This window comes from Pseudopipra pipra, chromosome 8 (genome assembly GCF_036250125.1).
Source record: "Pseudopipra pipra isolate bDixPip1 chromosome 8, bDixPip1.hap1, whole genome shotgun sequence".
NCBI classification, from domain to species: Eukaryota; Metazoa; Chordata; class Aves; order Passeriformes; family Pipridae; genus Pseudopipra; species Pseudopipra pipra.
The window spans coordinates 36,886,204-36,958,292 of NC_087556.1; the positions used below are offsets into that span (position 1 = coordinate 36,886,204).

Genomic DNA, 72,089 nt, shown 5'->3' on the forward strand with positions numbered 1-72,089 from the left:
GCCTCCTGCACGTCACCCCAGCCCAGTCCTGCAGCCCTGGGTGCTCTGCTTCCCAGCTTGGGATGGAAGGCATCCAATGCAAAGCTGGAGTGGGAATGATATATGGCTGAATGGTCTTAGACTGACGCTTCCTGGATGCACACTGACAGTAATGGGAAACGTAAGGGCTGTGCAGAGCCAGCTCCCAGCTGAGGCAGGGCTGCAGCCTTGTTTTAGTTCAGCTCCAGTTTACAGTAAAGAAAAGGTATTTTCTGCTCCAATGTGGGGTGTTTTGGTTTTTTTTCTGCATAACAAAATGGTCACTATTATTTTAATAAACAGAACTCAAGAAGAAATAAAATGTTTGCCTTTCTCACAGAAGTGTAACTGTGTATATTTGGTAGAAGTGTATCAATTGCTGCATCTTTTATAGCAGTGATTGTTAAAGAGTATAAACACGGTAAGATTTTTCAGATAAAGTACAGGAAATGTGGCTGGAAAATCAAAACAGATTTTGGGCACCTGAAACAGAATTTGCATGTGTGAGACACTGTCAATGCCCCCCTGCCATTGTAGCCTTTTGAGACAAAATAACCGCATTCAAATTTTATATATTTAAAGAACTCCAATTTGTTTTTTCCATACTAATCCACCTGAAAAATTAAAGCAGTTTTCACTTTTCCTTTCAAGTCCTTCAGATCTGTTTCATTTCATGGTCCTGCTCAGTGGCTGGTTTGAAGCACGAGAGGCAGTTTTCAAACATGTTGGTTAAATGAGCCACTAAATAGCAAACCTGTTCTCTGGGTTTAACAATAACAAAAAGCAGCAGCACCTCTGGAGGAATGGCTCGTTTTGCAGCGTGGGGGGCAGAGAAGGTGGCCAGGAAGGTGCATTGCACACCAAGGGATGGGAGCTGGCAGCAAAAGCGGGTGACCAACAGCCTCAAAGGACTGGTACAAGTGTATTCCAGCTGAAGGGACGTCCCAGTCCGTGCATGAGTCCTCCTATAAAGCCCTGCCCCTCTTTCCCCAGGCAGGAGCACCCTCCAGGCAGCATCAGAAGTGCCCTTGGCAGCTGGGTGACCCTGCTCAGTGAAAAGAGCAGTGCCAGTGCTCTCTATGCTCTCTACCCCTCGCTCCGAGCGACCTGTGGTAGCAGAGCTCTGCTGTTCAACCTGTTCAAACCTATTGAATCAGCTCGACTCGTGCAGTCAGCAATAAAAGCGATATGGGAGTGGCTGAGCCACCACACTGGAAAGGTTGATAACCTCTGGCTGGAGAGTGGTGAGAAACAGGGGGATGTGGCCCGTCCTGCAGCCACAGGAGGCGTGTGCAGGCAGAGGAAAGCTCCACACCTCCCTCTCACACCAGCCCTTGCTTTTGTGTGCACATGCAAGAAGCAGAGCAAAAAGCACCCCACGGAAGTGGTTCAGTCAAAAGTTCGACCTGAAGCTGCTCCAAAATTTTCTGTGAGCGAGGGAGGGACTTGTGGAAGTTTTAGTGGTGCTGTGGCTCCTCCCTGACAGCCCGTTAATTAATCATAAAGGCTCAGCTGGAAATAGTTTCTTTGAAAAAAAATTTGGAGCAACCCAAATTTGTTTTCTATTAGACATGGGACACAGATTTGAATGAAGTCTTTTAAAGGCCAGTATCACAGTTTTTTGGAAATCTGTCTCCCTGGTAAACTGAGAGGTCATTAGGAAATTGTAAACTAATTATTTTTATTGCCCAGGAAAAAAATTTAAAAAAAAAAAACCAGCCCATAAAATATTTAATTAAGGTTGCTGTGTCTCATGGAAGGCAAGACTTCTTGTCTCTGGAATTCTTTACGTGGATACAAACCTGTTGATGAGTAGTTAAGCTAATTCTTATGTGTGCTGGACCCTTAAATTCATAGATTTTAGTATGAACTCAGGAGCAGCCTACGTTATTGGTTAAACTGTTTTCATCTCAAACCCACCCTGAATCCCCAATAAAAATAGTAGGCCAGATGCCCAGACTGCAGCTAGAGACCCTCATTAGGCATCATTTGCATCCTATTAACCACTGAGCTGTGGGTCATTCGCTGCCTGTCAACCATTCAAGTCATTTCTTTTGTGTTAATTAGTAGAGAAATAAGGAGTTAATGAAGATCTTATGATCTGCGATGATTCATCTTTGTTGTTTCAAACGAATCCCTGCTCTCTGAGCACTCCAATGAGCTCCTACACACCAAATAATAGAGAACTAGTCAGAGGGAGCTTACGGCGGCCTTTGGAGTGTTGTTCTCCAGGGACCTTTTGCATGGTGGGCTTTGTTAGCTAAAGATTAGAAGGAGTTAATTGCTTCAAGATTGCTAGCAGATTAGGTTACAGGGTGTGTTGTATCTATGTAAGCATATGTCAGGTCTAGTTAAAAGATAGAAGATGCTTATTTTAATAAAAGTATGAAAGAAAGAATTAATTTGTCATTACAGTGAAAATCTTATTTCTACTCTTAATTTGAGCACTGGCAGATAAATGCAGTGCTGGTTCTGCTTTGCTTTCCCTCTCAAAATGGGAGAGCAGAGCTCTCTGAGGACTGCATGGCTTCCCAGGCTTTCCCTGGACGTGCCAGCCCTGTGTGAGGAGGGAGTGGCAGGGCTGGACTGCTCAGGGTGCTGCTGCTCACATCTCCTAGGGCTCCTCTTCCTCTCTCTCACAGGGGATGAGGGCTCACGAGCTGACTGAGGGGTTTGTTAACCCTGCTCCCTGGAAAACTGCTTTTCCTGGGATGCAGGAAAATCCCATGGCCTGCCCTCCCAAAGCCCCGGGAGCTGAAGGCTCCCATCCCTCCTGCTGGGGTGGAACCATCCCTTCCAGGGGCTCTGATCTGCTCTGGCTCCAGCACAGAGGACAAACTGCCACAGCCTGAGGTGCCTGTGTTTGCTCAGGTTTGCCCTTCCTTTAGTGAGCACTGCTCCCTGTCACTCCAGGGAGCTGCTGCTGCCAGACCTTTCCCAGGCAGATGCTGCTGGTCCTAGAGATGCCTGGAAACTCCTTTTATTCAGACTCAACTTCAAAAATAACAAACCAACAAAATAACCCCCCCACAAGCCCTTGCCCAAAACAATTTCCTCAAGGCTTAAAGAAGAAATTGTTCTACATCCACACCAGCTCTGATACTCAGGAGTAGTTATTTTCTCAATGGGCAAATAAAGTTGACAGTTTTATTTTTTTATCTCATATTTGCTTCCTCTGGAGCAGAAACAATGGCTCAGGAACCAAGCTGGCATGGCTGGAAATGTTAATGCACCTTCTCCCTCCATTGCCTTGCTGCAGGCTGCCACTTCCAACAGCAGGAACATTGGAATATGCACAGACCTTCATAATCTCTGACCTGAATATACACTAAAGTAAACCAAAAATATAATATTCTGGGCTGTAAACCAAAGTAGGTCAATAAAGAACAGCATCTTGTGGAGGACAGCTGCTGCTTCCCTTGCCCTGCTGGCAAGGACTGCTGGAGAGGGGCTGAGGTGCTTCAGGTATTGGCCACCTTGTACAGAGGCTCTGCTGAACTTCCAAGCAACATTCTGAGTTCCCACAATGGGGGTACATGGACCAAGGGCATCAAGAGCTGCTTGAGGACCAGAGATAACTGCTCCTCATCTTCCTTCCTGCTCAGTCTGGGAATGGTACTTCAGCTCTTCTAGGAAACTTCCTTCTATTGAATTAAAAAAAACAAAACCTAACTGAAATTAATTATTTAGGTTTGCCAAATATTTTGAAAAGTTTTTATTTAGACCTTTTTTCCCCCTGTGCGTCTATGAGGTGGAAAATAAAATTAATTATTTGTTCAGTGCTATATTAAAGTGTCTGTGAATGATGAGGTGTGTTTTAGCAATGAACAATGTCCTGAAACAGCCCATGATCTGTCTGAAAAGCACAGCACTCACTCTCCTCTGGTCTGACTGTCATAGTGTTTCAGTCAGAAATGGCCATTCTCTTGTCTGTGAAGAAATGCTCTGCAAATTGCACAGATATATCTGGTGAGCACTTTTTTATGTAGTACTGTGAAAATTGTATATTTTTATATGGTATAATTGTAAAATTACAAATATACAATCGTATATTGTATAATTCATGTCTTCGTGGCTGAAATTAAAAAAATTTTAAAAAAAGGTTAGATATTTGGCTCCTCTTAGTTTTTTTCCTGATTTGACGGGTGAAGGCCTGGGGGGAGGAGGCAGGAGAGCCGCAGGGCTCAGTGCCATCCCCCAGGGCTCGCAGAGTCCCTGGCAGTACCCGGCAGTGGGAGGTGGAGGCAGGAGCAGGCACTGCGGGAACAACCCATGCCAGTCCCGGCACGGGATCCTCTCTGACCCGGGACAAGGAAATGGCCTGGGATGCTTTTCCTGGGCTGGGGCTGGCTCTGCAGCAGTCAGGAGATCACTCCCTGGCGGGTTCATTATGTTCCTCTCCCTCTCAGCTTTAATTGCTCTAAATGACAGAGGTTTCACACCACTCAGCTCACACAGGGGAAAAAATCCTATCTTGCCCCTACACATGAGAGGGGAAAAGGGAGGCCAGTGGGAGTGACAAGGGAAAGGCAGCTGTGGTTCTTGTGTGACTTCAGAGGGCTGGAGAAGGTGGGAATGTACTTGTGGGCAGATCAGGCATTGGAGGAATCAGGGAGGGGATGGGGTGGGATTGGGGATGGAGCTGCCAACACGCAGTCCAGCTCCTCTTCCAAACACCACAGACAGAGCCCAGCAAGTGCAGGCACACTCTGGGAGCATCCCCTGAAGTCTAGCCCGGGTTTCACTGCCTGCAGGGGCACAGTGACAGCAGAGCGATTTTTTTCCTTCTCCTCCGACATCAGTCAGAACGAGACGCCTTTTGTGTGGGGGCAGGAGTGGGGGAAGAGGCAGAGAGAGAGAAGAGGGAAAAAAAAATAAGCAGAAGTAATTTATTCGGGATCTTTGAGAGGATAATAGCCAATTATTTGTTTATAACACTGGTTAAATTTTCATTAGGCAGATTAATGGAATATCATGTACTGTCAACATTGGACTGAGGGGTGGTCTGTAAGAGATAAACGGGCAAACAGTCGATGTGTCTCCCTGAGTAAATTAGTTTTTGCTTTCCTGTTTTTCATATGAAAATGGAAAGGTGGACAAGGTGGTGCATTTTAAAACGGGTCTCAAGATGGGCCAAATCAGTTAAATATGAAAGCAATTCTCGTAATAAATACATTATAATAACTTAGCATCGTGCCTATCATTTTGATTTCATGAAAGTCTGGGATAATGTAGATTTTTAACCTGCTCTCTTAATACACATTTCCTCTTCCTGAACTTCGGCGTTTCTTGCTGTGAGGTGAAAGCATATTACTTTTTTTTGCCTGATTTTTCTGTGTAATCTGTTCAGTATTACAGCTGGTAAGTGCTAGAGGCTCACAGCTCTTTCTTGTGAATTCTGGTATTATCATACTGGATAGCATGAGCAGTCCCCTCTAAGTACTGCATTATCAGCATCAGAACCCCTGAGTGGTTATGGTTGCATATCCTCCTCTTTTGAAGTCAGAATATTTCTTAACACATTAGCCTGGGATTTTCAGACAAGGCACGGAGAGGCAGACACCCGAATTTCTGTGGGAGTCAGGCCCCTGAGTCCACTTAACCTCTTGGAAAATCTCCAGGCATTTCCTAGAAAAGCCTCAGCACCTCAATTTGACTCCAAGCTCTGCTCTGCCTCTCTCCTGTGCGGGCAGCTGGAGAAGAGAGATCTCCTCCAGGGAGCTGTGCAGGACACAGCAGGCTTAAAACAGCCCCAAGACAGTTCAGTCAGACTTGACCACCAATAGTGAGCACAAAAATGGCCTCTTACTATTAGGGATGGCAAAATATTAATTTCTGATGCCGTATTATTATGGCAGTGCCTCATAGGTTTCTGTTTAGAGATGGCACTTGGGGACATTTCTCTTTTAGGTGACAACCTGCCCGATTTTTTGAGGCTGTGTAATGCTTCTAGGAATAATGTTCATTCTTACACTTCTTAGAATTGCAATTTTAATAACCACCTCTAGAAAAATGATCTGATTCTTTGTTTACAAAATCCCCAAGCACTTGCATAACACATTAATAGAAATTCTTAGATGCAGGGAGGCGACAACCTGTACTCCTCACGTGCTGCCCTGCCCTTACCAAAACATCTGTGAAGAAACAGCTGAGATCCTTAGGTTGGATTTTGCTTCTTCTGTATACCCAGATGCCCTGATCCTGCAGGGTTTTCACTTTTAACAGGGACAAAGGTAAAAATCAAGGCATACTTAGGAATTTCATTTTTCTTGTTTGTTTGTTTTTAAACAAGGACGTGACCATTTAAAAACATTACATTTTTGATTATGTCAGAAAGTTACAATAGATGCAGACATATTTTAAAATGTAGACTTAATTTTAAGATTAAATGCTCTGAAGAAATTAAATTGAATCAAAACAAAAGCAGAGTGGCTAATGAAATATTTGCCTTGAACATGAAACTGTTTTTGTCAATATCAAGGCATCTCTGAAAAAAAATCCCAGCATTTCACAAGGAATGTCACTCTGGAAAAAAAAGAATCAGCAAATGTGACAGTGCTGAAAAACATGCATTTCTAAGAAGTGGTTTTTTTCCTGATAAGACTGAACCCACTGTGATAGCCCACTCATTTCTAGTGGTTCTATTTCCCTTTGACCACTTTAAATCTTGCCTACTTCCAGGAAGAAGCCTTTAATTACATCCATGTCTAAGTGGTGTAAATGAGATCAGAACAGATCCCTGACAGCAACGCCCCATGACCTGTGCCAAGTGCTGCCAGGAAGGATTTTCTAGTTTCTGTTGTATTTTTGGCTGAGGGTCGTGGCTGTGCTGCAGGTTGTGATCTCTGCTGGCACCTTTAAGGAGTTAAAATGTTTGCTAGCAAAGTTCTGGATGTCTGTAATGAATGGGATTATCTCTACCACTCATCAGTGCAGAAAGAATAGCACTAATAATGCAAGTAAATTCTCATCTTGCAGATGTTTTTCTGTTTCATCTTGGAAGTGAATCTGTGCACTCATAAATCTTGCTTTGGTTTAAAACCAAAGAAAGAATTAGTATTCTAGCAAGTCCTCTCCACAGAATGACATTCATCATTTTCAATGTAAATGAAATGTTGCAAGAACTGATAGGCTCGGGTTTTCTTGTATGAATTTTAAAGATATGTGAATTTTGGAGGGGAGAAAAAAAAAGAGAATTGGTATGTACTTGTTTTTAAATTCTGTAAAATATGAAGCCCAACCTGCAGACAATTCCCAGGAGTCATGGTGGCAACAAGCAAAGGTGTCACTCCAAAACTGCCAGCAGCAGTTCTGCTACAGTCCCATCAAAGAGAAATACTTGCTAAGAAAGGAATTAATTCTCTCCCTGTATCCAGAGATTCTCCATTGATGTGAATGGAAGGTATGCACATAAGTATATGGAGGTATTTTTTCCCTAACAAATAGTCCATATGATAAGCTCATAAGGGTTTTGTGGAATATTTATCTTTCCCTTGCTTGCTGTGAGCCAGACTTCTCTCACAAGGGATATAATTAGCAAAATCATCAAAGCAGACATATTTTTAGCAAAAATCCCTCATTTCCATGACATTCTTCCAACACCTTCCATTCTGGGGGGGGGGGGGGAAGAAAAACACTTTAAAATCCCACCCATAACGATGAGACTAAATGTGAGATTCAATTTGTGCACACAGATATCTGCCATTTCAGAGGATGGCAGATTTCCACCTCCTTAAATGAACTGGTCTGCTTTCACTGAAGGACTAATGAAGTCTGACCCCCTATTAACTATAAAAGGAGCCTCAGTTTAGTTGGGGTTTTTAATCATGTTAATGCAATTTATCTACTGCATAGGGAGACTAATCTCCACATTTCCATACATTAGTTAAAATGAGGTGGTCTCTATACCATTTTGGGATTAGTAAATGTACTAGAGCCTTCCCTTTTTCCTTGGATGTAATTTTTTCCTTTCAGGCCATCCTCATTAGTGCCCCTTACCTGTAGTGCTGAGAATAACCAGCAACAAACTGTATGGTAGCTGAGGGTTTTCAAGGAGACTAAATCAGTTAGGCTCCCAAATCCCATCAAAGGACAGTTGTGCTTGGTCCCTTCCAAATCCCTCTGGAAATTCCAACATTAATGTGTTCAAAAGGATCAAATATGTCCTGTAAAACAAGAGCCTCAGTGGCTGCTCTGGTGGCAGAACAGAAAGAATAAAGTTACTCTCCAGCGAGTCCCAGAACACCTTCCTTTGGAAGAGGCCTCCTGAGATCTCCTGGGGTGCTATCATACATTAGTTGCACATAAAACCACTGATAATATCCTGAGACTCACAGATATGATCTCTCCTTCCAGTTCTATTCAAGCCTCTGGAGGCAAAATTTGGCCAACTCAGTTTTAAATACAACACCTAGAATGTTAACAAAATATGTTTCACGAGGCTGGTAAAGTGGCTGCTTTTTATTTCAAAGCTGTTGACTTCAAAGGCTGCTTGGATTGTGTGTGTGTGTGTTTTCTTTTAAAAATCTTCATACTGTTTCTGTCTTTTTTTCTCACTATCAAATAGATCATTACATTTTCAACACTTAAGGACAAAAATTCTTTTCTCAGATCTGCGTGGCAGATCTTGACAGTAATATTCAGCTCTTCCCCACATGCAGGGAACTCCTGTTGACATCAAGGAGAGGAAAGGAGACATGTGCAGGTAGGTCTGAAGGGAATGCCAGCACTGAGAGCCCCTGGCCAAGGTCTGCTGGGGAATCTGACCCCCATTTCCCAAACACCCCCCAGCCTTGGCATCTTAGCACCCGGGTTCCCTCACATTTCCAGCAGCTGATCTCGAGGAGCCCCTGAACACCTGCTGATGCCATCTGCCCCCAGAATGGCAGTGTTGGGGCCGTGCTGACACTCCCTCACATTCAGCTGCACGTTCTTCCCCTGTTGCCAGGGTTATTTCTGAGGAACAGCAGACTCGATTCCCCCCATCACCCAGGCAGTTGGCTGTGCGTTTAGGAACAACCTCCTGGTTTTGCTGGCCTCTCTGAGCACTGAGCACTGTGCTGTGTGCTTGCCATGAACCTCAGCACCGGGCAGATCATGTCTGGGGCTGTGTAACTTCCCATCCCACAGCTCATGGATAACACAAACTCCATAGCAAGTGTCAGTGGATGGCCAAGGAATGGAATGTTTGCTTGTTGATTGGTTGTATTTGGACTTCTGGGGGGGGGGGGAGGGGGGTCACTTCATCTTTATTATTACTATTTATTATTACTAACAAAGTATTTGTGAAACAGAAGAGACTCGTACAGACAGCTGCTTGTTACAGTTCAAAGTGCCAGGAGGCTCATGCTGCTCTCCACTGACATGTAAGGCTTTGTTTCAATTCTCTTTCAAATTTTACACCATGAATGTATTTCCAGAACTTTTCTTAGCATCTTTTTTTTCCCTGTATCTTCAGACAATGAAAACAAACATAAAGCCAAAAAAGGTCAAGTATGAAAAGGAATAGTTCAGTCATGTTAAAATGTCTTCCCCCCAAACCCCAGCTACCATGGAGAAGGATTAGCCATTTAAATGGGAAGATTTAAAAAAAAAAAAAAAAAAAAAAAAGCTGTTAGGATAGGTTTGTTCCTTCACTTCTCATTTCAATCTTCCATTGTGTATGTTTAATGAATAGCACAAGGAGGGTGAATAAGTTAAATAAGGCAAATAAGGCCGTGGTTAACCTAACTAGTTATATGATTAATTCTTTGCTCTATCTGTTTTACTCACATGGGAGTGTTTGTGTGCATGTTATGAAACATATATCCAAAATTGGTGGTTCGGCTATTTAAAGTTGTAAGGTTTTTATATATATAAATGTACATCTGTTTTCAAACAGAGCAGCTCAAAGGGAATCTTGCTGAGAACAAAATTCAGACCAAGATCCAGGGTGATGGAGAATCAGTCCTTAAAAAAACAGAGGTTTTTATAATGCTGGTACAAACATTTCTCAGACAGACCCTAAGTGACCTCTGTGTGTGACTTTAGTGAAGAATAACTGCTCAGAACTTTGCCTTTGGTGGCACCATCTCTCCAGTGCAGCCATCCCCTCAGGATGGGTTTGCCCAGGGTCTCTCTGCATGTTAAAGGGAGAAGAGAGAAGAGCACACTCTTGGGAAAGTTCCTCCAGAGCTGTCCTCCATGAACAAAACCCTCTCTGAAGCTTTGCAAGAACCACTCCTGAGCAACAGCTCTGCACCAGAGCTGCTGTCCTGCCAGGAGAAGTGTAAAATCACAGATGGGCTTCCATCCCTCAGAGGACGTGTAAGAGCAAACATAATATTGCATTTCCTGTACACGTGTGTGCAGCCCCCCCAGCCCACAGCCCAACCAGAGAGGAGTGAAGGGGCCTTGAGACACAGCCAGTGCTGACTGACCCCCTACACTCAGTCTCTTAGTTTGTTCCCAGGTGAGATGTTTGACTGCACTGCTTCCCTCCCACAGTCAGCTACAAGCACATGATTGTCATCTTCAGCCCCTCAGAGAGCGATTCAGCCCATCAGAGGGTGATTCAGCCCATCAGAGGGTAATTCAGCCCCTCAGAGAGTGATTCAGCCCATCAGAGGGTGATTCAGCTCTCTGTCCCTCTCCTGGCTGGGAAAGATCCTGGGATGGTTTTCCTGCTCGGTTCAGATCCCAGTTTCTAAAGGGAGATGAATCCAAGTGATGCTGAAGAGGTGCAGCCCTTGTTAACCAGGAGGAAATATGGGTGGGAGTGAGGGTGTGGAGTAAACAACAATCCTTTAGGAGATTCCTCATCCCTGCTGCTGCTTGCTGGTCTGGGATTGATACACAGGAGCTTGGTTCAAAAATTCAAAATTTGAAGAACACTTTTGGTGGGATGCAGGGCCTTGTGCTGCTCCCTCCTGGCACAAGCAATGTTTTTACCACCAAACCAGCTTTCAGCACCTGTACCAGGGGTTCCAGTTCTGCTGGAATACTTCTTCAATTGTTCCACAAAACTCACTGGTCTACAATAAAAAGAAAATAACAGAGAGTGAATACGAGTGTTACGTGAGTAAATGTGCCTGAAGTGTCAGATGATGACTGTCAGCTATTTATTTCCTTTGCTCTCATGTCATAGAACCAATTTGGATTGTCCTTTGTCTCTGCCTTGCAGTCTCTGCAGTTCCTAAAAACCTGCTTATATTCCCTCCACACAGGTGTAAATAGGGACGTTGAATGGACACCACCTATAATGATTTCACATGGATCTTTTGCAAACCTTGCCAGAGCAGACAGCAAAGTAGGAGTATTGGGATATTTAGTCTATTAAACTGCTTTTGGCTCTGCTTAGGGGGAAAAAAAAAAGTCAAATCCTTACGTTAATATTTATGTAAACAGAGGGAGGAAACTCAAGGTGTGTAATTCAAACATATAATAAGTTTTTTTGTCTTTTTGCTGGATTATGGGAAGATTTGTGATAACCTGTGACCATCCAAAAGTGTTTGAAGAGAATATCTGACCCTCAGCAAGGAAACATTTTCCCAGACTTGCCAAATGATATATACAAAAGAAACATATTCCTGTGTGCTGCAATCTGTGTATGCCTTTCAAAAGAGATTGGTTTGAATTCCAAATTTTTAATGATACCTAATGATCTATTTTTATAGAAACTTACAAAACATTAGTAGCAAAAGAACCCTGACCTGATGGGTTTTTCTTCCAGATTAGTTATGGAATGATACCTTTGTCTTCACCCCATCCTCTCTTTTCTCTGCGTGCTCGTGACAAGTTAACAAGATTGATATCTTCTTATATTTTAGAGAAGACATAAAAACTTATCCAAACTTTGCATCCCTAACTTTCAGAATACCAGTAGGAACAAATATGATGTTATCTTGGTGCTGGGTGAGCATTGCTGAGCTGTGCTGGCACTCACTGACATCCCTTCCCAGGGGAGCATACAGGACTCTCAGTCTCTGAGGTTACTGTTCCTATTTTAATTTTGGAACTTGGGCGTATTTTTTATTGTTACTGTTGCCTGTGAGGGCTTTTCAGAAACACACACCCACCCCAGAACTTTCGGATCAAATGGTGAACTGAATAAATCAATGCATTATTGAAGATGGATTAAGACTGTTTCCGGCAGAGTAATCTCCTCTCACGGTGCATCTGTTGAGGAGGACTCTTTTGGGCATCTTTTAGGTGTATTAATTAGTACCAGCTGTAACTGCTTCAACTCAGAGAGCTGCTGAAAGGAGCCCTCCCGGAATTTGGGCAGCCCTGGGGGTGAAGGTGCTCTCCCCCAGGGGAGCAGGAGGAGGAGTGTGCTGGGAGGATCAAACACTCTCTGTGACTGCAGGCTGGGATGTGAGGGGGGATGTGGCCATAACCCCTTTCCTGACATCCATGCTATCAGCCCATATTAAAGCACACATTACCTCTAAGCTTAAGTAATGTCGTTTTTCATGTTAACGTTTCATGCATTTCATGTTTAATTTAAGGCTGTTATGAACCAGAGTGATAATCAGCCAGAGTTCTTGAATTGTTCTTGAACTGTTGCAGAAGTAAAACATTACAGGACTATTTCAGCTTGGTCAGATACTATCTTCCTTCATACAGCTGGTACTGCCTTTTCATTCTGCAGCAAAGTGTCTGAGGTCAGGGAGTAGTGCCTTCCTCTTTGTCTGGTCTCTATTAGCTCTCTCTGGAAAAAGTTGTCCTCTAACAGATTTTTTCCCCCAGCATGCCTTTTTGGGACTGATCCTTTAAATTTCCCAGAAACAAGCTGCTACAGCTTTTGAATGAACTTGCTGCTATTTGCTCTCACTCTCTCCCTTTTCCAGCTGGTAAGTGTTAACTCACATTGCCTTTCCTTGCAGGTTTTCATTTCTTATTCCTGGGAAGTACATTTTCACATGGGGGGAAAAAGAAAAATCCCATAAGTCCCAGCAAATCCATTTAAACGCAGATGTAGCCATTTTACGGTTGTTGCTATGACAGTTTGGCAAAGGTTATGCACACTGTGAAACCCATCTTCTGAGGGGAGAGAGACAGAGAGAGCCATGTGTGAGGAAAGGTGGAAGGAAGGTGGAACCCAGGCTCACCCACGCTGTTTGTTTGGTAGGGAAGGGAGAACGTGGAAGGAAACTCTGCCCACTGTGACATCTCTTCCACTGCGCCCTCAGCACATAAATGGAGCTCAGGACCAGTGAGATTACAGAAAAAGAAGATTGGTTGTGGGAATGGGAAGATGAAAATATGATGGGTTTTTTTTGTTTTTCCTGGTTATTCAAGCAGAATTTAGCCCAGACTGGTAGAGAAGCAGTACAAGTCCCCCAGAAAACGTGTCCTGTCTGAGAGTGGTGTGGTTTAACCTGTGTGATGCTGCACGTGGCTCAACCCTTAATGTAGACAGGGACATGGCATGTTTAAAAATAGCTTTTGTGTCTCGTGGCACTGTTAACAAACCTTATTCATTAAGAGTAAAGCCATATTTAGAGAACTGTGGGGTAACCCCTGCTTGTTAATCCATTTTCTGTCATGAAGTATCTGTCAGTGTAAACAAAGCCCAAGAGGAGCCAGGTGCCCCTCTCAGAATTCCTAGGGAAGCACCATTCATATCTTTAGAAATCTTCACTGAAAATCAAAAGTGATATTCAGCAATTAAAAAAAATACTCAGTAAAAAAGTCTGTTTAAGAGTCACAAAGAAGGTAAAGTAGATGTGCTTCAAGCTCATTGCAATAAACACAATTTACTATGACTGTTTTTTTTCTGTGGAACAGGTGTGTTAATTTTTTACTCTTAAAATGGACTTATGTGAAATCTCATCTTGATGTAGTAACAATTAAAATGTGAGTTGGGGCCAAATTAAATGTTTGGTTAATTTTTTTAAGCTTCCTTAGGGAATAGTCTCTGAATATAAATTTATCTGAGTTGTTATTTACAATATAATAAATACTTAAATACAGAGAATAAATGTGTGTTCCTTGTTTAAATTAAGTTATTCCAGGCCCAAATTGGTCCCAGTATGCTTTAAGTTATTCTTAACACAATCAGAATATCAGAAGTCTTTTTTAGCAGCATTTGTCTCAAAAACGGACAATTTTGATACTGTGGGATTTATAATTACTTTGTACATTTCATATATAGAGAGCACAAAAGATCCAAATGCAGCAATTCCTTTGATAGCCTATTATGCCTGAATTCCCTATCACATCTTGTTAGGGAAATTTATCTTATGTGGTAGATTTTTAAATTACATTTACAAAATATACAAACACCAAACGTGTCTGTAGCTTAAAAAAAAAGATAAACTAAGGAACACACATTTAAAGACAATTACAATCATTTTGAACGGTGTTTGACAGTATTTCGGAATACTTAGCCTGGGATTAGTCCTTTCCCTGAGAGGGCAGCATTGCTTTGCCCCAGTGCAAGAGTTTGAGCTGCCTGCCCTGAGAAACACAGCACAGCCCCCACTCAATGTGATGATGCAGTGATGATGCTTTAAAGTGTATTTAAAGTGACTTGGAAAATTGCAGTGAGAGGGAGGGGCATCCCCTTTACAGCTGCCATCCATTGCTCACCAAACTCTCGTGGTCCTTCTGGTCCCTGAACCCACCCGTGTCCCTGTGCCCCCTCCAGCATCCCAGGGCCGGGTGGAGAGCCCAGGGGAGGCAGGACATCTTTCTCCTCCTGCCTGGGAGGAACATTTTCAGCACCTCAAACTCCCCACCACCCCTTGGCATCCTTTCCCACCCAGATGTGCTGAGCAATGGAAGGGAACAGAGGAATCACCTGATTGCTGAGAGGTGAAGAGATGTGGTTACCCAGCCTTGGTGTCACAAACAAATCTCCTCCAAAAGCACTTTGGGGACTGTTGGGTCTAGGGGGGACCAGGATCACCTTACCCCAAGTCCCCTCTGGTGTGACTCTCACTCTGGTAAGAGAGGAGGCCAGAGGGGGTGGTGTGGGGAGCAGAGGTGGTACCTGCCCCACAGGTGTAGCCCTGCATCCCTGCCTGTGCCCCTGCCCAGCGCTATCACTCCTCTCAAAGGCAGCACAGCTCCAGGCAAATCTGCTCTGCAGATTGTTTCCATCCTGTGTTCCCCATGGTTCTGGCTCTGTCTGTGCCTTGTAGATAGAGTAACTGTGCAGCTTGTAAAGATTTGTTTGCTCTACCACCCCCTCCCCCTGCTCACTCCTTCAATCAGGGACTGGGAGAAGCCCTTGGGTGTTACAGGTACCAGGGAACAGTCACACCCCAAAGGCATCAGTGTGCCAGATCCTCCAGCAGGACTGGGCACGACACCCCATCCTCCTGGTGGTGAGCTCCTACAAAGGACCAGGCCACGGGAAGTCAGGGGGAAGTCCAGGCATCCAAGGGCTGCGTGTTCCTGATGTTCAGTCATTGGGGGGCCCAGCTGAGATAAAGAGTGATGGAGAAACAGCCAGTACCTGGCTGGCACTTCCACACATTACCATTGCAGAAATGTTTACTAACAATAAATAGTAATAATGAGATTTTATTACTTCCTGACTCCTGGTCTTACCTACAGTCCCCCAAGAAAAACAGCCCTGCATCTTGGAAGAGCTCCAGTGGGAAGCACAGCACAGCTGCTGAGCAGAGGGTCCCTCAGAGCCCATCACCTGCTGTACCAGCCTCCTCAGTGGCTTGCACTGAGCACAGGCTCCAGTTTAATGCAGCCATTCTCCAACTTCTCACGCTCCAGCTGTCCGAAAAGAAGCTGAAAAAATCCCTCCTGTCTCTCCCAGTGCACACTTGCCCAGCAGCTGTACTTCCCTGAGGTCCCCGGGCTTGGGGAGCACGGCACGGCAGAACTGGACCTACAGTCTGAAACTGTCTTGTGGGAACCAGGCTGCTCCCCCACTGTCAGCTCTCTGCAAAACTAATTTCTTTTTTTGTTTTTTCCTGCTTGACTTCTCCCACTTTTTTTTTTTTTCCCTCAAATGCACAGTCCTGCAAAATGTGCATTTTTTTTTTGTTACCACAAGGGGTTTCTCACCCGGCCAGTGAAAGAATGAACACCAAAGGGTGGGTTTGGAGTTGTTCTTTAGAAAACTGCCTCACACACACACCTCCTGGTACTCAGCTCCCCTAGTTGCTCTACACCAGGACTTCTGCTGGCAGAGATTTGGAACTAGACTGTGGTCCACCACGTCTGGGATGTCAGATCCTCTACGTGTGCCCGTGTTGGTTTTGCAGAGGGAGTTTCAGTGACCAGGTCAGCAGACAGATCCTTTCTTCTTGCAGCGGGGGAGGAATGGAAAGCTGGAGAACTGCAGTTCTCAAGGTTGATACCTTGTTATGCCAAGTTGGAGCACAGAGTAAATTTCTTACAGCCGAGTTATAAACCCCCTGAAAATAGGTTTTATTATGGAAATGCAAACACAACCATGGCTATAGCAACATGAAAGGCTCTGCTGTAATAATGCTTAGATCCAACTCTTTGTGCACAATTGGCATAGAAAAGTATTTGATTTTTGTCGGTTTTTTGCTGGTACATGTCAGTGTCACTTCACAGTTGGTCTCTGTTTATAATGAAATGCATAAAAATTGTTAGTAATCCTCATTTATAGCTGAGGTCTGAGAAGCACCATCTCAGACATTCCTTTACCTATCAAACATGGCTAAAACAGCTATTGACATTTGGAACCACTATTCCTGGAAGGAAAGATGTGGTGCTCACAGTTAACTAAGCAGGATGTCTACTGAGTTTAGACTCACACTGTAAAGCATTAGGCTGCCTGAGCAAGCTTTGCTAATCAGTTTGTTTCAGACAAGAAGGAAGAAAAAGAGAGGAGAAGAGGAGGAAATCATGAAGGGAATCAGTCTGAGACACTCTGCTTCGCTGTAAGTTCAAATGCTCTGCATATTTTCAGAATCCTGAGATTTCCCTAAAAAATACCTTCATGCTTATATTCCTGTTTCTCAGTTAAAAATAAGAAGGAAAAAAAAAATTTACTCCTACACTTTCCACCATTTAAAGGAAGTCAGGCTCTTATGGGAAGCCGTGGTCTACGCTGATCTTTGGGGGGGGACACAATCCAAATTCTAACAAGGAAATATCTTGCAAACCAGAGTTAAAAAACACTGTCCTCAATATTTTTAGCACATTGTGTTGAGTTGCCCTGCCCTAAAATCTCCAAATGTAGCAATTTCATTTCTGTGGATGGACAGTGTTTCTAAGGGGCCATGTTTTGTTTAAATTACTCACATGACTAGTTCTGCTCAGTTCAGTGCCTTGAGCCCCTCTGTGAGAGTGAGGTCGTCGCTGTTCAGCCACGTCTTCACCTTGAAAGCAGTCCCTCACCTGTGCCAATGGGTTTTCCTAAAGCATTTTTAATGATCAGAAGCATGAATATCTGTTTCAAGGCTCAGCCACATCCTTGGCATTGAAACATTCTTCCCCCCCAGTTTCTCTGTAGCAACTTAAGCAAATTTATTTTGACTCCCATTATTCCGGCACCTCAGTTCACTGAGCATCAGCATTCCAGAATTACTTAAGATAATAGAATACTTAAAGATAACTTTTGTGTGTTTGTTCCTAATCTGAATATCCCTTCCACTCTGTGGGTTAATTAATGATTACATGTAAATTAAATAACTTCATATGGCCAGTTTACAGATGAGGAAGTTTGGGATGTCCCAAAAAAATGGAGAAGATTCTGAAAAAGCTAAAAAAAAATATGTGAAAATGTACTCTTTTGAGATTTCAAATATCTTTCCCTCCCTCCCACCCCCCATACACCTCAGGATGTATCTCCAGCTGGAAAAAGCCAGGCAAGTGCCATGTGTTTGTAATACATATATAACTGTATTGGCTCTTCTGCTGCTATTGTGGTGCTCTTGGACATACTCTGCATAAAACATAAACCTCTATAGAGGAACATAAAGTTTAAATGTAAACTTTGTGGTGAGATCATATTTCCCAGGCAAATTTAGATTACCTTTTCATTTTGATGCTCTGCTTCCATATGAGCTGTCTGGGAACAACTACTAAATTTTATCCAGTTTTTAGAAGTATTTACAGTATTACTACCTTGCATATACTTTGGCTGGACCAAGAGGCATCATTATCTTAGTCTCCTGATTGGAGAGAGGAAAAGTGAGGTCTCACATTTTCGGGAGGGAATGACCTTCGCTGGGTATGAGATGTACAGCTACAGTGGAGTTAAAAATCTGGACGGGCACCTGGCCCTCAATCAGCCTCACTCAAAGCTGTTTACAGAGGCTTAGAGGAATTTCCAGCAGTCTTTTCACACGCAGATAGTTTGTAATAGTTTGTTGTTTGCGATCCTGTTTTGTGTACTCCTCAGTTTCCAATGATCTGTTGTGACAGTGCCTAAAGGACTCGTGAGTGATCCTCTGCAGGCAGCTCAATGAACAGCACATTGCTGGGAGCAAAGGTATTTGTGCTGTTCTTTCACTGACTTTTATTTGACTTTACAACTGTGCTATTTAATATGCAGATTCTTTTTCTTCTTATTTTTTTTTAATTGGAATAACCGGCTCTGTCAATTATTGAACCCTCTCAAAGGAAGGTGATAATGTGGAGCCTAAGTGGGAACAGCATTTTATTTGGTGTTGGAAGCCTCGTCTGCTTGTGATCTGCAGGGATTTGTCTATTACAGACTTGTTTGGGGTTTTTTTAGCTTTCCATTATTTGACTCATGTCAGTGGTGAATCAATTAATATTTGTCTGAAAAGTTTCCATCAAAATTGTCCCTTTTTCTTCATTCCTAACATTTTCTAGACACTCAGCCAGTCTGTTTCCTGATTTTTATAGCCTGCTTTATTGCTATTTGCCTAAGAACCTGTCATTTTTTTCTGATGCTTATTGGTGGCTGATCATTTTTAATTTATTGCCACTTCCTTGTTTTTTCATCCTCTTTGCTGACGTGGTTCTGGCTGGAGTTACAAGCACACAACCAGCAACACAGTTAGGGAGTACTTTGTCTGCTGGCTAACCAAAGAGTGTCCCTTCGAGTGATTAATAGATGAAATATAGAAAGTGTAGCATTTCAAAGTTGCCAAAACTTGTGGAATATTTTACAATTCAGTGGAGTCATCTGTTTAACAGCCCCTGTTTTGTTTTGTATATTACTCTCCCATACATATGCTTTTGGTTTTGAATCTTTATTGGTTTTGTCCTTTATTTCCACTCTTTTCTTTAGTACAGACACATAGGAAATCATAACTGAAATAATATTCATATTTTGGTGTATGGTGTGAATAGAAGCAAATATTCTGTTTCCATCTGAGAAGCAGACCAGGAAAAAAAAATAATAAATTTGTATCAGACCTGGTGCAGGGATGTTTAAAATGGAAGCAGGATCAAGTCTTCATCATTTTTAATACAAGAAATAGGTTAGGCCTGGGAAGAAAAAACAAATACAACTAGCTGAAATATCCTTGTAGTGAATTATTATCAAATCCTTGAAGCTGTTTAGCCCATTACATTCCCAGGTAAAACTCCCCCATGGGATTTTAATGTGTATTTATTTATTTTGTTTTTAAGATATATATTTGGAATTTTGAAAATTATGGATCAAAATCTGATTTATGCAGAATATTAAATTTATACTATTGAAGCTGGGAGTAAAACCTGGACCATAGTTTGTAAACCCTAAAATGTTTTTGGCACTTTTAGAGGAAGCACAGAATGACTGTTTAAAATCTATTTCCTTTTAGCCTCATCACTGCATGTCATCAGTTAGCAAATATCCTCTAGTGCTATTAGTAGCTAAGGGAAACATGTATTTTAAGGCTTTATTTCAGTGGGGTGGGGGGAGTGTGGGGGTAAAAATTCACAAAAACAGTGCTTTCAGAGATGGTAAAACCTGTAATTAGTGGTTCAGGGGTATTTAATCCCATTTCAAAGGAAAAACTATATCCATGTAAAAAATATATGAATATGCAGAAGAATAGATTGCATCAGCTGTATGGCAAGACATCACCTTTCAGTGCACTGCAAAGGGTAATATCCATAACTGAATTATGAAACTGTGTAATTAGCTCCAAAACTAGTAAATAAACTTTGCACTCTGTGAGGTAACAAATGCTCCTTGTGCCAGCCAATGTCAGGAGGGACGGAGGCAGCGGGGGAGTGGTGAGATATTGGCTGAACTCCTCAGCTCAGCAATAGTTTTTAACATAAAAATGAGGGCCAGGAAGGGGACGTTGGGATGCTCAGCAGACATCTGCTGAGATGCTTTCTTGTCTTGGGGCCTTAAAACTTGCCTCTCCTGCTGCTCCAGTCCTGGGGCACATTGGAGCTGGTGGCAGGAGTTCTCCTGGCTGCTGGACACAGCAGGGATGCAGGTGACTCATTCACACAGGAGAAAATACAACCCACAGCCAGCGCTGCCTTGTCTGGAACAATGGCCAGGGCTTGGGGGTCAGATGGAAAGGAGGAAAGGAGAAAGAAAAGATTGCCTCATCCATTCTCAGAGCGACTTTATCACTTATCATCTAAGGAAGGAAAGTTGCTTGGCTCTCAATAACTTTAATCACAGGGTTTCACAGGTGTTTTTCTTGAATCCACAGCCCCTAGAGTCACGTGGTTGTGGGAGACCTCCCAGTCTTATTGACATTGAACTTTCCCTAAAACCAGCAAACCTAGAACTCTGAACATTAAAAGCCTCAAACACAGAAAAATAAAGGATTCCTAAGTTTGTTATTAAAAAAAAAAAAAAAAAGAAGGGCCTGACTCACAACATTCATAGTGCAAAGGAGAGGACTCTTTTCAAATGCCTGGTATGCTCATACTCACCTGATCCAGAGGGCACAGAACCCAAGTATGTGAGCTGCAGTGGCCAAAACATCACAGCTGCTAAAGCATGAAGCCCATCTCTGAAACATCTTCTCTCCACTGCTCCCACTTTCCCTCCTGTCTGGCACTGGTGGAACATCTTTGCACCACACTGGCCGAGTTCCTCCTCCCTGGGCTGTGCTGAGACACGAGCAAGGTGGGCCCTTGGCTCATTGGAGATGCCCACAGTGAAATCCCTTTGTGCAGAGCTGCTGCCTTGTCCCTGCACCTCTGCATGTCTCACTGAACACCCTCCTGTGCTGAGGTGAACAAGAGGTTTGTGCCATACAACAGAAAGAACAGCAGATTGTCTGTCAAGTTGGTGTTTCTCCTCCCCATAACTCCTGTCTTTGGTTTAGATTGCAAGATATGCTGGATGTGAGAGAAGCACCAAGCACTGTAATGGTTTGGTACAGCAAATAAGCTTAAATGTACCAAAGGGAACAGAGCTTAGTTAAAGTGAGGCTTTTCAAACCTATAAGCTTTGCTGCCAAGAGCATATGCCTTTAAAAAGAAAAAAAATTACCCCCCCCCCCAAAAAAAAAAGTAAACAACCAAAACAAAAACCAAACCAAACCACTTAAGAAATAAATGTTAACACAGGATCTTATGTCAGCCAGCCTCAGCCAGAGCTCTGGGTATGGAATGGGGCAGGACAGACCCCAAGCTTTTCAGTATTTGAAAGCAGGTGTGCATACTTCTGGCTGGTATTCTGTGTTTGTTCCTCTCTAGAAAAAAAAAAAAGTTATTAAATCCTTTTAAATATTTCAAAGCAGCTGGGTAGATTTGACCATCTTTCTCCAACCCCCTGCTTTTATTTAAAAATTAAAAAAACCTCCAACCTGAACTCTTCCAATCTCCCCAAGGAAATTAACTACAAAAAAACTATGTTAATGGAACATTAAAGTTGTAATGTAAAACCATAAAAGTCAGGAAATTCAAAGTTAGGTCTCCCATGGTACCTCTAAGTCTGTCACCTCACGCACAGGCAGTACAATGGGACCCTGAGAAATGCACAGTTGGGGTAAATCCAAGTACCTGGCTGACTGCTCAGGTGTTCTGTATTTATTCCTGAGCTGGCTGTTGCTGGGAGCCTTGCTCGGGTGCTGCACTAGTGCAGGCTGTGCTCAGTGCAACACTCAGAGCTCCCAGAGCAGCACCACTGTGCAGGCAGGGGCAGCCCGTGCTTGTCTGAACTTAAAAGCAGCAGAGATGCACAAATTTGTATTTCTTTTATGTGTAACTTTAGCCCCGGGTTAGTTAATCTCGTGCAGCAGCCGTGCAAGAGCTGCAGTTTTGTTTGGGCAGGAGATCAAGTTCTTCATAGAAAGATTTTAGAAGGAAGGAAGAAAAAAAAAAAAGGAGAAGAAAAAGGAGGAGGAGGAACTGGGGCAGCTGTGCACGAGCGATGGCAGATACCTTATTCTGTGATTCTGTAAAAATAATATTGGAGCGATAGCATTTATGAGGGGGATTTATAGGACAATTTTGCAGCCCACATGTGTATAAGAGTCACCAAAGCAATTCATATCAAGGAAAGAGGGCAACACATTTCAGCAAAGCAATTTTTAACAAATATCCTTCCCGATATGCAATATATATATTTATATAATCGAAGGGCTGTGCACAATAAACCAAGCAGATCAGTATCTTTCCCCAGTTTTGCCTTTTGACACCTCCTCAGTCCCGAGCACGAACAATGAGCTGCCACTCAATAAGCACAACTGACCAGAAGAATCAAAACAATTCTTGGAAAAAAATTAAGTTATCATTCATTAGCTCTCTATCATTTGGCCACCAGTAGGCTGCAGGATATGAGGGCCATTTAATTAGGCCCTGCACTACTCTCTGGTGTGAAAAAGGCTCTCAAAAGCTTTGATTCCCCACAGCTTCACAGCAGGAAGTTGTTGGCGATAATTGACACAGGATTTCCTTGTTAACCAGCAGCAGACATGCTGGATTAAAGCGACAGAGATCTAGAGAAGAAAGTGAAAAGAGATAAGAAGCTCGGAAAGACTTCTGCTTATTTTGCACTTGAGGATGATGAGCAAATAGCAATAACAAACTGGAGTGCTGCTCCCTGTGAGTAAGGCCTCCACTTATCAGACCCATTTCAGCTTGGCTGATCAAAGATTGACTTCCCTTAAAATAACATAGGCCTGGGGTTTGTTAGTTTATTAAGCTGCAGGTTTTATGAATTATCGCAGTTTTAAAGATGGATTGCAGTTTATGTGAAGGAGTAGAGGATTATCAGGTTTTCATCTAAACAATTATAAAATATCACAGCTGAAAGCTTACTTGCAAATGACATCATTTTCTCCTGCAAACTAAACAGGTCATTGTATGCCTTCATATAAGCAAGTGCACACATACAGTAAAATTAACTCTGCAGCTGAGATGATAGCCCAGTCAAATCTGTATTTTAACTTCCAGAATGCATGCAGGCCCCACATTCCCTTATGCTGTTCCAAAGGTAATTGTATTTAATTTTTGACCAGGACCTTTTAGGTCTAGTTATGCTGAGGAAAGGAAAGAGAGAAATGGTCTATTGAAATCTTTCTTTAAATGTGGTCGTGATAAATGGTACTGAAACAGATCCACATGAGTATAGTTAAATGAAATGTCCACTTTAGAGCAGAGACAATTATTGGATATCACTTAATAACTTAACCTTACAACAGCACATGTGGCATTAATAAAGAGCTGAGAGTAATAAAAGCTACTACTACTGCCATGCTCAGTGCATGCAGGCAGGTGTGTGTATGTGTGGGTAGGAGCCAGGGGGAAACCAGGACATTTGGGGGGCAGGAGGAGGGGAAGGACAGAGGACCAAGGCAGGAGAATGAGGTGGACAGGGAGAGGCAGGTGCAGTCAGGGCTGGGGCAGTGGCAGGCAGGGTCAGTACCTGCTATCCCGAGCCATAACCTACAGCTCTGCTGGCTGCCCGGGAGCTCCCTCATCCCACCTCCCTGTCCTCCGAGCCCTCCAGGGAACTGCACAGTCCTGGGTCACCAATGGGGTTACCCCAAAACCCAAATGAATGTCCAGGCTGTATTCCCTCTGCTGGGAAAGGGGACAGGCTGTGTGAGTGTTGCTTGTCCAGGATCCTGCAGCTAAACTGTGCCTGGAAATATCTACAGGGTTGAGAGAATCAGGAAAAAGCTGTCCATGGGGGTACATGTTACACCTAAAACTTCAAGAGCCTTAGGTAGTTTTGGCTGGAAAGCAGCAGTTCAACTGTGTGAAACAGTGGAGGTATCAGTAATGATTTTTATTCCAGTGCAGATACTGCTGTTAGTAACTTCTTAAAACAATAGCAAAACACTGCCCACCTCTGACCTTTGTTTTAAGGTCTCGAATAACTCCTTTCAACCACTGTAACAGGTTCTGAGCCCAGAAACTTCTCCTCTTGCAACTGAAGCCAGGAGAGCAGGACAACAAACATAAAACCAGTTTCAACAATGTTTTAAAATTCTAAAAAGTCAGCAGTGTTCTCTGCAATGAATGTAGCACGTGCACCATGGAGAACTGCTTCATAGCAGTTTCAGCACTGTTTGGGTTCACCATGACTTCAGCACATCTAAGTAACACCACTGTCCTCCTGGAGACTCCATCTTAAGGTCCCAGGCAATTCCATAAACAATCTCATAGTCTAATGTTTTTCTTAGGAGTATTTAAAAAGTGCTAGCAACGAATTATTATTTATTTTAGAGCAGCTTCTCCCAGCATGACTGGACTGGCAAAATGTTTTCAAAATTGCATCTTCTCCTTCCTGAAGTTACCACTCTACTCAAAGAAGTGATACAAAGCCCAGACAACCAGCTGTGCACATTGGACACCAGTGACACTGCTCAGGTTATGATCATCCTTGGTGTCTTTTCAGCCTTAGCATTCTTTTTTTGTGATAATGAATTACATTTTGCAAAGTGGAGATTATAATGTAAACTGATGAATTAAAGACTGCTTATGTTAGACTTAGGTGGGCATTCACTGGAGATGGACTGGAACCAGAGATCTGGTTATCACCAACCCTTATTTCAGTTGGAAAACCAAAACCCAGATCCACACTTCTCATCTGCTTCGAATCTCTGCTGTGAACTCCATTAAAGTTTGAGGTTAGAAGACCTCAGACTCCACTGACAGAACTCCTCCCTTACAGTTCTCTGTATCTACAGCCCCTGGATAAGTGGAGTTGAAAATCTCTCTCTTAATTATGTAGTTTGCTAAGTCCTTTTAATTTCCTTTCTGACCTGCTTCATAATTCCACCCATCATGCTTACCTCTGCTCAGCTGGCTGTACATGAACTAATCATCATCTTCTCCTACTTCCTAAGGGCCTGAGACAAATCTTGCTGTAACCCAGACTCCCTGTTGGGTCGTGTGCCATGCTGCTCTGTCCCACCCCACAAACACAGGGAATGGAAAGCAGGGAGGCTCTGGTTCAGCCTTCAGGGGTCTGTGCAGCCTGTTCTCACTCTGCCCAGAGCACACAGAGCTGCAGGCAGACACGCTGGACCCGTGAGAAGGATTAGTGCCATTGGATGGCCTGGTGTAGGAGTTATTTCTTGTTTGGAAATATAGAATGTCTTCATATTTTAAAAAAAAAGCCAGTTTTGCTCATTTTGAAGACAGAAATATGGGTTTAGCGAGTTTCTTGCTATTTTTAGTATTTATTGCTATTGATAATTCTTGCAGATTTTAATGGTAAAGAACTGAATTTCATTACAATTAAATTTCTTTGAGTTCCTTTAGTTCCAGAGTTGAATGTGTTTTTTTCAAAGCTACCATTACTGCTGTGGACATATAAACAGAATGACAAACTTTCATTTTTTTTACGTAATGTAAACCAAGACTCTATTCTATTTTCCTTCTGACACAGAAAATTGAGATTTGTGGTCAACTAGTAACCAGCTTCAAAGACTAATTCACCTTAATGCTAGCAAAGGAGTTTGTTAATTTTCCTGGGAAAGAAGGTTTCTTTAATTCACATATCTACATATGGTAGATATGATTCTTTCATTTGCTATGGCATTTGATAAAATCCTACTTTTATAAATGATGCATCTGCTTTTAATGTCTTAAATCCTGTGATTGAATAGACAAATCTTCCCCCTTGTCTTGGTTTTTTTTAATATTTAAAAGGCCTTACTGCCTTAAAACATACATCAAGCAACATTGTAATAGAGAAATACACTTTTAAGACAAAGTGACAGATTTACATATCTGTGTGATGTGACTCTCTTGACAACCAATAAATGCATTATATTGATGAAGTGAATATGTTCTCTATCTGGTCATTTTCAACTGGAAACTAATAACCAGCATCACCGTATCAGGCATGCAATAACCTGGGTTAAAACTGGGTTCATCAAATAAATCACTCAGGAATTTTTCTATTTCTTTCCCAAGACACGTTGCACATCTGCTTAGTGAAAGGAGGAAAGAAGCAATATTTCTTTGATCAAAGTCTTTTTTAATATCCTTGTATCTGTCCTTTGGGAATGCTATCTCTGGACTTCGGCCGGGGAGAGACGCTCAGCATCTCCTGAGAGGTGCTAAGCACCCTTTTACTGCCAGCAGGCTGCAGCAGGAATATGCTGTTCCTCACAAGATAGGGCTCCTTCACAACAGTTGCTGATGCTACATTGCTTTCTAATGACCCAGGGAACGACAGAAATTCAAAATTTCTGAAAAACAAAACACAAGGTGTTTTTAATGAGTCCCAGTTTATATCAACAGCTTTCGGGAGCAAAAAAAAAAAAAAATAAAAAAATCCTTAGGCTGAAAAGAATACTGCATTAAATTTACCCTGAGCCTCTATCTCATGGACATGAAACACCTATACACATGTAGAGATCTCTGAGAAACACTTTGAAAAGCTACGTTGTGCTTTTAACTTTTTATAAAGTCTTATTAATATCATTTAGAGTAGCCATGTGGCTGGCTTCCTGCCTGGCCTCTTTTACTGTGGACTTGGCAGTTGTTATCCCGAGCCCCACACATGTGCAGGGGGAGCTGAGCGTGGGCAGCAGCCCCTTCCCTGAGCCAGCTGGCTTTTGTCATACTGCAAACGGGCAACCCCGGTGCCTGATCCCCCAGGATACACATCTCCGCTGGAATTCCTGGGCTCCACTCGAGGCTGGGCCTGGCACAGGCAGCTCAGAGTCTTTTTCCAGTGAGGATGACTGCAGAAGTGTATGGGCAATGGGGAATTTTTAATCTGCTTCTGGTGCAGCCACTGAGAGCTGGGGCAGGACTGGAGGGTTTGCAGGATCAAGCTGTTAAAATGCAGCCCCTCCCATGCTTGTGGCTGTGGCTGTGGGGCTGTTCCTTGGCTGGGTGGCAGCAGACACAAAAGTGGCATCCACAGCCCAGCCTTGCTCTGGTTTTGGGTCAGAAGCATTGTTGAAAACATGCAATAAGCAACGAAGCTGGTGAAGGGCATAGTGAAACTCCAAATAAACAGCTTTCCCACTGATTTCATAAAGAATGTTACAGAGAGGGCTCAAGTAGTCAAGTCCAAATACTAAGAGGAAGTGCTAAATTTAGGACAAAAAAAAAAAGGAAAGGAATCTGCATTTTTATGAGTTGTAGTAGCTGTAGGTACTACAGTTGTAGGTTCACTTCATTGAAGTGAAGAGTGAGTAGTTCTTCCTTCAGCCTTCTTCCCCATGGATATGCAGTGATGTAATTAGGCATCGATGAGCTTTAGTTTTTTAGACCCCTCAGGTGTGCACACATGGTGTACATTCCTTCCTTCTGTGCTCACCACTGGTTTTGATTCTTCTCAAATATTCACATACACACCACTACTACTTTTACAGCAATAGAGAATATATAAATACCTTGGGAAAGTGCAATCTCTAAGTCAACCTGGTCTAGCAGAAGGTGTCCTTTGTTGGAACAAGATGATCTTTAAGGTCCCTTCCAACCCAGGCCATTCTGTGATTATGTGAAGCATCTCCCATGGGGAGTGGCTGAGGGAACTGGAGTTGTTTGGTCTGGAGAAAAGGAGACTCAGGGGAGACCTCATTGCTACAGTTACCTGAAAGAGGCTGCAGTGAGGTGAGGCTCAGTCTGCTCTGCCATGTCCCGAGTGAAAGGACAAGAGAAAATGGCCTTAGGCTGCACCAGGGGAGGCTCATATTAGATATTAGAAAAGAAAAATCACTGAAAGAGTTTTTAGGCTTTGGGTTGCCCAGGGTGCTGATGGAGTCGCTGTCTCTGGAAGGGCTCTTGGATGTGGCACTTGGGGATAAGGTTTACAGGTGGTTGTGGTGATGCTGGGTTTTCATGGGTGGACTAAATTATCTTGAAGGTCTCCTTCCAACATCGATGATTTTCTGATTCTGTGAAAAGGTGGTGATAACACAAAGAGGGAGAATGGCAGCCACACTGTTTTTCTTTACCTGGAGCTTGCTGGCTGGTAAATGTGGCAGAGAAGGACCTGGAGGTGCCTCAAAGAACAGCCTTTCAGCATCCTGGTGGACCCTGGGCCCACAGTCCCCCCAAGGGCCTGGACCCCCTCTACCCATCCCTGCTGTCACAGAAGAGGCAAAGCTCTGCAGGAAGCCCAGGTCAAGTCTGCTGAAGATTCCTGGGTTTCTGCAATCTACTTTCCTTTTTATGGTGGGGCAGGACAATACAGACACAAACTGGAAAAAGAATTTGGTCAGGAGCTGGTTTCACATGCTTAAGGGCAAATACTCAAATCTAACTTTTAAACTGGACAGTATGGACGTGGTGTCACTGTTCTTGCCTGCTCCCCAGGCACTGCCTGAGAATCAGGTCTCTCATGCAAATCACAGTGAGATGTGTTAGAGGCCCAACTCTATATTTCTAGGCAGGGCCTCTGACCACAAAGCTGCCCCACATTTTTCATTATAAAGCACCATTTCCATCAGCTACACAGGTAGACTTTTTTTCCACTTCGTGCACTTTACTTGGGCTTGGATTTTTGGGCAAGACTACTGCAGAAAATATTTGACAGGGATTTCTTTCCATAGTAAAGGACGTGTCACCTGCAATTCTATATAAATCTGTGTCCATTCAGCCTTGGCATAGCTGTAAACCTCTTAGCTCTTGCTGCCAGAGTCTTGTTAGTACTTCAATTTGCACCAAGAATGCCCCCTTCCCAAATAGCATCTCACATGCAGCTGGATCCTCTTAGAAAATAGGGAGAATACTGTAAGGAGAAGGGAAGGTGTTAGGGGACAGAGACAGACTGACCTTTAAACACTTTTCTGCCAGATCCTGCCTTTGTATGTAGGAATAAAACTGCAGAACTACTCTGTTGGCAATAAATAGGTGGGAAACCCACCTGCTAAGCTGAGTTCTCAGCCCTCTCTTAAGGCTGCACCATAGATGGGATAACAATCTACTAGTTCTGTTTATTGTTCTAGTTACAGAATTGACAAAACATAAAATCTAAAATCAAAGTAAATCCACTCGGTTGGTATATGTAATAATATATATAGGATTCAAACAATACATAAGAAACAATACAGTTACAAAAAAAAAAATCCAGTAATCTGTATTTTCAGTTAAACATTACTTAAATGAGAGCATTTTAAAGACAGTGTAATTTTCCAAATAAACTGTTAGATAACATGTCCAAGGAAAAGCAGACACAAACTTCAGGAAATGTGTGTATGAGCATGAATTCTGTCTTGCATTTGTACATGAGTGTCATGCCTGTTCACCTGAAAATGTATCACTTAAGGAAACCATATGGAAGTGTAAGAGGTTTGGGTGAGTAGGTTGGAATTATTTGTGATACCATGTTTACTACCCCAACATGAAATTCAGGATGGTGCTCACCAGATTTCCACCCCATCTAAGATCTGAAGTTAAATCCCAGTGCTCCTGATTCCACAGGGCTTCTGTCTTTGTTCAGGAGATAAGTGGGATTGAAAAGCTCCTGACAACTTGACGTGGGCCCAGCAGCTTTGGATTAATTTCACTCAAAGATTTCCTTACATGGGTGTCATATAACTTTTAAAAAGTCATTAGCTACCAAAAAAAAAGAGGTACAGGATCGCTGAATTATCATCACATTTAACAGAATAGGAGAAAAACCCCCTTATTCTGCCCTGGAAGTAAAAGGTGGTTTGGATGCAGGTCTGCCAGGGTGAGGTCACTGCAGGTCTGTGGATCTCCCTTCCTCCAGAGCAGGAGTGATGAGGAGGAGAGCTCAGTGGGATGGATCCTGGCTCAAGGTCCCCTTCTCCCAGAGTTCCTCCAGCAGCAAGAGGGAGCAGCAGCAGGTGGAGATGTCTCTGAGGAGCAGTGGCTGCACAGGCAATGGGGCAGATGGAGAGTGTGCAGTTCTCACTTCACTCTGTGTTAGAGCTGCACCTGAAATCACAGATATCATCTTACCTACTGAAACTCTGAATTCTGAACTGCACTTCCATGAGAACTGAAAAAAGGGGAATATTTGCCTATCTTTTGATGGCAACATCTCGTGACAGAGGCAGCTTTTGCCAGTGCTCCGAGCTTATGTTGTATTTATTAAAAACTGGTAGTTGTGCTAGTAGCTTGCTTTGTTTTTTAACTCCTAAACATGAAAAGCAAATGTGAATCAACCTCTTTAAATTAAATATGAGAAACAATTACGTTTTGACAGTTTAATTGCATTCTTCCTCCAACATGGCATTCTAAACAAGATACCACATGTATTTAGCATGCTGATTATATTTTTAGATTGTTTTGCAATTAAGAAAGTATCCCTAAAAGAGATAAAATAATTGGCTGACTAAATCACTATTTCTTGAGGGAACAATATTAAGAAATGAATGTTGAATGGCTATATCCATAATAATTAGCTTTTAAATCACTGCTTAAAGGTTTTAGGTTTTAGCCTTCAAAATTGTATCTGTCATTCAATTTGCTGCATATTATTCAACTTTGCTTATGTAAAAAAAAAAAGGAAAAGATCCAACCATTGCCAACAAAACAGCCTTTAGTGTAACTGGCAGAATCTCAGGACTTTCAATGGCAAAAACACCCAGACACCCAAAATGTCTTTCTTTAGGACTCTCTTAGTCTATATTTCTGATAGTCATTGTTGTAAATAGAAAAAAAAAAAGGATACTAACTTATTTCAAAATCACTGACTATTTGTGTACATTCCAGCTTCCCTAGAGTACTGGGTGACCTTCACGTTGCTTTTATTATTTTGCATAAAATGCTTTCTTACTTTTCTTGATAAAGAATTAAAGATTACATACCAAACATTGTCATGAGTTTTGTTATTCCTCAACAGTTGATTGCAATGGGATGGTGGGATCTGAGTTGGAAAAAGAACACCTCCATTACCCAGGTTAAAGCTGCCTCTCGTTGACAATGTTCTGAAATTTCCTTTTAAAAATAAAATAATCTATTTAAAAGAGGGATGTTGGAATCAAAAATTCAATTCTGTTGAAAAAAACCCCCTGTGTTTATAATTGTCATTTCAACCCACGACCATGTGCCAAACATCTTTTTTTATTTTTACAGTGTATTTTTGTTTGACTTTTCATACCAACAACGAACTAAAAACACATCTCAACTTCTTCCAGTGGAGGCAATGCAAGTTTTTATTCTGAGCCTTTTCTATGTATATCTGTGCAAAGCCAAGCCAGCATTCAGAGAAGACACACAGTAGGCTCATGATTCACAACAAGACCATATGGAATTTGCTGGAACTTGATTTTAAGATACCAAATAAAACTGTATTTAGGAGCAGGAAAGCGAGAGGCTGAACTGCAGCTGAGTCTGAAGCAACATTGTTAAGACCTTTCATTAGGAATATAAAGTCCAACCTGCTTGAGATGCTCTTTAAGGTACATTGATTTCATACATTTCCTACTGAGCTGCACACAAAAATATGTGGGTAGGGATGCCAGTAGTTCACAGATGAATGATTTGTAAGGGGAAAGAGAGGTTAGCCCAGACATCTGGGTAAAAGTGAAGACATGCTGGTGAGAAGCAGAGTGCAACAATGCTGGATGGGCTAACCAGCTGAAAATATTCCCAGGCCCCAGCAGCAGTGCTAGTGCAGAGAGGGCTTGTCTTGGCAGCTTTAAGAACAGGACCAGGTAGGCAGGGAGAGAGAACTGGGATTGCCCATCAGACACAGCTGGAATAAGCACACAGACATTTCAACACACAAACTCACAGCATCACTCTTTACTTATTCTTCTGTAAAAGGCCTGAGAATGCATGATCCACGCTGGTTGTTGAAATAAATGCCTTTGAGTATTATAGTGCAATGTAATTCTATAAAATAACTGGCAAATATAGGGTAATAAGAGATCTTTATTTAGTGCACAGTCCCAAGTAGAAGGTCCCAAAGAAAAAACAGGGTAAAAAGGTGTACCTCGTCATGTACAGGAAATTATTTCAAAACTGTTTCCAAAACTGGGATTCAGAAAGAAATAAGTGGTGGCAAGACATAGCCATGAACCCTTTCCAGCCAGCACTCCTGAACTGTGAAAATCACAAAGACAGTCGTGATAGGAGCCTGACAAGGCTGCACTCCTTGTACATGTTTCTGGCTTTTCAACAGCACCATGGATATCCAGCACAGGATATTGCTTCCCCACAGACCCTGCCACGCTTGAGATGATGGGTCTGTGTTTTACAGGCTGAGAGCTGACCTATCTCCTTTTTAAGTCAATGGCTGTTTCCTGATTGTAGATTGTTAAAACCAGCACCAGCATCACAGTGGCTGGAGTTGGAATAATTACACCCAAATGAGCTTTTAGGTAACAGGTTTTGATAGCAGCTTATCAATAGCTGACAGCTGGTGCATTGATAGAGAGGAGCTGAGCAAAGATAGCTCCTTATATGCCAGCTGCTAAGTGACAGCACAGACACCTAATTCAATGGAGTTACAGCCACCAAACCTCAAAGTCATCTCATCCCTTGTGCTGCTCCAGCCTTGCTGGCCTTTCAGCCAGGTTACCAGGTTGCATGAGATGAGCAAGGGCCCTAAAATCTTCATGCAGGGGTGCAGAAACTCATCAGGCAGCGAGTGCAGTGGAAGACAGAGGAGTAAGGAAGAAAGAAAGAGAGAATTCCTTGTTCAGCAACAACAAAGTGTTTAAGAGCTCAGCAACCCCTCCTTCACGCTGCATAAGTTGTATCCAGTGCAATACACATTCCAAGTCAGAAGGCATTATTTTTGTTGAAAGATGGGAGTATAGACAGGAGAGCTGCAGGTTCAACTCATGTCAGTGGCTGAAGAGACTTCTGTGCCTTTCCTTCTGCCAACAGCCATTGGTGCCACTTGCACATTTTTGCAAAGACAGTGGTCACTTCTGATGTGTCACTTGCTAATGGCCTGTCCCTACCAAAAGAAACAAAGTTGAGCCAGTTATTTGTGAACGCATTTAGCTGAGTTTGGCCGGGAGGGGAAGATCAGCCATTTGTCACAAATCTGCCTGTATATCTGATAACTGTGGTCAGTGAGCCTTGTGCTTCTGAGAGCCTGCTGACCCCCTCCAGACAGCAGCATCAGACAAAACTCTGATGTGGTTCAGATGAGCTACTTACACCAAATATATAGAAGCAGCAATGGGCAGAACTGCTTAAAAATCAGGTTCCAACCATTTCTGGGACACTCAGTAAAACAGGTTGATTGATGGACAGATTTATTTCTTATGACAAATAGCCAAAATTCCTAAACCAGATCCCAGCACTTCAAGAGTCCTGTCACCAAGATCCCTCTGTGGACTGGAGGCAGCTCAGGTAAGATTTCTATCTCTGTGCATTGTCTACAGAACCAGGCAACCAGTTTCTTAGCACAGGTGTTTAAGGTAAGGACCTAAAGGAAGCGGGAATGAGCCACTCAGAGATGTAGGAACAGCAAGCTGGTACCTTCACAGACCTGCACCTTTCTGCTGCAACAATCAAACTGGATACATTTGTGGATCTGTAGCATGTTGCTGAGATTCCTTCCCCAGCTGTCTTAATTCAGCAGGTCTGATCCAACCTAGATACATTGATGAAAAAAGAAAAGACATGGGGAACCTCTAGTTCGGACTTAAACAACAGTCAGGTTTTGGCACAGGGAACAGATTTCAAATGAGCACAAATTGGTGAGCTACAAATTTAGAAAGGGGGCAAACTATTTAGGTTCAGGCCAGATATTTTGGGGAAAACAGACCAAAAGTAATATCTATTCTAAAGAAAAACACTGATAAACTGTGGAATTACAGGCCGGCTCTTTCTTCTTTTTCCTTACGGTCTGGAGTATGCCTTGTAGCTCATCATATTTTTGGCTTCTGGCACATATTTTATTAACTTCCATTATGTACAGAAACAAAACAGACCACTATTTTAAAAAAAAATGTTGTGAGTACAAAAAGAAATATAATGGTATATTCAAAGAGTAATTAAAGACTCTCTTATGAGATTTAAAAGCTGAGAAGAGTTTGAAAGACTTTCACACACAAAATATTGTACAAAAATTATATGAAGCCATTTGCATCCACATTTGTGAGCCATGTGACTTCCCCTGAGATTTAGTTTGGCTTCTCCATTTAAAGCACTACAGATACTGAAAACTGAGGACTAAAAACTTGGCTTGCTATCAACCCCAAATTTCAGTTTAGATGATGCAGGAGCAACCAACAGAATCGGGCCTCACTTAACTCATTCCAGCCTGCTCAGTTACTGTCACCATTAGAAATTGCTTCATGTGCCAAAACCCTTTAAGGCCAACCCAGCCTGATAAAGATGCCTGCAAAGCTGAGAAGCTGCAAAACTCTCAGCATACTGTGCATAGGTTGGATGATGTCAGGGTTGAAAGATATCCAGGAACACAGCTTTGGTTTTTTTCTGTCCTTGCTGTTCTAGAGATCTGGTCTTATCTGACATACTTGTAAGTGACACACAGACAGCAAAAAACATGATCATGTGATATGCTGTCAAGTGCCTTGTGATCATGGAGCTGGACTACCAGCAAGGCAAACCCTGACAGCTGCTGGGTTGGGGTTGGATTGGACAGCTGCTCCTGTTATTCTCTCATAGTGAGCATTTTGCTGCACACAAAGAGCCCTATCTGCTCCTCAGGTGTAATACAGGCTAAAGATGTTCTGCAGAATACACAAGAGAATCTACAATAATTTTAGCCATGTCCTGGGAAAGAAATGTGTCCAAGGGAAAGGCCTATTTTTAGATTGTCACTGTTCCATGGACATTAATGAAAAAGGTGGAGAGGCTGCTCAGAAGTTTCTTTGCTTCCCCTGTGCACAGCAGAAATGGGCATCACAGCAGCTCTAAAAACTTCTCTGCTGTAACAAGTGTAGATCAAAAGAAAAAAGTCGTAGCTAGAAGAAAATGATCCACAGAAGTTACAGGTGGGTATTTTTGTAGCTATCAAAAAAGCGCCTTAAAAGTAGTCAGGTGGTGAATGAATGCAGGTTAAATGGTTATTAAGTTGAGCTTCCCTAAAAAACACAGTTTGTAGCTATGGCTGAATGAAACTTGCTGTGAAATCTGCAGAAACACTGAAAGCTGATTTCTCACCATGCTGAGGTTCAGTTTCCAGGTCAAATTGTGACCTGATGTAAACGGAGTTTCCATGAAGTAAACGGGCCTCTGGCCCATCCCTTCTAAAGGTTGGGTCTAATATTCGTTGTTAACAAAATTTCCAAATCTACAGGTCTTTTAAATGAACATGCACCTTGCACCTAACAAAATCTAAGAATTATATTTCTGCAAACTCACTGAAAACTACCTTTCTTAGTGTGGTTTTCACCTAAAACCTTTTGTAGTTTCCATAATATTTTTGACTGAGATTTAGGGAACAACTTAAGAATTAAAGTGGAAGCTTAAAAGGGCAGAAAACCACAAGAACTAAAAATAAAAATCCATATATAACCAGGTATGAACCCAGATGATAACCTCAGACCAGCAGATGGTGAAATACCTGGAGTCTCCTGACCCTGTGCCACCCCAGCCCCTGCCTCCATCCCACCCATGTCTTCATACTGCTGGCGGGGTTTGGAGTGTATGGACTGACCCAGGTATTTCTGTAAGATTTTTCTCCACCTCACACCTACAGCTGATGGGAAGTCATTAAAAGATGTGACACAAGACTTTATCTGGATGGTGTGGTGAGAGGGCCACTGGTTTTCCTCCTGTCCCTCCCCAGCATGCAAGATGCAGGAGGACTGGGCCCAAACCTGAAAGCACATTACATAAACAAAGAATGTACATAAATATACATAAATAAAATCATAGAATGATTTGGATTGGAAGAGCCTTAATGATCATCTAGTTTCAACCCTCCTGCCACGGGCAGGGACAGCTTCCATTAGATAATGTTGCTTAAAACCCTATCCAGCCTGGCCTTGAACACATGCCCCAGGGATGGAACAGCCACAACTTCTGTGAGCAACCTGCTCCTGTAGCTCACCACCCTCACAGGAAAGAATTTCCTCCTAATGTCCAATCTAAATCCTCCCTCCTTCAGTTTAAAACCATTCCCCCTCGTCCTATCACTGCATGCCCTTGCAAAAAGTCCCCATAGAAATAAATTATCTTTTCATATAAAAATCTTCTAAAGCCCGTTTTCAGAAGAGTAATAGAACTGCCAGTCCAACACCTGCAGGGTTGGAAATAATTTACTTAGCCTCGCTGACTTTAGGGCAGGTTCTTCACTTGATAGATGGCCCAATTAAACATCTGTTAATCACATTATCTCATCCCGAGGTGGAATACCTGGGTCTGCAGTCCCGTCTCTGTGCCAGAGAGCATCGGATGGCCCCGGGACAGCAGGGGGATCCCAGCAGGGCCCCCAGGAGGTGGCTGGGGCGCAGAGCCTGCCCGGGGCAGGGCTGGGGGGCTGTGCCTCCCTCCCCCTGCACAACCTCCCCGTAACCTCGCTCCTCAGCCCTCCTGTACATTCTAGGCCTTGATAATAAAGCAACATCTGCAAACTTACAAGTGCTTTACTCGAGTTAATTGAGTAAATTGAAGCAAGCTGCGGGGCAGGGGTGATCTATGATCCCAGGTTGCGGGCCGGGAAGGGAGACAACAGATTTACTGCAAAGACAGTGGGCGGCCTTTTGTTCGGGCCCTGGTTCACGGGAAGTTTGAGGTCACGAGGGATTAAAATATCTTCAGAAACAAATGGAATAATTTGGCTGAAATATAAGGCACGCAGTGCCAGCTCATGCCAGGAAACCAGGGGTGATTTACGTGCCTTCAATCCAACACATTTTTCTGATATCTGCCCCATTAGGTTGAATTTATAGATTTTTTTTTTTTTTTTTTTTAAGAGTATGTATCCTCGTCTCTCGTTTTCTGACATGTTTGTGTTCTGGGGAGCAGTTCCAAGGATTGCAAAATAAATAAAAGGGTGCATTACCTTGCCTTCACAAGGGCAGGGGCCTGCTGGTTTTGCATCTCAGGGGGGAAAAAAAAGCAAACCAAAAAAAAAAAAAAAGGGAAAAAGAGCAAACCAAAACAAACTCCCAACCTCCCATTTACTACACTTGTTTGGGAATTACTTATTAAAAAAGACATTAAACAGGTAATGCTCTTTCTCCTATAATCTGTACAAGTCATTAAGTTTAAGCACAATTCGCCACCTTGAAGCAATTGGATACATTGTAATTTGTTTTATGGTCTCACAGATGCAAGGTATTTGCCGAGCTATAAATACATAAAAGTGGTTTATACGAGCAGCCCGTGCCCGGTGTGAAGGGAGAGCCTCTCCTGGTTTCCCTGTTCCCGTGCACACACGGACACACATGCGCCCGGGCTCGCGCCCCGCGTCTGTTTATTTTTATTTTATTTTTTACTTTGTTTTTTTTTGTTAAAGCCTGGCTCATTTTTAGCGGGATATATTGTCCCTTTTGTAGTTTCTCTGCCGCTTTATTAAATCCCAAATTCCTTACAAAACTGTACCATTTTAATAACCCAAATCCAGGCGGGCCGTAAAGCTGTCGAACCGTCCCTCGCGCCCGCCGTGATCAGCTGCACTGATACCATCAGCCCTGATTAGCCAGGGCCGCTCACGCCACCGGCTTTTATTGCAAGTGTCACTTACGTTTTTGACAGTTTTACAAGGCTTAATGGCTTTGTATTAAATACATTGTGTTTCGAGGAGACTGACAGTTCGGGGTATCCCGTAAATACGGTGCCGCGGCATTTCCTCGGGAGCAATGAAACATCCAGCGTTTCTGTCGTGAGCAGGGGCACTGCACCAAAAACAAAAGTTCACCCCAGCCAAAGCTGAAGTCCAAGTATCAAGAAAAAAAAAAATAGCTAGGAAAACATATTTTCTTTTGTCTTTTTTTTTTTAATATATGCATCAAGCTACATATGTCTTGTAACACACTCAAACGTTGTGCAGCAAAAGCATCAGCAATAACTGCAACACCTGAGGCACCTTCTCCACAGAAATCATTGGGAAAACGCTCTTGCAAATGTTTCCTACAAAACCCTGGTTTATTGTTTGGTTTTCTTACAAATAAAAAGCATTGCCCAGGGGTATTAAAGTATTTCTGAACTTCTTTACCAAGTTGGTGTCAATTTTTAATCTCATGAAAAAACGTTGCCTAAACTGATCATTTCTCACGTGTTTTGTTCAGAAATGGGGTTGAAATTCACACCATTAAATCTGCTTGGACTTTAGGGTTCTTTTGGGCCTAAGATAGAGATGATCAGAAGGAAGCATCTCATACTTTGAAAGGCAGTAAGTTCAAAATCAAAATCTCTACTTTTGGTTATAGGCCAGTTATTTCAGAAATTAAAATGAATCCCCCAACCTGAGAATCACCTTGACACAGATAAGCATTTTCACAACAAATTCAAGAGCAGACTGACCACTTAAGACCTGTGCATTGTGTAAGTTTTTGCCCCCTCAGAGTATCCACTTACACATGTAATAGTTCTCTGACTGATTAAATTTGTACAACCTGTTATTTACTATATGAATCAGGTTATCAATCCCAGACGTATTTCATTCACTGCTGTTCCTGTGCCAATTTCTCAACAAATGGCACAAGTATCCCTTATCATTTACACACACGGGTTTTATTATTTTGATTATATCAGGATAATAAAACTGGCACAGTTTCTTTATAGTACAGCCTTTTCTTTATGTGGTGACCAGTATGAACTTACTCACACCAGTAGAAATTCTCCCATTACTAGGAAGGAATGCTTTTGCTGCTACAGCAGAAGACACACTAGAGATTAACTATTTAAATTAAAAAAAATGAACAGTGGCAAAATAGTACTCTCAAATGAAATTCTAAAACCAGCATAAATAAAATTACTTTATCCTAGGCCTTAAATATCGAAAGATTGATGTTGCTTCTTTCTCCAGCTTGATGTGAGTAAAATATTAGAACTGTTCTAATGCTTTTTGAGTGTAAAGTTCCTTAAAGTCTAAATTCATTAAGAAAAAAGTAATTCAATATATGATCACTCACCATCTTTTCTGGTATCAGGGAGCAGTAAAGGACCTGGTATCTGGTTTTACTATAAACACACACACATTAGTTTCAACTTTAGATAGTTTCTAGAGCTGATTTTGGCATGTCCCTGTATTTATTACCATGGAATTTTCAACCACCATACTGATTACTTAAAAGAGAGTCAGCCATTTGACTCTATGTACATCATTTCAGTGATGTCTGTAACCCACACGCAGATGATCTACTGAACAGATAGTTCCCAATGCAAAAGTGGCCATAGAAATTATCCCCAAATGCTGTCAAAGTACAAGATCAAGACAGGTATTTGGGATAAATCATGGTAGAGTACATCTAGTAAAATAAATTGGTTGTTGCTTGCCCAGTGGAGCTTGCAGGCTGTTGTGTCTGTGTTCCTTCCTTCCAGGCTGGGCTTGCTCCTAGGAGTAACCACAGAAAGGCTGAATGTAATTTTTGTTGTTCTTGAAGGCTCTCTCCTTGCATCACACACTCCATGGGACCTGCCAGAGCTCATCCCCTTCCCAAGGTGTCTCCTCCCCTGCCAGACCCTAAACCCTCTTGGGTGGCCCGTGGGACCCCGAGGAACCATTCCCAGGACTGTGTTGCTCTTCCCCCCCTCCCACCCCCTTTGCTGGCACGTTGCTGCTGTGGCTGTGGGACCCCTCCTGTGGGTTGACACCCAGACAGTCCCTGCTCCTGCTGCACAACCCAGAGCCAGCACCCTCGGCCCTGCTGCCCCAGCAGCAGGTTGTGGGGATGGGCTGTTCTGTATTAAAGTTTGGAAATGAAAGTGAAAGCACATGTGAGACCTGCTGAACAGAACAGAAGAGCTGGAGACTTAGCTGTATGCCAGAAGCCACAACCAGATAGAAATCACAGGTTAGTCAGGAAATTACTTGCATTTAATTTGGGGCCGTGTCTCCTGGGAGGAGGCTGCCCTTTTCCTGTTATGCAGAGATGTTGCCCCTGGGTATAATTTGCCTTTTTCATAAGCAAGGGTGCTATCTCCTCCTTCCTCAAAGAGACCTTTCAAAGCCAGCTGAGGAGAATCAAATGTGGCACATTAGCAACAGGACAATGGCAAAGTCATTATAAATTGACTTCCTTACTGTGAGCTGCAGTAATCTGGATGTATTACTAGCATGATTCTGCAATAAAACTGAAGCAGCCAGTTCCTCAACTAGAATTAAAAACACCTTCTCCCAACTTCAGAGAGGTAAGGAGTGCTCCCATCCTCTGGGGATGAGGTGAGGAGCCCGGCAGACAAGGATTCTGCTCCTTATGTGTGTGCTGAAGGGAAGGGTCCTTTCCAAGCAGGTGTGGACATGGCCAGAGCATGGAAATGGCCAGAGCACGGACATGGCCACAGCATGTAGAGCACTCTGTGAGGTTCAGAAGAAGGAGCAGACTCATCAGAGCTCCCTCCACACCGCAGTGAGAGGTGGCAGCACCGCTGCCACGTTCCCAATTCCCTCCTAAAAGGAGCCTCCCTCAGTGATTGAGGAGATCATCTCTGACAACTGGAACTTAGAGCTGGAGAAAAAACTGATGCACTGCTCTCACTCCCAAATTTCCCAAATGCTGCAGTCAGCAAGGCTGCATGTGCCAATGGCTCCTCAGCAGAGCCAGGGCTGGGGAAGCCATCTCTGAAACAGCTGGGATGCTGTGAGGTAAAGCATCTGCCAGTTTTCCCCCTTGTATTTTTTCCCTCACACCTTCCACACAAACAATGGCAACTTTTACAAGCATGTGTCTGCCATAAAATGAGGACTCACTAAAAAAAATGTTTCATTCAAAGCAAAGAGGTTTTTAAAGGTGCATTTTCTGCAGGGCAAGGGTTTTTTTAAGAGTTCTTGGCTCTTGCATCCAAAGAATTCATTAAAAATATTACTCTGGATCAAATGAACAAATTTTTGATTTGGTTACAAATCTTAACTTAAATTCAAAAATTAATGCTTGTGCTCAAGAAAAATTACTATCCCTATTCAAGATGTTTTGGTAGCAGATCTGTATTCTCGATACCATTTCTTATGACCAGTTATTCAGTGTCAGCAACTTCGTATTTTGCAGCTTTTTGGCAATTATTGGCTCTCAGTGTCCCTTGCATGGAGCACCCCTCCTGTACATCAGCTGTGCGCGAGGCACATGCAGAGTTCATTTGCTGGAAAAGCCAAACCTGAAAAGTCTGACACTAACACATCCCTCTTCATAAACTGTGATAAGATTCCATATGATCTTCCCTTTAGCAAAACATGAGCAGGATTAGTCACATGGGGCTCCAAAATTAGTGACTCACATCCCATTTGCAATGGTTATTTTTTCCATTTTGCACAACCTGAGCCATCCAGCAGCTCAGCCTCGTGGACACAGCATGTCCACCCCAAAGCACCAGTGTTCCTCTGTTCCCAGGACGTGGCAGAGCATCAGTAAATAGCAAAGTAATGAAATAAATTGAACAGAAGCAAACAAAACAAACCCACCAGTTCAGGAACCGCAGCCTGGCCTGCCCTGAAGGGGTTAATGAATTCCAGTTTGGTATAAGTTTGGGTAACTAGGACTTTCCCATGGCAATAAAAGTTCATATTAAACTCAGGTCTTGGTTCCTCAGGCCTCACACAACCTCTTTTTCAAGCAAAACTCTGGGATGCTGTTGGGAGTTTTGCTCCAGAGGTGGGGTGAGGAGAGCCCTTGGTTGGGGTGACCCTGTCTCAGGGGACAGAGATTCTCTGCCAGCTCCAGGTGCAGGATCAGACCTACCCTGGGCTTCCAGGGCTGGGCTCAGGTAACTCGAGCCAGATAGGCTGGGAAGAAAAATGTACTCCTTATATTTCACAAGTTCTGCTTTTCACATATGCTTAAGAAAATCTATTTACAATATTAAAACAATGTAGACCATAAAAATACTTTAGTGGGCTACCAAAAGATTGAGTTAAGCCCTCATCTAATTAAAAATATCCCACTAGCTGTGAATCTGTAGGGGCAATTTAAAATAATTCTGGAAAGTATTGTCTCCTGGGGTTATAATGTAGAGTTCTTATTTTCTTTTTCTTTTTTTGCCTTTACTATTTCTGTCCTTTTCTGGCTTTGTTCTGTTTAAAGGGTGAATTAGCATCTGACTGTAGGCTTCAGCTTTGGCTTGCTTTTAATACCATATACTGTCACTTCTATTAAAAAGGGAAAAAAGAGGTTTCCAATGTTTTTTTTATTTTTCCCCCTTTGTCTACAACGTGTGTAACGAAAAGTGACCGAAAGGAGAGGTTAAGAATAGTTCCTTTTTTCAAATCTATGTTGATTGAATTAAAACGTTTGAATTTTATTGAACAGGGAAAAAGAGATTTTTAAAAGCCTATCTGTAGCCCCCTATAAAAGCATTTTTTTTAATAAAACTTCTGTTTAAAAAGTATGTTATTAGCAGTATATCCTGTGCTGCATATTAATAAAACAATGGAATTTTGTATTTCTTTTTCTCATAAATTACATAATTCAAACCTTGAAACACCTTTAATGAACACTGACTCGGCATGTGGCACTTAATAAAACTGGGCTAAACTCGTTTTCTGCCTGACAGGCTACCAGTGGAGAATGTGCCCTACAAGTAAATGATTAAGAGGCAGAAATCTTTTCTGGACTACTATTAAACACTTCAAAGATTTTCAAAGTCAGATAAAATGAAAAGCAAATGTGTTTCACTGCCTCTCAAATACCTCAAATGTTTTAGCAGGTGCAAGCAATGAAACCTTCTGTAGTGACAGCACTTTAGGGTCTGCAAAGTGCACCCTACTGAATTATGGGAATGCAGGGCTTACTTCATAAAAATTCATGATTTTAGATGAGGGGAGATGCATGTCCTTAATACCCATCTACATATGTAGCACAGAAGGAGAGTCCCTTTGTGTCTCCCGGTGTCACAGGCGTGTCTTAACCCTCGCTGGAGCTGCTGGACTGTTTCATGTCGAGTTCCAGAGCCTTTAACCCTTGCAAGCTTTGCCTTTATTTTAACCCCTCTGCGGAGGAGCCGGCAGACAGCCCATCCTCCGTGCTGTTTGTGCTCCAGCAGATATTCCAGTGGGAGAGAAGAAAGTGCAGCCAGCAGGCAGGAGCTGCCCCTGGAGCCTGGCTGAGCTGGCAGCACGTCCTGGCAGCAGGGCACAGCTCTCCCAGTGTCCCAGCCACCCTGCTCAGCCTCCCATGCTCAGTGCCCCATGCCCTGGGGCAGCAGTGCCATTTCCTGCCCCACGGTGTGTTCCATGGACTCGATGCCCCAAAGCCTGAGGGCATTAAGGACACAGGGCTGCCAGTCTGGCTGCATTTTTACATGGCACTCGCAGTCTAAGGCAACTGAGGAAATTTCCCCAGTATTAATTTCTCTGGCATATAGAGGAAAGTCTACACATATTAAATAGTTGTTGCCGCTTTGAACTTTCTCTTCTAGAAAACTGTAGATGAAAGTGGGGCTTATAAAAGCAAAGATAGGTACCATCTGGGCAGGTGCTGGTAACTGCTCTCAGGCCCTGCCAATTTACCAGACCATATCCCTCAATCTGAGTCCTGAATTTGGATTCAGAAGGATTTTGTCAGAGGGTTGTGTGGGTTTTGAGAGCAGGACCAATAGCCTCTTGTGCAAGTTTGTTGCATTTCCTCTGATTGTGCTTGACTTCAACATTTAACTGACAAATATTTTGTCGAGGATTAATAAATGACTAACACAAACTAAACATGCTGTGGACCAGAATGTTATGGGCTATACTTAATCAGAGAAAAAGCAGGATAAAAAAACTGAGAAGACAGTTTTAAAAACTGGTAGGACAGTTTTAAGCAAACTATTGTTGAATTCTTCCATGATTCTGTACTTATTAGAAGATGTCAGGTATCAATTCTTTATATATTCTCTTTAAATGCAATGTAAATGTGTTTTATTTACTGGCACCCTAAATGGGATTGTGTAGCACCACTTTCTCCTGAGCTGCTGAGGGTATTTCCCTGCTGTGCCCAGCCTGGCTGCGGGGTGTCTGTCCTGCCCCAGCAGGCTCTGAGGAGGTGGCTGCACACCTTGCACATGGCCCAGGGGCTCAGCAATGAAAGGCCTGAGTGTATTCACTGACCCCACGATAAATCCAAACCCTGAGCTATTGCAAACAAGATACTGCACAGAAAAAGGGGCCTGCAGTAAGTGCCAATACAAGAGGGGAAGATCACAGATTTAATAAAATCTCATTATCCCACTACTCGGCATCCTTGGAATCTATTTACCTTTGTGTCAAAGTGCTAAGTGAAGTGTCCAGCATTATCTCCCTGATGAATAATAACAGGCATGATTAACTTTAAAACCCCACTAACATAACTACATGCAAAGAATTGCACTTACCACAGCGTTGTGGAGAAAATCTTTTCCTGACCAACAGCTTGACATTCAGGGCTTTGTTTCCCACAGCAGCTGCATCTTCACTTTTTCACGCCAATATCTGATTTCCTGTGGGTAGATGGAGTGATAGTAATTCTTCTGCTGGGATGTCTGTGACTGCATAAATGGGAGGACGTGTAGTAAAATCCTGTTGTGAGCACAAGTGTATTTAGTTGTGCAATAATAGAACCACACGAATGATCCCATATTAAAATAAATTCACAGAGCCTGACATTATGGAAGCTGAGAACAAATGTTTCGCCATGTAATACATAAAGAATATTCATATAATATATAAAATAATCCAGATCAACTGAAAATATTTATGGGCCAGCCATGCAGCTGGTGTAAATCAGCACAGCCCCACTGAAGTCGGTGGAGCGACACCAGTTTTGGGAGTAGGAAGATTTGGCACCCAAGTAATTTGGATTTTCAGCAAGAAAGCCCAGAGCTACTTCTCCTGTGGATTTGATGATTGAACCTCTGTTTAAAAGGTTGTGTTTTGAAATTCTGACTCGAGAAAATCATATATTACAGTTTAGGTTTTGAACAGCTTTTTCTGGCTGTGGAAACATTTAATTCATCACAGTTGGCACCGCGTATTATCTGAGATAGTGTAATGGAAACTTTGAGGGACTGACGAGGTTTGTAACATTTTACATGTGTATTTACCCTTTCTGGTTTTTAATATAGGAACAGGATTGCAGGGCATTAGACTTTGACCCATATCCTGTTACATTTGGGAACAGCCTCTTCACCGGTGTCCAAGAGCTCTGGGTCATTCTGTTGGCCAGCCAGACATGTATGTGTATATCTCATGTATTGTCCATATTTATTTTGTGAGATGGGAAAAATTAACATGCCTACCATTTACTGAGATGTTTGCACATGAACATTACATCACACATTTAAATAAATACAGATGCATTTATTTCAGCATGTGGCTATCCAGACGTCTGTGCTTGCCTGGCATACATCTGGATAACTGAAGCATACGATTTCCACTTGTTTATAACTCCTTTCTTTCTGAACCAATTTTTTTTCCAACTTATCCAAGCCCACATTTCTCACTGGAGATTACTTGCCAAGTTTGAACTGTTTTCAGTTACTCTAGCACAAGTTTAACATCTGAAACAATTCTTTAAGCATGCTCTAAACCAACCATATGGATTTTTACCAAACTTTCCAAAAGCTACAAAAGTATCAGCCTAAAGGAGTAATTTTTTTTTCTGGAAACTCATAAAGGGGCTTAGAAAGGAAGTACCTCTTTAACTAGCAAGGAACACTCAACTACCAAAGAATTATTTTCAAGAAGGTCTGAAAGTCTGTTTCTGGTCAAACACATGTCCTGCTCTGTCTTCTTATGTTGGGTTGGGTAAATTCTGAGTTCAGTGCTTACACGTGAAAGATCCCTAAGAGTGTTATTTAAAGCTTATGTTGAAACTATAAGCTGGAAACTGTTGTCAGCTTTTCCCACAGTCTCCAAAAGGACTTTCTACCTGGGAGACCCTGCCAGTAAGTTCTGTGGTGTGTCCAGTTGTGGTTCTGAAGGAGCAAGGTTAGGACACACGGGCTTCTAGCCTGGTTGAAATTTGGAATGAGAAATCAGATCTGCCATGGCAGGAAACGTGGGGTCTGGCTCTGAATTCCCTCCTTGGTGCTATGGGCTGGCACAATGGTATCTTGCAGCATGGCAGGTAAAAAGCAGTTTGTGTTCAGGCTCATCTAACAGGGAAAGCGCAAGCAGAGGGTCCTGAGCAAGGTAAGCCTGTTAACTCAGGCCCATCTGCTAGGTCCTGACAGAAGCAATGTAGATAAATCCCATGTGGTATGTTCTTATTCCAACAGGCTTCAGGTGTCGAATTTTTGGAGCTCTCTTTTCTTTTAAGATATGAGACTCTTTTATAAAGCAGTAGAAATTAGGTTCTCTCTCTGTGACAGCAGCAGAAGTGCAAAGTCATTTGGAAGCTGTGTCAAAGAACACTTTATAACCAGAGGCAGGGCTGCCCCACTCCTCCTGTCCCAACGGGCCCACACACCAAAAGTCCCTGAGCAGGAGGAAGGATGACCCACAGTTTCCTCCTGTTGAAATGTACCCTGAGCTGGTGATGTCCAAGCAAGGCAGCACCTCAGGGCTCTGCTCTCTGCACAGCTTCTGCAGGCTTTGCTTTTGTGAGCTTTGAGTTGTCAGTGTTCCCATGAGAAACCCCACACCCAGCAAGTGCAATGGCAGGCGTAAGCGGGATTTTGAGGACATAGGTGACAGTGAAACACTACCCTGCTTTTCCTCCCCATTTAGTCATGCCTTTCATTCCACCCTCCCTTGCAGGTGACATGAATTTGATTATCCCAGCTGCTCAACCACCCAATGAAAAACAGCAGCTCCCATCCAGAAGCAAATCAGCATGAAATCAGAGAGTTGACAGTGGTTTCTCAGAAACTCCCTTTAATGTAGTTACACTGTGGACTGGGTTACCTATTCAAACCAGGCTGAACTCACCCATCTGACCCAGCCCAGCATCACCGTGTTTGCCTTCAACCCATCCAGTCCTTTAATGTCTTCAGATTACAGCTGTGGTGGGAGGGAAACCTGAGGTGTTTAACAAATACTATTATTTTATAAGCTCCTGTTAAATAGTTAGACAAATATTCTGTAATCCTTCAGGCTCATCTTAGGTCAACCACGTAGTTAATGAACAATGATAACAAATGAGTAAGTTGAAATTGAAGCTTTGGGGAAAATGCCCCATCTCTTCCTCACACGCCTGTGTGCACATATGCAGAGAATCTGTTAAGCATTTACATTTTAGTTTAAACTTTCTTGCCACACTCAAGAAAAATAAATTTGCTGCTTCCAATAAGAGGATTGAAACCAAAGGGCATTTAATCTTTTATGATCAACAATAATATTTAAATGCTAGAATATATTAAATCTACTTATAGCAATCCCTCATTACACAAGCTGTGTTTTCTTCCCTAATGAACTGCATGTTTAAAAATACAGTGTTACAAAAATGTTTGTAAAAATCTGCTTTACTTTTCAGATGTTTCACAGTAACTGCAGGCGTTTCACATTTTTTACAATTCAAGCTTTAAAATTATGCAAATATGTCTTAGCTGAAACACAGAATTTCTGCATTTGGAATTACAATACAATAGCAGAGCAGTGGCTGTTTTTCTATAACCATTCTTTCTCACCAAAGGCTAAAATTTATGGCAAAGTATGCAAGTACAATGTTAGGGAGACACCAGATATTCTGTCTTATTGCACTGATTAAAGAGAATACCTAGAAAATGTAAATGACTGGATTTCCATGCTAGTATTGTAATGATTAGTTCTTGTTTTATACCACGCTCAAAAGAATGACAGGCACCACACAGAAGAAGAAATACAAGCCTCTGTCATGAATATCTTACAGAAGACCCAGTCCTACAGATGCAGGTTGAAATTGTTCAGCTTTGTTCAGGTGAGTCCCTTCAAGCATTACCTTCCCAAAAAACCCTGCATGTAGATCCTGACAGCAGAAACAGGACAGAAGCCTGTGGGGTCATCATTTTAGAAGAGTTTTTTTGCCTTGCTTTTAAATACTTCCTTCTTCATATCTGCATATTGAGTTGGTATCCTTTTGTGCAGATGGGATGATTTTTTTCCCTAGAATTGTGTAGGATTTTAGGCACCAAAACCATTGCCATCTTCCTGTCATCTTTTCATTGTCCGGAGACAAAGCCCCCCCCGTGCAACCCTGGAGAAATTTAAGGGACCTATTTCTCAGTGAGGTCCCGAGGCAGTAAGGTGCTTAGCATCAGATAGGACGGGGACCCCAGACAGAACCTATTCTGCTTTGCAGTGGCCTCGAGGGATGCACTTTGCCTGAAATTCATTCCAGCCCAAGATTGTGAACATAGCGGACAATAGATGGATTGGTGTAAAACTATCCCAGATAACTGCTCAGACATCTTCCCTCTGTCAGTGAAATTTGCCATGATGTGTTCAAAGCCAAGAGGCATTATTTGTGCTGTCCTGGATCTGTTAAGGAATGGCAGGGGGAGGACAGAGATACTTAGGGATTTAAAAGCAGAGAGAACTCCATGAAAGAGATAAAAGGAGTCAAATGCACAAACCCTATTTGAAGTCCTTAAAGCATAAGAAAAGAAAGTATTAGACTTACCACATAGGGAGAGCTGGAATTTGTGTAGCTCTGGCCCCTGTGAACTGTAGCTGCTATTTTAGGGGTGGTCTGAATGTTTGAAAAGCTAGCCTGAATTCACAAAACTTTTCCCTAGTACTTATAATGTGGGTTTTTTCTATAAAAGTTGACTCTTTCTATTGTTGTTGTTTTTATGAACTGCATCCTTGCTGATGTATCTGTTGTCATGTTAGAGAGAGCAGAGAACTCTTTGGAAGATGAGAAATTGAAAGGAGTGAAATATATTTTATACTGGAGCTCTCTGCACCTAGAAATGTTTTGCCATCAAGCCACCACTCCAGGTCTTGGACAGCAATGTTTGACTAATAATTTTCCCTGCAAGTACTCTCTGCATCTTCACAACCTCCTCTTTCATAATGTGGTTCAACGGTCAAAGCTTCCTTCTACTACCTTTTTCCCACTTTCTCTCGAGGCAAAACTAAGCCCAATACAGATGAAGTCAGTTTTGAAAAACAATGGCTTCAGGTGAGTTTAGCCTTTGGTATCAAATACTTCTCCTTTATTCAGTGTATGTAACATTTAAAAGATCTTTTTTAGTTAATATCTACACTAAAGTCTACACAACACTATTGTTCATTTCAGGATGCCAGCAGTATAGATCAGGGAAGAGCTCAAAGATATTGTTTGCTGAGCTGCCTTTCAGAGCCTTAACCCTACTATTGTGTAATAAGGCAAATCCAAATGACTCTGCTCCCTGGACTTTGAAACATTTTGCTGGCTATCTGACCATAAGATGCTGACCAAGTAGATTCTGAGTGTTTCCTATCTCCTGTCAGCTATAAATGTGTTGAGGAAAGATCTTTTATTTGCAGTTTGTCAACTATACTGTGGGTACCAGACCACAGTGTTGGGAAATCTCTAAAGATGAAAATAGGAGATAACAGAGGGTTGCTCAGAACTTTCAGACACCCTGAATATTCACATCTCTCTCATCCAGTTTCTCAATTCCTTGCCAGAAGTTTATTAAGAGGATGATAGGAATGAGGGTGTCTCTAATTGTGAGAAGGGTGGCAGTGTGACCACCTTTTGAGACAAAAATCAGCATCTATGTCCTTCATGCTTTTTTAGTATTGCATTGATAAAGAGCCAAATTCACAAAGTTCAATTCCAAAACAGAACAACAGCCAGTTCCTAAGAAAATTCACACTGATATCTTATTCACCATCACCTTTCATCTGCCTGTTTCATAACAATACTATACTATATGTGCACTTCTGTATGGAGTTGGGAACAATGATATTCCTTTGCCCCTGTACTGACTGTGTAAGGCTGAGTGTTTGGCTCCCAGAATTACTGGCTCAACACTGCACACAAGTTCTCCCTCAGGACTCCAAGTTTAGTCATTCTTTGCCTTGTCAGAAGCTCTTCTCTGTAGAGTTATCTTAAAGAAAAATAACAGGTGGCTTGCATCCAGTGATGGGCATGGTGAATCTCTTGGATGTAATATCTGTGACTCACTGGTATCTTTGATATCATCCAAAGAATGCAGTTATCCTTAGTGCTCACAGTTGCTGTTATTATTTCCAATAAGCCACAAGGAAGCACTGATATTATAAAGCCACGTTGTTCAGATGTTAGAGATGCATAGAGGTTAATTCTTAACAATGACAAAATTATAAGCAAAATGGGTTTTTTATGGATTTCTGGACTTGAAATGGGGTCTGGGAGTATAATGTCATTCCTCAATCAGTGTAAACAACTTAAACAAAAATCTGTGCATGCTGTGGTGGGTCCTGCCATAAAGGAAGTGAAGCAGCATTATTAACTGCACTTCTCCTGATGTACCATGTAAGCCCTTTCCTGAATCTCAAGCATCACATTTATATATGTATTTCTATATTCATAACTCCCCAGCAGTATTTAAAAGCAAATGTGCATAGAAAAGCAGACACATCAGGAAGTATGATAAGTCTGCTGCTGGAAAGAATTTCTGATGAAGACCGTTTGTTGTACTTGGGAGATTTTGCAAAATCTTTTTCTAACATTTTTCCCACCAACCACTCTGTTCACTGTCCAGGCTATCTAAGCAATAGTCCGCAAAATAATTGTAAAAGTTGTTTTGATAGCAATCGAGTTGGCTGAGTATTTCTCTAAAGCACAGATCTCTCAATAATTCAAGTACAGGCAATACAAGAAAAGCCAAGAGAAAGCTCTAGCTGCTTTCTTACAGCACATAACTGAACAGATAGAAAGATGTGCTTCTGTACATGCTCATTTATACCTTAGTTTCTTCACTGATATCTAGTCATATTGCATCCAGGATGTGTAGAAACTATTTTCAATGAGTAACCCAAGATCAAGTAATTTTTAGAAGAGAGAATTCTCTTTGATTTCCAGGAATGTGGGGTTCACAGGCAAGTCTTGGTTCTGAAGCTCCCTCCTTCCTTGAGTGGCTGCAGTGGAACCCCATGTGTCCTCACCCAGGTGGTGTCAGGAACCAGAGCTGTGGTCACAGGGATAACTGAGCAGGTTCCTCACAGGGATAGCTGAGCAGGTTCCTTACAGGGATAGCTGAGCAGGTTCCTTACAGGGATAGCTGAGCAGCCTTCCTTACAGGGATAGCTGAGCAGCCTTCCTCACAGGGATAGCTGAGCAGGCTTCCTTACAGGGATAGCTGAGCAGCCTTCCTCACAGGGATAGCTGAGCAGCCTTCCTCACAGGGATAACTGAGCAGGCTTCCTCACAGGGATAACTGAGCAGGCTTCCTCACAGGGATAGCTGAGCAGGCTTCCTCACAGGGATAGCTGAGCAGGCTTCCTCACAGGGATAACTGAGCAGGTTCCTTACAGGGATAGCTGAGCATCCTTCCCTACAGGGATAACTGAACAGCTTCCTCACAGGGATAACTGAGCAGGTTCCTTACAGGGATAGCTGAGCAGGCTTCCTCACAGGGATAGCTGAGCAGGTTCCTTACAGGGATAACTGAGCAGGCTTCCTCACAGGGATAGCTGAGCAGGTTCCTTACAGGGATAGCTGAGCAGGCTTCCTTACAGGGATAGCTGAGCAGCCTTCCTCACAGGGATAGCTGAGCAGGCTTCCTTACAGGGATAACTGAGCAGGCTTCCTCACAGGGATAGCTGAGCAGGCTTCCTCACAGGGATAACTGAGCAGGCTTCCTCACAGGGATAGCTGAGCAGCCTTCCTTACAGGGATAGCTGAGCAGGTTCCTTACAGGGATAGCTGAGCAGGCTTCCTTACAGGGATAGCTGAGCAGGTTCCTTACAGGGATAGCTGAGCAGGCTTCCTTACAGGCATCCACTGCAAGTTGCAGCCCTGTTTCCTGCCTTTACCAGAGACTGTATTGTCTGGAAGTCAATGGACAGGGACAACAGCAAGTAAAGATTATATCCAAGGAAATCTGCCACATAAGCTTTTTGAAATTCAATCTCACAGTGTTTTTCTGATGTCAGTGAGTGCTACTCAACAGGTATCACAAGCCGAGCTCAAGTCTTTGCCCTTTTAGTTTCCAGGAGCAGGATCAATAAAAGGCTCTGCAAAACACTAGATTATGGGCTGAGCAGGCTGGATGCAGAAGCCAAATTAACAACCTGCCATGGTGTAGAAAGCTGCAGATTTGCTCTGATGAATGGAGCTCATAGTAATTATTTTTTTTTTCGGAGTGCGAATTGAAACATTATTGTACAACTATTAGTTTCCAGGAAAAAAATGTAATTGCTTCTAGATGCTGCTCGCTGTTTTCAAGAGCTCTTTAACCTTTAACTTTTTCAGTACAAAGGAAGCCTTGCTGTGCAGTGAATCTAACAAGACCATCATTTATAGTTGGCAGAGTTCATTAGTCAGTCGTAACAGTTTAATTATTAGCATTTTAATGCATGAGTGTTTAACTAGACAGAACAACAGTCTTTTAGGTACAGCTTGAGACTTTTTAAAAGAAAATGAACTAATTGGTGCTGTTGTTTATACTGTGGCTCAAATTAGACAACTAAAATTCAAGAAATTTAGCGTCAAATTTTGTCACTCATTAAATTAACATTATATTTGATGGCCTTTTCAGTACATTTCAGCTTTAATGAAAATATTCCTCTTTATGGAAATAAAAACTCTTTCGTCTTTTGTGTCTTGAAAAAGAGTTGTGGTGAACTGGGCAAAGCCAATTTCTTCAGTTCAGTCCCTGCCTCAGAGACTTCTTTTACTTTAAGTTGAATTCTCTTCAAGCTATCTCTGCTTCAGAATGGGTAATGAAGCTACAGTGTCCACCATGAGACATATTGCTACCTATCTGAGGTAAATGAATAGTTTAAAAATTAAAAAGCTACCTATATTTTACAAAGACTAATTTTTAAAAATTTTATTAAAATGTATTCATCAGTCCATTTTTCCTTTCTTAGAAAAGGTTTGGTGAAGATTTTCTTCTCTACAATTTAAAATAATTCCTTAGTATGTTTTTTTTCTATATTATTTCTATTGTTTATTTAATACCTGTAGGAACCTATTTTTTTCCCCTTTTTTTATGGATTGCTGGAAATAACAGTTGTGTGGGAGCTAGAGGTCTGAGTGGGAACAGGTAGGATTGCTTGGGAGATCAAAGGAAGGGAATTAAAAAAATGTGGATGTTTATCAGAACAGCACTTCCGGCCCCTCAAAGAACCTCATTTCTAACTGTGGACCAAAAGAAAACAGGTGAACGTGGATTATCTTTGTTATCTGGGCATGGCAGGTTAATGGTGCTGGCACAACAGGCACTAGGAAATCCTGTGGGGCTGTGTCATCCCATGGGAACGGTGCCACCAAGCAGTGGCACAGCCTCTCTGGGGATTTACAGGGGGCATATGTGCAGGGGTAACTTCTATCAGTCCTTCTCAACCTCTGCTGCACTGTCACCAACAAACAAGGCATGCCACAGTTCCCTCCTTTCAGCCCCCTTTGTTCTGCTTTCCCTCTGATCCTTCCTTCCTCCCTTCCCACCCGTCCCTCTCCCCATCCATGGTGTCCTTCATGGATTACAGCAAGGCATGGGCTAACAGGGCACAGGAGCATTTTGGTGGGCGAGAGAGAAGTGTGCAGATAGATTGGCTGGTTATTGTTTTAACTCCTGCAGTGCCAAACTGGTTTGGATTAGTGACCCTACCCTTGCACATGCCGTGGTTTGGCCCCTGAGGAATCTGCATGGACAGCATGTCTTACCCTGAGGGCAGTGACTGGCTTCTGCAAATTATGGGGTGTCTTAAGTACTGGTAAATTAGAGGGTTTCAGGAGCTGACCCCTCAGGTACTTCTCCATGGTCTGACAGGTGATGGTACACGGCTCAGAGAGTTCTGCAGACTCCCAGTGGTCCTGTGGGGCGACGCTACCGGCAAATCATTTTCTGTAAGATTTCCTGATAAACTGACTGTCTCTCTGCAGCATTCCTGTGTTTTTTGGATGATGAAATGTGTTGCAACAAGACTGAAGTATCATTTGAAAACTGTCCCTTCTTGCAATTTATTGCAGACAGAAGTGTTCATCATATTTACAATGTTCAATTAGAAGCTCCAGGTTTCACGGAAGGAAGAAATACCTATTCAATTGGAGTGTGTAATGACACCTATCCAGTTTCACAGGCATTTTATTAGAACTCCTTAATTTTAACAGGATATTTATAATCAGAAATAAACATTTGCTGTGGAAATGCCTTTTCCTCCACATTTCCAGACACAACGTGTCTTTAGTCAGACAAAGGGCTTTTATTTTCAAGAAATGGTATTTCAGAGCTGGAAATGCCAGCTCCCTGGTGCTGAGATGCAGTTTCTGGAAGTCTCTTCCAGATGTGAAGCTTTAAGGAATTAAGTTATATTGGGAAAATGGATTATCCCTCGTGGAGGGCATTTTATCACCTCGTTAGGTTTAGGAAGCCCAGGTGATAGAAAAGAGTGGAAGAAGGAAATGCTTGTACAAAACGCTTCAAATCACAAAACAGGAAAATCTGCCAGACAATATACTCATACCACTGTATAGTCTGTCTCTACATTACTGTATGATTAATATGTTATCACTTAATCAAATGATTGTATAAAGAAGAACAAAAAGACCCAGCAAACCTGGGTTTTTGCTGTACAGCATGCTGAGAGAGCCACTAAGCAAATGGCAATGTTCTGGTGGCAGATTGACTCCCCACCACCAGCCAGCTTCCTGACAAAGGAATGCCACCTGAGCTCTTGGACGGGCATCTTTACACTATTTCTGCAGCTGGTTTTCTTGATTTCTGCTTCCCCTGTCCATCTGATCATTCTTTGCCTGTATGTGTGTGTGTGAGAGAGAGAGAGAGAGAGGCAGAGAGACAGAGAAAGGAGAGTGTGTTTTGTACATATCATCAGATTTGAGCTTGCCCTCTGAGGATATCAGTGCCCTAATTAGCACAGCAGTATTATGCAAAAGGTAGAAGCATTTCTGGTTCCCTTTAGTCACAGAGAGCTTGCTTATCCTACACACTCTTGTCTCAGAACAAGGGAAGTTTGTTCCTGGTGTAGCTGGTTGGTGTCCCCTCCCTGTGAACGGGACACTCGTTCCTCTTGGGAATTCCTCTCCAGCTTTGAATCAAGTGGCAGCCTGGTTTTCTATAACCCTGTTTACGTCTGTGTCATTGTTTGTTTGCTGCTGGAGTCAAGGCTACAGGTAACACATTAAAAGCAGCCCCTGGTGCACAAAGACTTGTAAAACACACTGCTTGGCTGTAGTTTTTACCTGTATGCAAGGGAGAGCTGTGGGTGTTTGTCTGTGTTGGAGCTCCAGATGTTAAAACATGGTTAAAAGCTCATTGGGATTGTAATGGAAAGTGCTCAGAAATCACAAAATGTCAAATGCTCATTTATAAATCCAGCCTTCTTTAAAATATGAATACCAGTGTAAGCAGCTTTTAACTACATAGCCAGGCTCTGTCTTTCCCAGATGTGCCATGTGAGGGAGAGTAACTGTGTGTGCACACGTAGAGCTGTGCTGGCTGGGACAGCATATATTAAACCCCTTTTTCTTACCCATAAATAGAGACAATTCCAAACCAAACCCCTAGCTTCGAGCTAGCTACAGACCTTAGGGAATTCAAAATCAGAATCTGGATTTGGATCTGAATTTAGCAGCTTAGGCCCATCTGCAATAAATACATACAGGATGAAATGTAGATAACTGAGATATAAGGCTATATAGACTTCAAAGTGCCTCTGATAAAATCATGATAACCACAAGAAAGAAATGGTGTGTGATCTCAGATGAGATATCCCCAAGATGTCTATACAGCTTAATTTTCCCACATTGTGTCCTTTTATCTTCAATGGATAAAAGGTGAATTATTATTATTATAGGCAGTGGAGTAGTAACGCCTGTTATTCAGGTTGTCTAACACTTTCCATTGTTCCCCCTCAGAGTCACTTGCTTATAACTTTTGCAGACTTTAACCTTTGGAGCTGAAGTTTCCCATAGCTGGTGTTTGCCTGGGGTTGAATTCGACAGAGAAGAGGTATTCTGCTTTCCACACTGCAGCAACAGTGCTGGCAATAAATCATGTCAACATTTGCTTCTGCATTTGTGAAGTGTCATTTTAAGCTAGCTGGAGAGAGGACAAGGGAGAAAGCAAACAGACAACTTTAAAAGGCTGCACCATCACACTCGGCTTATAGACAGAGTGATCATGTTAAACCTCGAACGACAGAGAGTCAGACAGCAGGTGGGGGGGAGATGAAGGAGGGAATGGCATTTTTCACATGATGGCACCTGTGCTTTGCCTCTCCTAAGAACAGCCCCTGCCTCAATAGAGTAATCCACCTGCTCTAATATCTGCAGGATTCGGTTTCCACATAGCAATACAAAAAAATAAAAGAGGTCTAAGCCTGAGACATCTGCACAGCCTGAGAGCTGTCCCACATTCCCCACCCAATCAGCAGATAGGAGCTGTGCTCAGCCAACCTGCCATGCTAGCTGATAATTATTGTTGTATTAATTGGTGCTGTCCAGACTAGACAGAATGTAAAAGATCCCACTGTGTCCAATAATTAATGTTTTTCCCTCACTGCAATGTCATTAAGAAGGGGTTCCTCCAAGAAACAAGTAATTGGATGGTTCAGCTTCATTAGGGCATTTTTAGATAAGGTTTGGTCTAGAGACATATAGGAAAGCTTATTATGTTTATTTAGACTGTATTATCTATTGCTAATGTGTTATACTGATTTTGTATCTCCCACATTCTCAGGGATTGTAGTGATAAAAGGAATGCACAAATTATGATTTAAATTAACAGAAATACTGCCTTTAATTTAGTTATATTGAAATGATGAACAAAATGCCATCTCAAAATAAATATCACCAGCATCCTATAAATCTCCCCTTCTCTCAGACACGCAAAGCTATTGTCACAGTAAGACAAAAGTCAGATTTTACTAATTAGAGATGAGCAGAGTGGAGCACTCTTGTTTTGGCAATTATCTGAGCAGCTTTGGAAGCTGGAATGTGTAAATCTGGTTTTGGAAATAACTTTGAAAAGAAGACTAAGGGGCTTTTTCAGGGGTATCACTTACGTGGTCATGTATGACTTTATTATTCTGCAAAGATGCCTTGGGAATCTGACTCACATGAAAACTTGATATGCCAGTGAGCTGTAGACCAGGATGTGGCGGATTTACACAGGAAACATATATGGCTACTCAAAACAGCTCTGTTTTACCACAAAGGAGCTTTGCACATGCTTTGCAAGGATTTTATGTGGGAGCTTAGTCTCGAACGCAGCACAGAGCCAGTTTTTCACAACCCAAAGTTACTCCTGTTAAATTTTTTTTAGAGCAACTTAGCCAAACTGGTCCCAGTCACAGCTGCATCCTTCTTAATCTCATCACAAGACACAGATCTCCCACTAGGAAATGATAATCCACAGTTTAGTGTCTGTATTATACTTAGTGCAAACACAAGAGACCGCATTCATCACAAAGTAATTCTCTAAATATGAGAGATCTTGTTACAACAGGGATGCCCTTGGCCCAGAGGGTGTCAGATAGTGAGAGGGACTCATCACGCCGTGCTAAATAAAAGCAAAGAAAAACATCATCAGGGGACGTATCAGAGACCTGGAGGATTTCTCTTGGTCCTTGTGAAGTTATTGTGTGGGTCAGCATTCTCAGTGAGTTCTAGTTGTGCAAGGGATACAGAGCCAGAACCCCATCTCAAGTATTTACAAACCTAGAGCCGTTCCATTAGCTTCTCACTGTGGCACACAAAAAAAGAACTTGCTTCCTCCCTCCCTGCCAGATAGGTCTTTGCCAAGAATCCTGCAGACTGACAGCTCTGTGCAAACTGCTGCCATCAGTACTATTTTAAAAACAAGAATTCTTATAAACAATATGCAGGACTTGCCCAGACAAACGTCTGAACCCGTCACAGTAGGTTCATCTCCCGCAGAAGAGAACACAGCTCCAGGAAAGTCACCACGTCGTGATTTTCTGCAGCAACAGGGTATGATTTTAGCTATCGTATTTCATCAGTTTAAATTATCTTAAAAAGGAACACAGCTTTGTTTCCTGTCCATGGCCTGCCCCAAAGCCTCTGGACCCCTGTGTGCTGCAGGATAGTGCAGAGGAAATCACGTGTAATTCTGCTGCAGTCGGGGTGTTACACCAGCACAAATCACAGCACAATAACGGCCCTGGTGTCTCAGGTTCCTCAATAAGATTCAAGAAAGTAAATTCTATTAACATGTGTAGAAATGTGTCTTTCTCATAATGATATGACTATAAACTTTTGTACTTGAGAACGGTAGCAGAGAGACCCCTCAGAAGCCAGATATTGATAGCTCGCTCCGTGTTTAAAGATGTCAACAGAATACAATGGTTCTCAGCATCCCTATTAGTTATCTTTAGTAAGAGAGAAGAAGATTTAAAGTAGGGGAATGAGGTTTGCAATGTAACAAGATAAAGTCATCTTCTGCAGTCTAGAGGATTTCTTTAATCTTATTTTTAGAGAAGAGCTGAGGAGCTTTTGCAAAACCGGCTTGTTTGGATTCAATTCCTGTTTTATCTCATCCATGAAAGTTTAGAGTTGAAGCAGGAAACAGATAAAAGTTTTGAGCAAACTGAGGTGGTTTTACATTGCTCTCATCAACCTTCTTAATCAGGTTTTGCTTTTGTAAAACCAGTTTTAATCCAGATCTCTCCTTATCCAGTCTACCAGAACAAGAGGGATGCTTACAAAAGTTTGAAATTAAGGGACATTTTTTTAATGGTAATATATTGTCTTCTAGCTTACATCTAGAAAATTGTTGACTTTTTTTTTCATTGACAGTAGAAGGGGCTTATAGTCATAAGCAAAAATATTTTATTTCAATTATTTCATGAGGAAATTTCTCCAAAAAATTAATTTTGCCCAGGGAGAATTTCAGCATTGGACAAGGCCTTCTTGTACTTTTCAGGATTTTTTTAATATTTCAACCAATATGAATCCTTTGAATCCAAACAAGAAAGGTAATTTTCAAGAATCAGAAGCTAGTCTGCATTCTACTTTTCAGGCCCATGATCTTAATAAACAGAGAAACTTCTCTGTATCCAGAGTGAGTTTATGTATCAATAGGCATACACAGGAGCAGTGGGGATAAGAAGTAAAATATTTTCTTTTTAGTTGTATATAATACAATCAGGACTCTCTTTTTTCCTCTTCCAACATGATATAAAAGATTTATCACTGAAAGTCTCTGCTAGGAACATCTTCTTGCATGATGGAATTGGTTATCTGCTCTAAAATATGCAACAGTCCAATCAACAGGGGGAAATAGAAATCCCTTCAGGTAAGTTTTTCTAAATTGACAGTTTCTGCTTACCATTGCACTGGTTCTCTGTGAACAGAATCCCAAGCCCCCAGAGCTGTCAAAGAACCACCAAACTTCTACATTTCTCAGTAGCTGAATGAAACGTGAAAGTTGATAGATTTTGCTGCAGTCATTCACCATGGCCTTTGATCAAGAAAAACGTTTCCCTTGTGTGTCCCCTCCTTCTCTTCAGGGAGAAACAGGTAAATCAACACTCATCCTTCCAGATTGCTTTGCATTATCTGATTCATTCGATACTGCCAAATATTTTTGTCTTGTCTCCAAAAAGCTCCTGGGGAGAAACGTTACAGTCCTGAAGGACCTCAGGCCGTTTCTGAAAGCCTGAGCATTCTTAGCATTTGTTCCTACATCCCTAAAGTTCCTGCAGGCAAAGATTTACAAGCTCTGTCCTTTGCCTGATATTGTTCAACAAGGAAGCTGCTGGAAGAACAAGAAAGACAGAGTGGTTTAAAGTGCCAGGAGTTAGAAGGTTATACCTACTTGTACATCTCCCCGCTATCAGAGCCAGCATCTCACGGATCTGTCAGTGCTCAGCTGCAGTGAACATGTGGAGTCACATCGAGGGGAACGCCCTGGCTGACAGCCAGAGGAGGGGGTGCTTGGGAAGGCTTGGTCCCTGATGGTCAAGGGGCTTTGAGCTGCAAAGTCAGCCTTGGAGCAGTTTCAGTGTGCTTGCATGGCTCGTGGAGTGATGGCCAAAATCAGCTGCGTCTGCACCAGCCCCAGGGGTGTGATCCACTTGGATCCTGCCCCAGTGATTCAGAAGCAGATGAGCTCCAGCCAATATTGCTATAATTTGTAGACAGGAATAAAACCACAAATGATGGTAAGAACCATAATTCAACAGTCTGTTTGCTTAACAGTAAAGGTCAGCTCTCCACACCAGGGGCACATAGGAGTCCAGTTTAGGTTCTGCCTTTTCTATTCAAAATTAGATGCCCTTAATTCTTCATAAAACCATTACCTTCACTGCCAACGGGCTCATCCAAAAGTATCAATCAAGCAAAAATTTAAAACCCCAAAACTAATGAAGTGATTTCTCACAGAAAGATTTTTTTATGGCTATTCCTCTCCTTACATACTTGGGGTGCTCTCTAGCACTGCCCACAGGGTACCTGCACCAGCTCAATCCTACAGCATGGCTCATTAAGTGCTCTAAACCCAGAAAGCCTGTGTAAACAGTTCTCCTTTTATCTCTGCTGTGTTGAGCTCCTGTATTACCACGAGGAAAATGCGTTTTGATTACCAATGGAATACATGATTGTCCAGCATTTGCTATTGTTTGTTGCAGCTTAAACTGAAACCCTTCTACGGCAATCACACAACCAGACTGAGTGCTTTGAGAATTTGTTTGAAAACAAATCCTCTGTGCCTCGGGCAATCTGGACACCGACACCCACCGTTAGGAGAATAGAAAGAAACTTAGGAGGGAACATCTCCCGGTGCTCACTGCCAGCCCTCGAATTACTGGGAAGGCATTCCTACAGAAAGGGCCTCCAGTCAAGGCAGTGAATGGAAGAGCTGCCTCCAGAAAAATCAATTCTGTGTGGTAAGAACCCAGTGCCTCTGTTCTGGAGGCCTTCCTTCTTTGAAGCTGAAAAATCAAATGAAGCTTCAAAACTTCATCTCATCTCTAAATTGTCATAAATCTTATTTGTGCTATGAAAGGAAACAAAGTAGACTGAATGGATAATCAATTGGCTGATGTGCTCTGGAAGTCTTGCAGTTTCTGAGTACAAGGAAAATCCCTTCCCTTGTCTCCAGAAGGTACTTTATTTTTTTGCATTGCTCGGGGTGCTCCTAGTTTTCACAAAGAAGGGAATATCACATGCTGATACTTGTGGAATCATTTTTATTTACACATGACTAGATTGGAAAACGAGCCAGCTTTATTTCAAGAGAATAGGCAACACCATGAGGAAAAAGAAAGCAAGGATAAAACCCACACTGATTGCAAATACAATAACTGATACACAGGCATACACACAAAAAGGAAATTGAAGAATGGAATCTGACCCTCCTTGAAATGTAAACTGTATACAGATTTACTTCTAAAAATGAACAGATGTTTCTGAGATTAGGGGAAACTACTGTATAAAACCTCTGCTGGGTGCCTAATATTTTAGATTCCACAGCCCACGGTTCCTTGAAGTCCAAGTTTCAGAACTCTCCATTTTCTAATGACCTGTGAAACGGTGCAAAAGAAGCATAACTTGCTGCATCTCTCCAGGTCCTGATTTTATATTTAATCATCATTATCAGAGATCACTTGCTGGCATGAGACCCACTGCTCTGTCTTCTCGTTCTGTAACATTGCATAACTTCATCACTGGCAGCCCTGGAAGGAAGACAAGCCTGGGTGATAAATAGCACACGTTTCCTCCAGCAAAATATGCACAGTCAAATTCTTCATGAGACATCAAACAAGATTGCAGTGAATGCACGTTGCTACACTGATGTAATTTTTTTTTAAGTGTTGTCTGCAATGGGCAAAGAAACTCCAGAAGGAATCATGGGAGGTTTTACCTCCTGCCACCTTTTGAATGGCTGGGAGCTGGAGTCTGAAACCCCTGACTGGCTCACTGGTGAAGAGGGCTTATAATACATTTTACTCATTTCATACATATCCAGTGCCTGAGAGAGGCACTTCAGTGTAAATGTTACATCTGCTGCTCAGTCCTCAAGTACCCACTCAGGGCCATGAAAGTACTTGATGAATTTGGGGGGTTTTAAGGGCTATTTCCAAATAGAGCATTATTATAGTATCTTTCAACTACAATGCCTGCTTGAAAAGGTTTCAAATAGTGAACTATATGTTCTATTGACGTGCCAAGGGACTTGGAAGATAGCTGTGGGGATGACTGCACCTTTGTGTTTACTCAGTGCCTGCTGATCCAGCAGCAAGTAACGTAATTGGAACTGTGCAAGGTGTGTGCTCTGTCTCAGGCTGTGATGGGAAACTGCTGCTTTCCAAACCATCAGAAGTAGCAGAACATACTGGTCCCATCTTCAAAACAGCTCTGCCTTCACAGAACTGCAAAATTCAGTCAGCCTTCCACAGTTCCATCCTCAGCACCTTTCAGAGCAGGATAGAACACGTGCTTATCCAGATACATGTAAATATAAACATATTTTACGTGTATATATCTATGCACACAAAAGAGGAGTCATGCTGTTTTCATGAGCAGGTTTGTTGTGGGGGTTTTTAATTGAATGAAACAAGCCAATTTGGGAGTTATTAAAAGTAATTTAGAATTCTTCATACACCTCAACTGTGTAGTACTGACTCCAAAGCATGTCAGCTGTGCCTGGGAAATGTGTTTGTAATATTGATGCAACAACACTTCCCACTGTTGTGGTGGCTAATGAAGATATAAGCCACGAAAGAAGTCCAGTGCTCCATGGACTTCTGCAAAAACTGAACTGGGAATCTCTGATTAGTCCAGAAGAGGCAAAAGAGATGCTTCTCCATTTAAACATCTCCTTTTTACCATAGCTGATTTCTGAACAGTAACTGAGTTTTGCATCATATTTATAACACCGTTGAATGTTTTTTATCTAAAGTCTCTATGACGAGTTGATACTGTTATTAAATAACACAGTTTCATGATAATATAAGTATTTACTGGTTTATATAGATAAATAATTTCTTTCCCTATATATTTGTCTCTGAATAAGATCTTTAGCTAGAATTATTACACTGAAGAATTATTGCACTGAAGCTGAGATACCAGCTGAAAACTGGGTGGTCCTTAATACACAGAATTAATAGAGCTACACATGTGAGCCAAAGACCACAAAAGTGTCTTCAAAACTTCAGATTACTTCAAAACTTCAAATTACTTCAAGGAGGCTTGGATCAGGCCAGAAACTGATGGATAGAACTTAGTCTCAAATTATTTTAGAGAATTATTATTTTAGGGACTTATTCAAATTATTTTAGAGACTTATTCACCCTCCTTTTTTTCTCCTAGGACTCTTTGAAATCTGTATGCAGTTAAAAAAATAGAGCCAGAAAATAAAAATCATGAATGAAAGAGCGTTTGGGGTATTTAGAAATCAAAACAGTGGTTTAAAACATACATAAGTACAAAGAGCACCTGGGCACATCCATAATATAAGGCAGGTGTCTAATGAAAATTATAGTGTTGCTAATTTACTCTGAAGCTTCTTGTCTATTTATAGCCTTCAAAGCACCTCCATTGTGAAGATGGGAAGCACCACGGTTTGATTACCTTTTATGTGCATTACATATGTAGTGCAAAATGATGTAATTGCTTGATTGTTCCTATTAGACTTTTACAATATATATATATAAACAGTATGGCATTATACATAAATCTAACAGGCAAAACAATTGACATTAAAGCCTTTGTGTGAATTCACAAATGAATCCAAAGCAAGGGTGGTGCCAGCTGTCTCCCAGTGTGATTTCCACTCTCCATCCTGCACCTGGTATTTTACAGGCAGGGGCAAACTGGGTGATGTTTGCAAATGCCCCAAAGGCTCAGGGAGCTCCCCCTGCTCCCAGCGTGCTCTCTGCTCTCAGAAACCAGCAATTAACTTCAGGGGGCTCCTGAAGTGTGGGGGATCCTTGAGATGTGCCATGTGTTGACATTCTCTGGCTGATCCAAACAGCCTCCCGTCACCAAGGAGGGTAAGTTTGCTATTTGAATTATTTAGGAGCTTGTTAGGTGAATTATAAAGCAGCACTTTGCAGCATTAGTCTGATATTGTCTGATCTTCAATTGATTAGGTAGGCTTCCTGGGTTACCTGCAAAGGTTTGGACAAAACAATACAGATTCTGGCAATTTGTGTGCAGAGCTGGAGTTTCAAGCCATATTCAACAAAAGGTGGGGAAAGAAGTTTTCTCTTAGCATTTCTCCTAAAAACACTAAGCTGCTGTACTTTTTACACACAAACTGGTAAAGTAGGTTTGTCTGGAGATGTCCAAGGGCAACAGAGGAAGTGATTCATTCACTGAATTTAAGAAGCAGCAATATTTTTATGAGTTTTAGCAAGTATTTGTGCAGTGAGAGTTTATGTGCGGGAAAAAAATGGCAAAGTCTTGCACGTGGCAAGGACTAAGGAAGAGATAAAAACAAAGCATATTGGATTTGCACAGGAGGAAACCATCAGGCCTAAGATGGAGTCAAATAAAGGTAGTGGATGATAAATGAGATGATGTGGAAGAAAGCGTTAATGCAAGAGGAAAAGAAACACAGAGGGGGAAGAGACAAAGGAGCAAATCTAAGACAAGATGCAAAGAAAGGTTGAAAAAAATATAAAATAAAGGAAAAACACAGAGCAATATTTTCAAAAGATTTGAGAGTAACCCATAAAGCCTCACAGAGCTTAAGCAGTTCCTGCTTATTTTTTCTTTCTCACTGCTTTGTTAGTTCTGTGCTACCGGCCATCACTTCTAACAAAAAATGTCAGAATATTGGCTCACTATAAACATAATTAGCAGATTTAATGCTTCTGCCACTGCAGGGAAGAACAAGAAATCTCTGATCTTTTCTGACTGGTCGTTTAGTGAAGCACAGGAATGAAATGTGTCAGTCTTTCAGGATGGGGATGGCAGGCTGGCCATGAGCTGGCTGTGTGTGCTCACAGCTCAGTTGTACCCCGGGCTGCATGCAGAGCAGTGTGGGCAGCAGGGCAAGAGAGGGGGTTCTGCCCCTCTACTCCTCTCTCATGAGACCCCACTGCAGTGCTGCCTCCAGCCATGGTGCTCCTCAGCACAGGAAGGACATGGAGCTGCTGGAGTGAGCCCAGAGGGGCACCAGGATGATCAGAGGGATGGAGCACATCCTGTGAAGAAAGGCTGAGAAAACTGAGTTTGTTCAGCCTGGAAAAGAGAAATCTTCAGGGTGACCTAATTTGTACCTGAAGGGAGCCTACAAGAGAGATGGGGTGAGAGTTTTTGCAAGGGCATGTAGTGACAGAATAAGGGGCGATGGGTTTAGACTGAAAGACAGTAGGTTTAGATGAGGAAGAAATTCTTTCCTGCAAGGGTGGGGAGGCCCTGGCACAGGCTGCCCAGAGAAGCTGTGGCTGCCCCATCCCTGGAAGTGTCCAAGGCCAGGCTGGATGGAGCTTGGAGCAACCTGGGATAGTGGAAGGTGTCCCTGCCCAGGGCAGGAGATTGGAATATGATCATTAAGGTCCCTCCCAACCCAAACCATTCTATGATTCCATGATTCTGTTAATGGATGTAGCTCCCATTAAAAGCCACACTTGCATTTATTTTAAAAAATGAGGCACAGTCAAGCAGCACTTCCTTGGACCCTGTGATGGTCACATTTTGAGGTCATCACACAGTACATATCTCAAGATTACATGGGACTGTATGTACCCCTATATGCACTATATGTACATGGGACTGTGACTTCCACCCAGTGAGATGCTGGGTCCAAGCAAACTCTAGTGAACAGAAATTGGGTAATAAAAGTGTGTTACCTGGCAGAACCAGATACTTTTCTTTGTGATTGATATTTTTTTTTTTGGGGGGGGGGAGGGACAAACAGTGAAGAAATATGGCAAAGGAACAAAGCTCTGCAACATTGCTGAGAAGAGCTTGCAGAGCTGTGGAGGTTGCTACCCTGACCACAGGATGAGCACACACATTCCTGTGAATTAAGGAGACAACTTTCTTTCCAGTTGCAGACCAGTGCAAACTCTGTAAATCCTGCAAACAAATCTGGCTTCTTTATCCTGAGCCAGATTCAGCATCTTTCCTGAACCTACAACCCACTAAAGTCAACCTTCAAACAAATTCTCCTTTTAAAGCTGTAAAAAGCCTCACATCATGCTCCATAATCAACAAGGATGAGCAACCCAGACAAACAGTTATATGGCTTTTAGTCTCATCCCAAAACACCAGAGGCTCCGTTTCCATGTGCTGTGCCAGGTGAGGTGCTCAGGGCTGGTCCTGTGGACCCCCAGGGCACGCTGGTGGCAGCTGCCCTCCTCCCACCGAGCAGCATCAGGGCTTAAACTTTATGCACCAAAGCTTTCCTATTGTTTCTTTGTATGGCCAAACCCAGGAGGGTGCTGGAGACACCCCTGCCCACCCTGGAGCGCTGTGGTCATGTAGGAGCTCGGCCCCCAGCCTCCCCCAGTCCGGCTGGATGTCACCCACCCTCACCTCACACGGGGAGAGGGAAGGGCCAGAGCCCCCTGCTCCTTTGCACAGCAACACCTATCCGTCTGCTGAGCTCTGCAGAACGGGATTGTGAGTGACACTGTCCCACCTCTGCTCAGCTGGGAGTGTCACTGTCCCACCTTTGCTCAGTTGGGTGTCACTGTCCCACCTCTGCTCAGCTGGGAGTGTCACTGTCCCACCTTTGCTCAGTTGGGTGTCACTGTCCCACCTTTGCTCAGTTGGGTGTCACTGTCCCACCTTTCCTCAGTTGGGAGTCTCACTGTCCCACCTTTGCTCAGTTGGGTGTCACTGTCCCACCTTTGCTCAGTTGGGTGTCACTGTCCCACCTGTGCTCAGTTGGGGGTGTCACTGTCCCACCTTTGCTCAGTTGGGGGTGTCACTGTCCCACCTGTGCTCAGTTGGGAGTGTCACTGTCCCACCTTTGCTCAGTTGGGTGTCACTGTCCCATCTGTGCTCAGTTGGGAGTCTCACTGTCCCACCTTTGCTCAGTTGGGTGTCACTGTCCCACCTTTGCTCAGTTGGGTGTCACTGTCCCATCTGTGCTCAGTTGGGAGTCACTGTCCCACCTTTGCTCAGTTGGGAGTGTCGCTGTCCCACCTTTGCTCAGTTGGGTGTCACTGTCCCACCTCTGCTCAGTTGGGTGTCACTGTGCCACCTTTGCTCAGTTGGGTGTCACTGTCCCACCTTTGCTCAGTTGGGTGTCACTGTCCCACCTTTGCTCAGTTGGGTGTCACTGTCCCACCTGTGCTCAGTTGGGTGTCACTGTCCCACCTTTGCTCAGCTGGGGGTGTCACTGTCCCATCTGTGCTCAGTTGGGGGTGTCACTGTCCCACCTGTGCTCAGTTGGGAGTGTCACTGTCCCATCTGTGCTCAGTTGGGGGTGTCACTGTCCCACCTGTGCTCAGTTGGGGGTGTCACTGTCCCACCTCTGCTCGTTGCTGGTGCTGCCGGCGAGGGGAGCAAGGCAGGCGGGTCTGGAGTGGTGTCACAGGAGAGGGAATGAAATAAAGCACAATAGTGCAGAACTCCCTCAGTTTATAACACTCACTGAATTACAAGCAGCAGCCTTAAATTAACAGGGTGTAAATAATTGCATGCTACTCCTTTCGTGTGTCCGCGGGTTTTTTCCCAGCAATTATTTATTTTTCTCTCTTCCCTACTGTTCTGAATGCAGTTATTGACAAGTAACAAGGTATGGATTGTTATTGCGGGTTTTTTTGTCATAAATCCCTGTAGACATTTACTTAGCATGAATTAAATCACAATCATGTGTCATTTATTTTGCATAAAATGAGACATAAGTAGTCTTAATCATATAGCTGTAGAAAGAACAACCACACCATTGTTTCCCATATTTGAACAATAATTCTATATTTAAACTTAAATATTATAATTAGCAGCTTTGTTTGCCTTGCTTAGAAGTAAGATAGGTAAGATTGACAACTCACTTTTGACACCAGACATTAGATTTAATAAGCATAATTTTCATTTATTTAAGTCTAGACTGATTTTTTATCAATGTATTTATTGTAGAAAGCAAATGTACATAAAGAAAGTTGGCATATTTGTGAAGAAAGCTGAAATGACTTTTATGTGTTGCTTTGTCCAACTGATAAAATACCTACTGGCACAAAAATACCTATAACGAGCTGAAATCACACCAAACTGTAATTGACATGTGATTTTAAAAAATGCTCAAAGTAATAATATACTATCTCCTAAGTAAAGATTCTTCTGTTCACTCTTTATCCATTTCCAGGAATCTTTTTGTCATGTAAATTTGCATTGATTAGTTTTTAATTTGAGTTTCTAAAAATGTGCTCTGAATACTTAATTCTGGCAAAAGTACATATTTTTTCCTTTTTTTTTTTTTTGCTAACATTAATAACAATAATTGGAGCCCACAAATGGAAATCCTTGATGGATATTTTTTGTCATACACACCAACTGCGCTGCTTCGAGAATCTTTAGTTGTGCTGAAAGACTTCTATTAGTTGCCTGTGCTGGTAAATGTAAATTTCCAGGGAAAAAGGAATACAGGTATTTAAGTCCCAGACCTGAAAGTGAGGTGGGCTTTGCTGCTGCTCCCTTGAAGGGCTTTGCAAAACCAAGAGCTGCCCCATCAGTCACAGAGAGGGGACGTTTGGGCAAAAGGTGCCTGTTCAGCTGCAAATAAAATCACTGACAGCATAGTGTGCTTCCAAAATTAACAGCAAATCTGGAGAGACAAACTCTGCCATCAGACGAGAGAGGCAAGGGGCAATAAGCTAAATAAAAGGCAGCAAGCTTTGAGTCTCAGCAAGCAAAAAAAAAAATAGGTTAAAAAAATTAATATTTTAGGAAAGTATAGAATACAGATATTTGTGTAAAGTTTGAGGTTTTCTCCAACCATACCTTATAAACACAGCTTTAAGGTTTTGTTATTTCTATTTAAGATGTTAGAAGACACTTCACAAAGAATACTTGGTTTTGATGTATTTTTTAAAATCAAGGTAGACAATTAATTTCCTCTTTCTGGACATCCAAAACCTCATTTGTTTTTTATAAAATTACATTCGTCGCTGTAAATTTTATTGTTCTTACATTACTTTTGAAGCAAGCTTTTCATTTCTTTCCTCCTTTAAAGCAAAAGCATATCAAATATTACAGTATAAGCATAAAAACAAATCATGTTTGAAATAATCTAAAGATTAAACTTTATTTTTCTTAGTTGATTGTATTATTTGAACAATAATATTTTCAAAAAAAATTATTCATCTGCCTGATGAAAGAAAGTACCTGATACATATTTTTATTCAAATATTACTCCCGTGGAATATTGGCAACATTTTATGTTTCAGCCTAAGCTACAAATTCCTTCAGAACAAATCAAATGTCTTTAAAGAATATTTCCGTTTGAAAAGGAATTAAGCTTTCCTGAAAGAATTTTAAAGGTTGTGATATTCGCAGTCTGATAAAGCAGCACCTTTAATGAAATTCTAATTAGCAATTTCATGCACTTTGCTATTAGTCATATCAGATTAGTGCACATTTTCACAGCCTTCCTTTAATTAAGTGCACTTATTCCAAGTTTCAAACACTTTCCTTATAAGATGAAAACTGTGCTGAAACGTTATTTAGTAAACAGCAGACGTGTGAAAGTAGGGGTGGGGATCCGTGGGCTGAGGGACACTCTCAGACCGTCCCCAGATGTGCACACACGGTTGTGGCTCCGCAGCTGCTCGGGGGCTTTGTTTGCTCCTGGTTGTTTGGGTGCCTTTTGCACGTGCCTTTGGGAAGAGCAGAGAGGTGGAGTCCGGTTTTTCAAAAGGCTCCGGAGGTGCTGGGAAGTTTGGAGTGGCTGACTCGCGTGCACGTTTCAGATTCAGACAAGAAAAACTACATTTGTGCTTAAACAATTGCGAGAGTGCGGCTGCAGCACCCAGCCCTGCTCCCCTGGGCATCGCCTCCCGTCACTGCCACAGCAGAGGGTAAACCCAGCACGTGGACCACTGCCTTACCCACCCAAACCATCAACATTCCCACAGACTTTAGTGGAATAGGTTAGGCCTTATCTCTCGTGTAAGGATATTGCATTGCAAAGGCAAGCACTTCTAGAACACTGTACATAACACTCATCTCTCTGCAAGCTGATTAACTCATGGTCAGCCTTGTAAAAGGTGAGAGATTACCAACACAGCATTAATTCTCAGAACACCTTGTTTTGCATGATAGGAGCAACACAGGGAGTGATTTAACACACATAATGATAAGCAAGTCTATTATGTGCCTGCAGATAAAGAATATTACGCATTTCCTCCACTTTCTGCAACGCGTAGCAATAAAAACACCAACGTGATCGTTTTCCACATTTTCCTTAGTGTTTTTATATATATGAGTGTTTTCTCATTTTCCAGAGCACGACATTTTATGTTGGTTTTAAATGCTTCTTCCCAAGTACTGCTCCTCAGGTCTGCCATGTTCCCGGATTTGCATTTTATTGTATTAGGTAATTGCACATGTTTTTAAACACGTTCTCTTGCTGATGTCATTCATTCAGACTGTAACATTTCTGACATATTTAGGTAGTCCCCCAGGCCTCATAGCCCTCTTAGCAGGGTCCTTTCAGTGAGGGGTGTTTGCTTTATGATTACTGACTGACATCTCAATAACTTGGAACATATTGAGCAGTGCATATCTAGTGAGCAGCTTTTTTAAATGCATGGTCCACTTTGTCAAGTCATGTGTGAGCCATAATTTAGGCTAATAATTACCAGACATGAATGCTATGAAACATTGATGTCTACACTTTTTTTCCCCCTTAAGTACTGAATTTTAATACATTCAGAAAAGGTTTTCCTAAGGCCAAGATAAGCCCCCCCAAAAGCTCATATGGAAGCACTTTAAAAGTGATAAATGATTTGGAATCTACACTGTCTACTGATGTACGTCTCAGGAAAGAAAATTAGAGCTAACAGGTGTTAGATAGGGAATGGTGAAGCATTTTAATAGAATTGTCAAAATGTTTGTCCCAGATGCTGACACTAATGCATGCAACCAGAAATGTAATGCTGCACTGCCATTAAATGATTGCTTGTTTAAATTTCAAGTGGATGGCAGGAGATCCTAACTTTGTCCACTCCTTCTCTGTACAGGCCATCCGTCCTGTGCTTTCCTCTGTGATTTGCATCAAAGTGTAATGGTTATATGGCTCACGTCTGCATGCTTTAAATAATCCATGCCTGTCAAATTTCATTTTTTCCTCTCAGATCAGAACCATCATAACCCCTTCTCTGCCAGCCTTGAAGTCACTACAAATATATTTGTACATTTGAGGGAAAATAATTTAAATACTGTGAGTTAAGGGGTAATTAATCTTTGAATTATTTTCTTACTTCAAATGTGTTTACTAAGTAATCTGCATGAACTTGTAATTATTATGTATTTGTGAGGTATTTTCCATGTAATCACAAAGTAGTTACTTGGTCATATGCATCCTGTAAATTATAATGTTACTGGGGGAAGGGATACAAGGAGGGGAGCTCTGCTGCCTATGTTAAAAAGCTTTTCCAGAAATCTTTGGAATTCTCCTCCGTGAGGGAGCCTGAAAAGGCGGGAAAAGCACGTCCTTTAGAGATTACTGTGATTCCTGCCAACAAAAGAGATTCAATATCCATGTACAGTTCGGCTGGGTGAGGGGGTAGAGGGGGGTACAGATAGTGACATTTTTCTAATATCTCTTGTTTTAACAGT

General features: G+C 42.3%; 1 long non-coding RNA gene across 2 annotated transcripts; it reads right to left on the reverse strand.

The window, feature by feature from the left end:
* Nucleotides 1-29,306: 29,306 nt before the first annotated feature.
* LOC135418373 (uncharacterized) lies at nucleotides 29,307-36,014 on the reverse strand. 2 transcript variants are annotated; one of them, XR_010432413.1, is made up of 3 exons: nucleotides 35,891-36,014; nucleotides 31,074-31,203; nucleotides 29,307-30,198 (listed from the first exon to the last, which is right to left on the reverse strand). It is a non-coding gene; the product is annotated as an uncharacterized LOC135418373 (long non-coding RNA). The 2 variants fall into 2 exon arrangements; XR_010432414.1 differs by lacking the exon at nucleotides 29,307-30,198 and adding an exon at nucleotides 30,303-30,400.
* Between the last annotated feature and the right edge of the window lie 36,075 nt (nucleotides 36,015-72,089).